The sequence below is a fragment of the Epinephelus lanceolatus genome, chromosome 5 (genome assembly GCF_041903045.1).
Source record: "Epinephelus lanceolatus isolate andai-2023 chromosome 5, ASM4190304v1, whole genome shotgun sequence".
Lineage (NCBI taxonomy): Eukaryota > Metazoa > Chordata > Actinopteri > Perciformes > Serranidae > Epinephelus > Epinephelus lanceolatus.
This window is the reverse complement of record NC_135738.1, coordinates 40,889,555-40,960,739: the sequence shown is the minus strand read 5'-3', so window position 1 is coordinate 40,960,739 and position 71,185 is coordinate 40,889,555. Positions and strand designations below refer to the sequence as shown.

Below are 71,185 nucleotides of genomic sequence, written 5' to 3'. Positions count from 1 at the left end.
TTAATTAATCATAGGTGTGTTCTGGGGGTAACACAAAAATGAATAAATCAGCGAGTCATCTCCTATTCCCTGCGCACTGCTATTCAAATAGCAGCTTTGATAAATTTGATGAAGTGCACTAAGAGCAGCAACGTCACTGCAGCAAATATTGTGGGATATTAAAAGTCCAGTGTGTAGGATCTAGGAGCATTGCCTGTCAGAAATGGTATATAATATTCATAACTATGTTTTCATTAGTTTATAATCACCTGATGGTAAGAATTATTGTGTTTTTGTTACCATAAATGGGGCCACTTGTATCCACACATGGAGGGGTCCTCTTCTATGGAGTACTCTTCTATGTTAGTCTACAGTAGCCAAGAACAGACAAATAAAACACTGGCTCAAGATAGGGCCATTTGCCTATGTGAGTCAGCCACTGTAGTTCCACTATATGCTTGGCACAAGTGAGAAGTTTCACTTCTGCAGTCCCACTGCTAGATGTAACTAAATCCTTCACACTGGACCTTTAAATGCAAAACTAAAAACTGTAGTTATAAACTTGACAGAGGAAACAGAACTAAACATTACCTTCGGAAATAATTAATGAAGTAATGCTGCTCCTTCTGATTAAGTGTCTACAGTGTCTCTCTTAATGGTGAGTCAGTCTGCAGCTTTGCTCTGCTCTGCTCTCTGCTATGTTCACTTTTTGTAGTGTAATTAATATTTTCCTCATCAATGATATATTATTTCACCCACATGCAATTCATATTTACGTCCCTATGTGTGGAACAAGCAGAGAGAGAACCTGCCTATGTAGATGCATCTTACAATCTGAATAATGGGCTCTTTAAATAGCAGGAAAATACTGCAGCATTTTGACTTTTTGAGTCGTCAATGGCGCAATCACTTTCTGCTGCCTCAAATTAGCAATGCCCCAACTACACCCTCACCACAGCTAATTTTAAGACATATTAAGTAAATTTGTTGCTTACACAACGTGAACGCTGGCAGTGAAAATGACAACTGTCTGAAACTAGCAATGACAGTTGTGCTGCACTATCCACCACTTTGTGCTTGGTGTAGTAGGGCCATATGAGTCCACAGCATGGCAGTAGCTTTCTGAGGCTAACATCATCATAATAATAACATTGCTAACATTCAGTTTAGCGTCTGGCATGCTAACATTTTTTAATTAGCACAAAACACAAATACAGCAGAGGATGGTGAGAATGTCAATATTTCTACAGGTATTGGATAAATTAAAAATTTGACCTGAACTATGATTGTATAAAAAACAAAGGGCTCACCAGAGTCATCACACTTCAACCAACAGAAAAGATAAACATTTGTCAAGACATTTTACTTAAAACAATAGTGTCAATCGTATGGTGGCACTAGAGGAAAAGTCAGGGGATAATCAAAGTCACTAGGATACATTATCTGGAAACCATGAATGTCTGTAGGAAATGTGCCAATCCATTCATTGGAGTGATGAGATATTTCATTGGATATGTGAAAACTTGGACTTTTTAGTAGCAGTAAATGAAAAGTCAGGGGATCACCACCATCTTCAGGATTCATCTTTCAGCACTATGAACATACCAAATCACTGGATTCATTCTCTGGGGACCATGAAACCCAAAACAGAGAGCAATACCTGACAGACGTCAGCTCACTAGAAAAGGTGAGTCTTGTCCTTTAGTTCCTCAGAGAAGTATTATAAACCATCACATTTATATGATCCTAATGATACATGCAAAAGGAAACTCCACAATGGGAAACTGTAAAATACCTCGTATAGCATCTAGAATTTTACAACACACCTAACTCCATCAGTGTAAAAACATCAGTCTGCCCCTCTAATGAACTTACAACCTCAGCACACAATTGCATGCATGCATCTTTATCTGCCTTTTTATGTGTAGACTATTTTATTTGTGTGGTTTCTTCAAGGAGAAAGGGAGAACAGTGTCTGATTTGGTGCAGTAAGTGGACCAAAACATCAACTACATTTTATGTCAAGTTTTATTTAAACTTCCAGTTCTTGATGTAAAAGTCTTTTTATTTCACTTACTGCCAGCTGTGTGATGTTGTGAAATGAGTACAGACAGAGGATAAATGCAGACAGAGGGTGTTGAAAGCAGCAGGACAAAATTGAAAGGGTAATCCAACCAAAACCATACTGATTCCTATAAATTGTCTGTGACTTAAATGATGGAGTACGGCTCTGGTAAGGCTCTGACCCATGGACTTCTAACAGTTTGATGCTTGTATTACTGATGATCATGATTTTCAAAGATATACTATGCAGGACTTGCCTAAAAACAATGTATAGGCAATTAACTGGATGACCTCCGTGTGGCATTAGTTTCCAACGGGATATCAGGAACTGTAATATCCTTTGATGCACATAAACCTGGCTAAATCCTGGACATTCAACCATGATGCTTTTTGCCTATATGTCGATCAGACAGAGTAGAACATTATGGCAATAGAAGGAGAGGAGGCATGTGTTTTACAGTAAATAATGACCGGTGTGACTGTGAGAATGTGAGGTGCTGTCCTGTTCCTGCTGTGGATTACTGTTTTGCACCATTCAAAGGCAGCCATAGAGTGGCACTGCCCATGTTTGGGAGGAGCAACCATATAGTTGTCTTGATGAATAGGATGTGTTGACACTTAAATCATTCCACAACCAGAAACCATGGATTACCAATACCATCTGGAAACATGGACAATTATAAAGCAGCAACCAACAATGTGAGAAGACGAAAAAGAGGACTAATTTACAGAGCACAAGTTAAAGGAGCCGATAGGATCAAATTTCACTAAGTCCATGTGACAAATGATTGATTGATTGATTGATATTGATTTGTGCATGTCAATGTAAACAGGAAGCAGAATGTCTACTCCATGTAGGGCAGGTAACATTGCTGGACATGAGAACTGATGCAAATTGCTTGAAAAATAGTTTTCTCCTGCACATGCAGGCATTAGTAGCATTACAAACATCAGAATTAAACTGCAGAACAGCTGTTAGCATTGAGGTCAGCAACAAGTTCAACAGTAATTCATAACAAACATGGGGGTCTGCGTCATCATATTTTAAGGGTCTCTGCCCGTCCAGACTAAAACACTATTCTGAAATTTTCAAATTAAACAGGGTTAGCAGCATTTTTGAAGGACTCCATTTTACAGATTTGAAAACACCGGAGCAGTGTGCTAGGTGTTAACAAACAGTCAGATGTAGCCTAAGTATAGGTGTCACCAGGGGTGAGCCAGTGGAGGTTAGGCCCCGAATTTTTTCAGCAAAGCCCTAAATATTTCGTGTTTATCATGTGTGACATTTTTTGTCCTAGATCATAGCTGCATAGGAACAAATGTGTTTTGGAGCCACGTGCCATCAGAGTGGAAAATGGAGACCCTTCCCCCTGTGGTCTGTTTGCTTAGCCCCTATCGCTGGAGCACCAGCAGGGAGAGTTTTCAGCTTTTATGCTCTGACAGTCAGGTCACCAAGCAAGGAAAGTAAACACAACACGGGACAGCTTCACCATAGCATCTAAGTTGTCAGTGCACTTCATAGGAAATGCTTGTAAAAGTTGTAAATAGAAAGGTTAATAGTTCTTAGAAAGAAAGAAAATCAGATCTGCCAAATCACAGTTGGCCAAGAAAATTGCAATCAATATACTGCATGTTAATGAAGACAAAAGCTGTTTTTGACAGTTAATGGTGTGTTTTTGAATAATGAAATTCTTGTTCATGGCATTGACCTCCAGGCAATCTGTGAAGCAAACCGATGATACCAAACCTGCATGACTGGCACCTTTAGAAAAAAAGTCTGATCATCTCCAGTGTGAGGGGTTGATGTGAATATAATATCAACATTTGATTAGTGCTCATGTAAATCTCAACCATTATCTATCTGTTATACTATGTAAAACAGCAGATCTTGCACACATCTTTCATAAACTGCCAAGTCAATAAAGTTGAGACCTGTTCAGAAAAATACTTTGAGTATTGTTACATGGTTGAGAACTTGCATTGTATCCATGGAAACAAGTGAGGTTTGAAGTCTTGTCCCATGCAGCATCAGCCAGTGCCCTTGCAGACGTGACCACTTCAGACATGTCGTTCTTTGTATAAGTGAAGGCAGCTAAGGCTTGTTCTGTATTCCAGAGTGGATGCTTGGATTCAGTATGTAATCGTGTATGTGCTTGCAGACAGTTGTATTCAGACAACAGCAGCTGGGCAACTTTTGCAAACAAATTAAATTTGATATAATTTGAGATCACACTGCTCCCCCCATCTTTTCCCCTGAGCATTGTGGGTAAACAACCACAACTTGTTGATCTGGTGGTGTGGTCAGAATTGGTGGAGCATGCACCAGAGGTGGAAAGAGTACTTGATATTGCATCGCGCACAACTAAAAGAAGAGATATTAGAAAGAAATTTTACTAAAGTGATTGTACTTGAGCAAAAATGCACTCTGAGTAAATGATACATTACATTTTAACAAGGGGGTGGGGTTAGGGGGGTGATGGTATATTATACTACTGTTAAATGAAAGAGCATATTTAGGCTAAAAAATTAATTGCATAAAGACCCCTTATATCAAAATCAGCAACAGTAAATTCCATTTCTATAGACTGTCTTCCTGCTATCCCCAGAGCTGTGAGCATCTTCCACACGGACTGTGCAGGGAAACCCCTGCACCCGACCTCAACTAGGAATAGCCATTAATTTGCACATACTAAAAAGTAAAAAATTCATTCAAGACCATGGGCTCTAGTTTCCCGGGGCAGCGCAGGATGGCACAGGGTGGCGAACCCCGCGCAGAGCTAGTTTCAAGCAGCGCAACCCGAGGTGCGCTCAGTTTGGTAGTTTGGCAGACCGAGGTGCGCTGAGATGGGTGTGGCGGCGCAGCAGGGGGAGGTGCCGACAGATCCAGCTTGGCGCAGTGACAGTTTCGTGCCAAAAGGCTTCGCTGAAGGTGCGCTAAAAGCTCGCCATCTGAAACCAGGTCTACTGTCAGCGCAGGGGGAGCGCAGCTGGTGTAAGCCGAAGTTTGGCTGACCGGCGGACAGTGCGCGCACGTCACCAAAACCTCACAGGCAGGTTTCCAGAATGTCAGGCACATTAACGATGCAATAAATACCCAAAAAAACACTATTCAATGGAACTATCTGCAATCAGCACATAAATGTATCTCTATATCAACTGTCCCGTCACATCTGATGTCAGATCAAAGGAGATTGGCACCGTTTGGCACGTTTGGTACGTGTAATGGAAACCCAACCTGATTTGATTAACACAGCTGCTCTCAGCCAACCACAAACAGCCACAGCATCAGATAGGGAGTATATATTCAGCATTTGTCATCTTAGAAAAGTCAAAAGAAAAGAAACAGAGTGAGACTGCGAGAGAAAAAGAGAGAGCGCGTGCGCACGAGAGCAACGCAACATTGATTTACAGTTGAGGTGACCTCCTCCCAGGCTACCTTTGCATCATCAGCCTGTGGAGGTCTGCTCGCAGTTCTGTATATTCGGACACTGCGAGCAGACCTCCCGGGCCAAAACATCAGTTTCCTCCTGGGAGAAGTTTGGCTGTTGGATGCTACTGCTCTCTTCTGCCATGGCGAATTGAGTAAACTCTCATTACACATTCACGCGGCGCATTTAAGGGTGAGGAGAAGGGCTCATTTGATCGGTGTGATGTGTGTAAAACCCACTCCACGCCTTCTCTCTTCCCTCTTTCCGACTTGCGCAGGTAGGAGGGACAGAGGTGGGAAAGAGGACTAGCTGCGCTAGGCGCATGGTGTGTCAAACTTGCAAAATCTGCCTGGCCACACCCAGTTGGCGAAGCGCAGGTGCGCTGCGCCCCCGCCTCACCTGGTCTGCGAAACTAGAGCCCCATGTTGCAAAAATGTCACATCATGAACACGCCTAACGGACATTAGGAATATCTGGTCATGCCTTTTGGTTTAACTAATGCTCCTGCTGTCTTCCAAGCTCTGGTTAACAATGTCCTCCGAGAATATCTCAACCACTTTGTGTTTGTCTACTTGGACGACATCCTGATTTTCTCCCCCTATGAAAAGACTCATGTCCAGCACATCCGGCAAGTTCTCCAGAGGCTTCTGGACCAACTGTTTGTGAAGGCAGAAAAGTGCGAATTTCATGTGGACACTGTCTCGTTCCTAGGATTCATCATCTCCGCCAACAAGGTCCGGACAGACCCAAGCAAGGTCAGTGCTGTTGCCAGTTGGCCCACTCCTACTAACCGCAAAAAGGTTCAACAGTTCTTAGGTTTTGCCAACTTTTACCAAAGGTTTATAAGAAACTTCAGTGCCATCGCGTCCCCTTTGCATGCTCTCACCTCTACCAATGTTCAGTTTGTGTGGAATCCTCAGGCTGATCAATCATTCCAGTGGCTGAAAGAATGTTCACCTCGGTTCCCATACTTACCATTCCTGACCCGCATCGACAGTTTGTGGTGGAGGTGGACGCCTCGAATGATGGCATTGGAGCCATTCTTTCCCAGAAATCGGCCAAGGACAACAAACTACACCCATGTGCTTTCCTCTCACGTAAGCTGTCACCTGCTGAGAAGAACTATGACGTTGGGAACAAAGAACTATTAGCTGCCAAAGAACCTGAACATATCCTACCACTTAACCGTGTGGTAGGAGGGGTTGCATGGCAAATAGAAACTGAGGTGAAGCGTGCTAATGGTGTGAGCCTGACACCTAGTGGTTGCCCCCGAAACTGGTTGTTTGTCCCTGTGTCCCTCTGTTCCCAGGTAATTCACTGGGCTCATACGTCAAAGCTCACCTTTCATCCGGGGGTGAAAAGAATAGTGTTTTTCATCAAACAAAGGTTCTGGTGGCCAGCCTTGGAGAAGGAGGTCAAAGAGTACATGGCAGCCTGCCCGGTCCAACCTCATCCAGAGCACAGATGGGTCTGCTGCAACCTCTGCCTGTTCCATGCCGCCCCTGCTCGGATATCTCGATGGACTTTGTCACCGGCCTCCCCTGTTTAGAAGGTAACACCACTGTGCTGACAGTGGTGGACCGGTTTTCAAAAATGGGACATTTTATTGCACTGCCCAAGTTACCCTCTGCCAAGGAAACGGCAGAGGTCATGCTGCACCATGTTTTCAGGCTTCATAGATTTCCAAGAGACATAGTGTCAGATCGTGGACCTCAGTTCATTTCCAGGTTTTGGAAGAAGTTCTGCCATCTCCTTGGTGCCACCGTCAGCCTCTCTTCTGGTTACCACCCTCAGTCGAACGGTCAGACAGAGAGGCTTAACCAGGAGCTGGAGACCTGCCTGCACTGCTTGGTCTCCCAAAACCAGGCCTCTTGGAGCAAGCACCTCACATGGGTGGAATATGCCCACAACACGCTCCCCACGTCAGCTACAGGTCTCACACCATTCCAGTGTGTGTATGGTTATCAGCCTCTGCTGTTCTCAGAGGCTGAAAGTGAGATCATGGTCCCCTCTGCTCACGCCATGGTGCGTCGCTGCCACTGCATCTGGGCTGCGGTTCGCAGGGCCCTGCTGCGAAGCTCCACTCGGTTGAAGAGTGTGGCTGATCGGCAACGTTGTCCGGCCCCATGCTACAGGCCTGGCCAGAAAGTCTGGCTGGCCACCAAGGACTTGCCTCTTCATGTCATGTCACGTAAGCTAGCCCCCAGGTTTGTTGGTCATTTCCCAGTCTCAGAGGTTATTAATCCTGTGTCTGTCTGCTTATGTCTCCCCAGGTCACTGAAAGTCCATCCCACATATGTCAGCAAAGTCAAGCCACTCACTGAGAGCACCTTGGTGCCCACTTCCAAGCCCCACAGCCCCCCCAGATTGTGGATGGCGGCCCTGTGTGCACTGTCAAAAAGCTTTTGGCAGTTCGTAAGAGAGGACGAGGGAGGCAATTCCTCGTTGACTGGGAGGATTACGGCCCTGAGGAAAGGTCATGGATCCTGTCCCTGGTGGATCAGACCTTAATAGATGACTTTTACAGACTCAATCCTCACGTACCTGGGCCGTCAGGAGCCGTCCCTAGAGTGGGGGTACTGTCACATCACATAAAATCTGTTAACTCATGTTTATGTTTTATGTTTATCATATCATGCCTTAGTTTAGTTTCATGTTTAGTCTTTCTTTGTCATGACCACTTTTATGTCAAGTTAAAGTCACTCGTGTCTAGTCTTGTCTTGCACTTCCTGTTTTATTTTGTACTCACGTTTTCCCTCTCGTTTCAGACCCTGATATCCTCCCTTTGTGTGATTTTCCCGCCACTGTGATTGTCTCCCTGCTCCCTGATTGGTCTCACCTGTGTTCCCCCTACCTCATGTATAAATAGTTCTTGTCTCCCTTTGTCTTGTGTCAGTTTGTCTTGTCATGTTGATCAGGAGAGTACTGTCCAAGCCATCCAAGCATGTTACCAGGTTTTTGTTTCAAGTCTTTGTTTTGTTTGTGAGCCTTAGTACAATTATTTGATCCTTCTAGAGAGCGTTTTTTTGTGAGCAGTTTTTTCCTCCTTGTGAGAGTTTTTATTTTGTACCTTTTCTCCTCCATTGTGAGTGCTTTTTTTGGTGATTTTTTTCAAGTAAAGATTTTTGTTAAACTTCACTAGAGTCTCCAGAGTGTGCATTTGAGTCCCAGTCATTGGTGTCACATTCCTAACAAAAAATTAGTACACCCCAATGAAAGTCTTCGGAGCAAAGCTAAAGTTTAGACTACAAAATTCTAATTATCAAGAATTCAACCACAGTTTAATTAAGTCTAATTATTGGTGTCCAGCAGACAGTTAACTATAAAAAGGCGTTTTTTTTTAACAAGGAAAACCCCTTCCAATTTCATGCTGTCAGCAATGGCACCACATGGAAGAGAAATGTCAAGACCTGAGAAAGAAAATAATTTATTTACACAGGAAAGGCAAAGGCTACAAGAAGATCAGCAAATATTTACTTATCAGTCAGAATACTGTTGCAAAAGTGATACAAATATTTAACAGAGATGGAACTGCAACCATCTTACAGAAATGTCCAGGCAGTCCATGGAAGTTAACACCTAAACAGGAGCGTCTTCTGATGAGAAGGGTTGAAGGTAACTGCAGTTAGGCCTCCTACATGGTGGACTTTATGGAAGATGACCCACTTCGTATGTACATATAAATGGCTCATACTAAGGTAAAAAAAACACATTGATTTTTAGTTTCAGGTGATTATAAACTAATGAAAGCATAGTTATGAATATCATATCCATTACTGTCAATATATCCTCCTAAATCCTACGTACTAGACATTTATGTAAAAAAAACACAACAAAATAAAATAACATTTTTAAAGATAGTCCAAAAGGTACGAGTACACACACAAAACTTGACTTTGTTACAATAGTAACAGTAATCGTAACTTGTTACTTCCACCCCTGAGTACCGCAGGGTCAGGGACACAGTATGTGAGTACATGGTGTGTTCCTGCGAGGGACCAGAGAGTTGTGATGATGGTTATGAATTACAAGGTGTGCAGTAATTATTTGTACACTAGAGAAGCAAGCTGGTGGAGACAGAATGATTAATGCTTTACAATAAGACTAAAATAACTTTGGGCTGGAACACTGTTTTCTGCAAATAGGAGAGGCTACAGACCAAAAGTGAGCCAGCAAAAAGTAAACATTCAATACAAGAAGACACTAGGTGGGGTGTTTGCTGGTGTTTCTTTGAATATTCAAGATGAACCTACAGCTATCTGTAAACAATGCAAGGCATCTTCATCTGCAAAATCAACAGTCAACTAAGGGTCTTACTTAATTTTTTTTAAAGGCATTGATTAAAAGAGGACCTATTTCATTTCATTTTCGGTTTATATTTTGGGTTTTCTATTTTGAATAATCTAGATGCATTAAAGGTAAAAAAAAAAGAAAAGAAAAAAGAAAGAACACTTTATTTCCCTTGTACTGTCTCTGCTGGAATACCTATGTTTAACCTCAAAGAAAATTCTGTTTCAGCACATTGTCTCTTTAGGCTCCCCTCTTTAAAAAGCCCAGTCTGCTATTCCATATCTCTGTGTCTCTGTGCCTACATTGCAGCCTGGGAATGACTTTAAGGATAATAGCGGCACTTTTTACTATGGAAAATTACCAATGAAAGCATCGAAAGTAGGGCTGTTAGCATTAATGTGATGCGATTATTGCCCAAACATAATGCGTTAATTGTTTTAATTATGTGCTGCTATTTTTGTCTATCTTTCAGAGGGTATAGATAGCTGAGTTATAAAGCTAGTGATAACACTAGTATCATATGAAACTGGAAGTCCTAAGGAATTCAGTGGAACCAACCACATTATGCTAGCTTCTTAGGAAGCAGGCTAAGTAATGCTCCAAAGTTACTCCTTGATAGCCCAACCTAGCCCCATGTTGTTCACTGTTCATTATTAGGGATTTGTTTTATGCATTAGCTGGATAATTTACTCCACCCCCTCCTCTATTTTGGCATTTAGGACTTCTACTGAACATTCTTGCAGTTACCTGGTTGAAGTTTTTTTTATTTCATCATTGTCAATAAAAGGTATTTATATGGTATAGAAGTCTCTGGCTCCAGTTCATTCTGAGTTGTGTATTTTGAGTGTCACCTAGCCAGACAATGTTTATTACAGGTCTATGACTAGAAAAACTTGACACACAGTGATGAGCTGCATCTCAAATTAATCTCATCTCATTTTTAACCAAATGTCACTAAAATATTTGACAATATACCTGAAATTAGCAGAATGATGTGAGGATTTTTTTTTTTTTTTTCAGAATTTCATCACCAGCGATTTAACTGTTGATATCTCATTGCTTTCTGTAGATATCTAATGAACTTTAAAGGGGGCGTGGCTCAGCAAATGACTCCACAACCTTTAGGCCAATAATCACAAAACTTGCAACCGATGTCTTAAAAAGTACCAGGAACATATCCTGAAGGTTTCATTCAAATTGACCACTAGGAGGCACCACAAATGCAAGAAAATGGGCTTGGGATAATACAAATAAGACTAGAAATCAGAAATTGATTGCCCAAATACTACAAAACTTGCAGACTATGTTGTTATTATTATTATTATTATTATTATCATTATTATTATTATTATTATTATTATTATTATTATTATTATGATTATTGTGTCAAAAGGGGGACACCATAAGTTCCAAACAAATGCAATGGTCTTTCTCAAAATTTGGCGATAAGTCAATGAAGGTTTGTTTAAACGTCTAAAACTCGATGGACATTTTTAACTAAGCCATTAAAGCATGTCTCCAAAATGTTTCAGCAGTTGACCAATAGGAGGCAACAGAGTTTCCTAAGAAGAGTTTGGCCCAGTAGAGATTTGGGAATAAATAAATGGGCATCTGTATGATTGTCATAAAACCTGTTAACACACGTTCTAAACTGTCAAAGGTCTTGATCTTACTCAGCTTTCAGCTTCCATGCTGGCTTGAACTCCGGTATTGCCGCTTGCAGCTATATTTTTTATAATTTATTGCTCCTACCTGTCTCTTTGCACTATTAAATCTTGTATATTGTACATTGTTAACGGTGTTTTGTGTTATGTGTTTGTATGTAACTTTGCTGTTACAAAGTTTCCATTTCTCAGAACATTTGATAATTATTTATATATAATATATATAATTAATTACTTAATGCATATTAAGTGACTCTGATACTGGGGCAATCACGTTTGCATGCACACAATAATCAGATAACTGGGAATAATCAGGTAATGACAATAATCCGATTTGATGCATTTACATACACTTCAATAATCTGATAATCAGAAAAACCTGGTTTACATGATTCAGTCCTTCAGTTGGATTTCTCCCCAAGTACATGACATAAAACTCAAACTTCCTGTTACAGTAGGTACTCATATCCTTGAAAAACCTCAAAGTACACAAGTCATATATTTGCAAAATAAAGCACTCATCATGCTGACAGCTTATATTCTTACAGTACTGTTTGTTTTTACCATTAACAAATACATGTGAGAGCATTCTAAAGTGTAGTTTATCAATGTGGAGCCAATTTTACATACTTTGGGTAGATTCGGAGTAAAAGTACTGCAAAGTGCAATATACAAGTGTACTGTAATGTAAAATCTTGTTGTTTAATAGCGATGATGTGAAGGCGATGAAGGAGACTCCGCTGACATCATCTTGCTTGTATACAGAAGGGTTTATTACAAGAAGTACAGCATCAAATCAAGCACCTAGGATTGCCTGAGAGAGGGTTCGAAGCCAATATGAATTGCTCTGACTAACAGCTCCAACTACCCTGCTTATATAGGTTTGTTGTTTTTGTGAAATGTGAGACAAAGTGAAACAGATGACAGAGAGACACCCTAGTTGGACTTCACCAATCCTTGACCTGGGCCATAAATACCCTCTTGACCCTGGGCCCCTAACTGGTCATCTGACCCAAGATGTCACATACCATGAAGAACTTCAGATACTACAATCTTTATCAGAAAGGAAACAAAAGCTGTCAGATTAACATTGTGGAGTAGAAAATACAATATTTCCCTCTAAAATGTAGTTGAGTGGGAGTATAAAATAGCAAAACCCAAAAGAAACCAGATTAAAGGGTATACATGCACCGAATAATCTGACTATTGGGGAAAAAGCTAGATGTGTTTATCTGATTTCTCATAATGAGATAATGGCTTTTATCTGATAAAGCCTATCGGATTATGCTGTTTACATGACCACTTGAATAATCAGGTAACTCCAGAAATCAGATAATGATCGGTTTATTAGTGTGCATGTAAATGCGAGTACACATTAAATGAAGCAAGAGAGTTCAGAGGCAATGTGGCCAAATTATTTATTTGCCAGTGCACATCACAGTGAAGGCTGTTACAGAATTGTCATACTCCTAGAAAGTAACAACACTGCCATTCTTATCCAGCTCTAATTCAATGTGACTAAATGATTTATTCTTAACCTTACAGGTCAAAGTTTAAGACAATGGCAGTGACAAAGTCATTGAAAGAAACAACACCGTTATCACCATCCAGTTGGGGGAGGTGGCGACTAATGTCTGCGTCTGAGGGCTAAAGGAAAACAAAAAACAAAAAACAGGGGCAGTTGTTAGCAGATTGTAAAATATTAAACACATGAGAGGCATTCACAACTCTGTTGCAGTACAGTAACATCTTTTCTACTCACTGAGTTAGGAAACTCTTTGCCGAGCAGTGCACACAGCTCTGGTTTGTTCAAAGTGTTTTTGCTTGAGTCCTTTTCAGCGTAGTCATCGAAGGTAGCCTTGAAGAGTTTCATTGCCTTTGTGATATCTGACGTGGTGCCTGGAGTGAGAAAATACTGATGACTGTGTATTCCAGAGTTTATTTATTCATTTATGTACATTTTACATGGCTATGGTAATGTAGTAATGTGGTTATGCTTCATGCTACATTAAAACAAACCGGTTGGACTCTACGTTACTCCTCATTCGTCTTCTAAATAAATAAACAATTTTTTTCTTTTTTTTCTTCTTTTCTTTCTATTTTGCTCTTCGGTTGCCCTGTCATCTTTTCTCCATTTCTCAGGGGTAAATACGACATTAAAAAAAAGACATCAAGTATTAGTGATGCAACAGAGAAGCTAAATGGTAGAGTGATGTGACAGGCAAGTCTCACTATATACGCTGTACAACAGTGACAAACCCCTGTAAAATAACAACACCACCACCATCACCATTGTTATTGAGTTCTGAGAAAAAACATGGACAAATAATTGATTCTTAACTGGACATCAGGTTGGAGTCTGTTGCGATATCGACAAACTCCTTGAATGTAATATGGCTATCACCATCAGCTTCCAGCTTTTCAAAGTTCTAAACAAAGAAAACAGTGGGAGTTGTAAGTTAATGTCAGAGCAACATTGACAGCTCTCTGTTGCAACAGAATCATTGTTCCTACTTACTGCCTCAGGGTACTCTTTGCGGAGCAGGTCAGCTAGTTCTTTCTTGGTCATGGTTTCCCAGACATCTTCTCTTGCAATGTACTTTTCTACGGTTTTTATGAGGAGTTCTATTGCCTCTGTGATCTTCGACATGTTGGCTAGAACAAGAGAATAGTGATTACTGTGTATTCCAGTGTTTGGTTATTTCTTGTATTAACTTCACATGGCTATGGTAATGCAGTAATGTGGTAGTGTTTTATGATACACTGAAACACACGGGTTGGACTGCTTTGGAAAATCTAGTTAAAACCAAGTTGCAACCTCAGAAGCTGAAAAATGAAACCGGTGTGGAAGTCCCAAAAACTACTGTTCATGATATGATACCTGAGTCTGACTCCAAAACAGAGTAAATTCCCATAGACGTCAATGATAAAATGCCCAACTGTAGAGCAGACATATATATGTTTACAGCCTGGTACAAAAAACAGTTTTAGTCTCTTTAGCTAATTTAATCATTTATAACTATGCATGGGGTGAATTTCTGTTTTATTTTTACATTTAATTATGGCCCAAACCAAGGCATATTTAAGGGCAGGGCTGCTTGAGTAACAGGCTGTCTGCAGCACTCTGTGAAACAGATTCAATTCACCCTCCTCCATAGCGCTACCCTGTCCTCCAAATATAGTCACTTCTGTATCCAAAAAAACAAGATGGCCACAGCGGAAATGCCAAACTTGAGGCTTCAAAATGGTATTCAACAAACCAATGGGTTACGTCACGGTAGCTACGTCCATTATTATATACATCCTATGGTTGAAACGCTGGCAGGATCTGGATCAGCTTGTCAAGATCAGGAGTGATACTGCCCAACACACTTCCTCATTTGTCTAATGAATAAAATTGCTACGTTAAGTTTTTTTTTTATATATATATATATATTTTTTTATTTTCTCTTTCTGTTTCCTTGTCATCTTTCTCTGTACCTCAGGGGTAAATTTATTTCTAGTGACCACTGGTTAAAACAAGAGACATGATCAGGGTGATGCAACAGAGAAGCAGATTGGTAGACTGATGTGACAGACATATCTCTAAAAGTTTCTTCAACAATTTAAGGCATCTAAATGCTACTTCCCCTTTCACTATAGTGAGAGTTTCTTCTGAGTGTCTTTGATTCGGCACTGCCATACACTGTCCTCACTCACTAACTGTTTTTTCATCAGAATTCTTGTTTGCTTTGATTTACTGGACTCCCACAATTTTGCGATTGTCCCTACAATATTATTCAAGTTATAATTGTGATATTGTTTCCATAGACTGACATGTTGAGCTTATTCAGATGTAGCACTGCACGCAGTATATAAACCACACCCAGAAGATCATTCATGCATGTCATACCACATATCAATTACAGTACTTGAATAAATTCAATGCAAAATAGTTAAATATTTCCACTCACCGAAATCAAAGCAAATCTTTGAGAGGCCGAGAGGTTGAGACGGTGGCAGAGAGAGCTCTGTGAAGGGAGCATGGACACAAACCTTTTTAAATAGTGGTTGACAAACCCTGTTTCAAAGCCCCCACTCCTCTTTCTGTCATTTTTCTTACGTATTGCACAAGTGATAACCCTGGAATGTGCTCTTTCCTGCTTTTCCTGTAACATAAGCCTCTTTTCATACTGGTACTACCAGTTTGGGAAGCGATGTGATGCACTGATATACATAACCTGCAGTGGTCGCAGGTTCGAGTCCGGCCTGCGACCCTTTGCGGTGTGTCAATCCCCACTCTCTCTCTCTGTCTCCCCATTTCACACACCGACCTGTCCATTAAAGGCAAAAAGCCCACAAAAATAATCTTAAAAATAATATAGATAATATAGAATAACAGAGAATTATGCACTTTTTTTTAAACTTTATTGAGCTTTTTTTTTTTTTTTTTTTCTTGGTACATGAGTTTAATTTTTGCTGTGTCCCCAGGTATCATGCTGCATTTGCTGACATTTCAGCAGGCATGCCAATTTTTGCCGGTTAAATGCACTGTGTCTTTTCACAATACATTTTTTTTTTTTCTTTACAGAAAATGTACAGTTTCTGCTCTTTCAATGCATACAGTCTTTTTCAAAATGAAATTACATCAGTTCAGTCAGGAGAGACTCGTTTGTATTCAGAGTAAACAAATATTTATTAACATGTGCACATAAGAATAATAAATGTGGATAGTCTTTTGTAATTAGACCCCATAAAGATAGTATGATTTAAGGAGGGTGATGAATCCATAGTCAAATAGGGAAAAGTCCCCCAAAAGAAGAGTAAGAAGGGAGAGGGACAACCAAGCATTTGACATGAGATGATCCTTACCTTACCAGGAAGCAATAGGCTTCCAATAAAATAAGTAAAAAGAAAATTAAGGAGCAATGTATAGCTAGAGAAACACGCATAAAGCAAAATGAGAAAGACTATACAATGGATATGTGCATAGTTTAGTTTATGACTGAAATAAGCTCTGAATGAATAAATTCTGATGAGAAATGTGTGGTAAGAATAAGTCTGGAATTACAGCTTGGGAGCCACTAGTAGTAGATGATGATAGATACAAAATAAGCATTAAAAAGGAAAGTGGCAGTAGGGAAATGTGTTGAGGTCTAACCACCAAATAGTAAAAACGCCAGAGATGAAGAAAGCTGTGACAACAGAAATAATGGTGATATGCTAGAAAGGAAGGCTCAAAAACGTGCATGGGTCTGCAGACCATTGGTGTCTATATGTTGAACATAATAAAAGATCAACAAGGACCAACTGAAATAAAAGGTCATAAGACCAAACAGAAATTATGGTCAAAAGACCAACTAAAATAAAATGTAAAAAAAAACAAAAAGAAAGATTAAGAACATGAAGATCTGACGACCAGACCTCAAGCGAGTCAGCAACAGAAATTCAGGGTCTGATGCCCAAACTGAAAATATCGTGACTGGTATGAGGTCCGAGTGACCTTGGAACCTATATGCAGAACATAATAAAAGGTCAGTGAGGACCAAACAGAAATAAAGGGTCAAAAGACTGAACAAAAACTAAGGTCATAAAACCATCTTGAATAAAATGATGAAAGTAAAATAAGGTCTAACAACCAAATAGACATTATAGTTAGCATTGACAAATAGAAATTATGGTCCAACAACAGAACAAAAAATACTGTGTATGAGCATGAGGTCCCGCAGACCTTGGGTGCACAGTGTGGGGTTCTGAAGACCATGTGGAAACAAAACAAAAGGTCAGTTAAAATTAAACTGAAATAAAAGGTCATGGACTGAACAGAAACTCAGGTCATAAGACCAACTTGAATGAAATGATCAAAGTAAAATAAGGTCCGACAACCAAACAGAAATTAAGTCAGCATTACAAACTGAAATTAATGGTCACATGACAAACAAAAAATAAGTGTTTCATGCGGTCCTGCAGACCACCTATGAGCATACAGTGAGCGGTCCTGAAGACCATAGGTGTTTGTGTATATAGCATGAGGTCCCACAGACCATGATTGTGCATTTGCCTGACGTCCCGAAGACCATGTAAACTGAGTGAGCACCGTGATAATGGAAGGAAGGTAAACAGAATTGAACCAATAGAATTACGTTAATTTATGACCAACTTAAATAAACAAATGCAACAGAAGAGATCCCAAGACCATCAGCAAAGGCAGAAATGTGATTAGATAACCAACATGAAATAACCATGGGTGATGCATAATTGTGGATATAAAATGATAAAGGTGAGCAATTAGCAGACAAGCTGGTGTTAGTGCATGCAGCATGTAGTTTGAGGACCGTGGATGACTGTGCATATGGCACGAGCAAGCCGAACTGAATTGAGGCAGACAGAATTGGAATCATATAAACGAGTGCAAAGAAATTAGGTTTGAACAGCAAGCAAATATCAAGTCAGCAATGACAATATAGCAATATGTCAACCAAACAAAGATAACAAATGGCTCATGTATGACTGTGACGCTATCAAATATGAAGATGGGCTATAGCAGGGACAAACTATGACCAAGACTTGATTTGAAGGTAGCAGATGAGAAAAACAAGAGAGACCACACCACCTATAGACGAAGTCGGCAAGCGATTTGTGTATACCGCCGTCTTGCGACGGCGCCATTGCTGCGGTGACATGTGTCAGTCATCAATTCATTATGCTGTCATTGTGAACTGACTCTCTACAATGACAGCATCATGAATAGCTGGATTGATGATGTTAGACAGTGACCTCCGGTAACTGATGAAGGTATCTTAAATGAGTACTGATATTAATTTAGAAATTAATCATTTCTTTGAGCGATAAGCAGGAAAGATTAGAGTAATAGGGAGATAATAGACTATCATTAAACACTGTGTAATATAACGTTAGCATACGTTATGTGTGCTGACGTTAGCAAGCTAGCAACGTGACATTTAATCATTATGGACAGGCACTATGGACATTAAGATACCTTCATCAGTTACCGGAGGTCACTGTCTAACATCATCAATCCAGTTATTCATGATACTGTCATTGTAGAGAGTAAGTTCACAATGACAGCATAATGAATTGATGACTGACATGTCACTGCAGCAATGGCGCCGCTGCAAGATGGCGACATGCACAAATCGCTCGCCGAATTCGTCTATATGAATGACTTAGCAAGAAATTTGGCCTCAGAAACTTGATTTATGAAACTGTGCTAATACCCCAAAACCCACAGATGAACATATCCGTGAGTACTTTGCTAATCTGCGAATAGTAGAAAAAATTCTGCCCTGGAAGGTTTTCTGACAGTTGAGATCTATGATGACTGAGATAGGGTCACCAATCACACAATACAGCTTGAAAAGGGTCAAATGACCATGCTACTGGCTTTATTATGTAGGTAATGACATTGCTGTTTGAAGAATAATTAGCTGATGTTCAATGAAGGCATATATACTACCAATACTTGATCAGGAAATTCAAATGCATCTATCCCAACAATTAGTAGGCCGAGATTATTGTTGCCCAATTAGACCTAATGGGTCTTTTATGATAAATGACCAAACACTGTACTAGATGAGTGTCATGAAGAGGATTAGAGATTACGTGAGCATCTTTGAGAGTATATCTGACCAGCTGCATCTCCCCTGTAGGTGGCAGATGAATTATGCTCTGGATCACTGCTATATGCAAATGAAACATCTATGGTGCAGTGACGCTATCCCCATAGAAGAGGGCGACCATGCAGTCATCTCGCTGAGCTCAAAATGAGTTACCAATATTATGCATGCCCTCAATGTGTGAGAGATTGGAAAATAGTCTACTCCACATGACACAGACTGAGGCACGTTCCAGGCACTGAGTCATGGATGATGTCAGAAAATTATTGAATCTGTGGTGAATATAATTGTAAAACGACTGAATCTTTTAGTGGTACGCAGTACCGGACCGTACCAGCTTACTTTCATCCCTGTATAGCACCACTTCCCAACTCAAAAAAACACATCAATGCCATGTACCTGCCATAAAAATGTGAAGAAATAACCCTATCCCTCTGAACTAAACACTTTTCAACATAAAACATAAACAGTAGAAACTCAAAATACCCTGCTTGTAAAACGAACATAGCAGAGTAATACGCCTCCTCCACTCAGCAACCCCTGCCGCTCCACCTGAAATAACGCTCCGCTCTCCTCGATATTCAAATCAGTCAATCAGTCCTTCATTCTCAGTTGTCTGGATGTTCTTCTCGATGAAATCTTCAGCCTTCTTCAGGTCAGTAAAGCTCCATCTCTTGCCCTTCCACGTGAACCTGAGGCTGGCTGGGTTTGCCAGTGTGTGTTTTACCTGGTGCTCCCACAGGGTTTTCATTATTGGTGAGAACCGCTCTTTGGTCATGTCTTCGAGTATGGATATAGTACAGCCCTCCCACTGTATTCCCCTCTGTTTCTTTGCAGCTGTCGGCACTTTCTGTTGAGCTGTGTAACATAAGAACTTGACCAGTATCATACGTGGTGGTTGGTTGTCATCCGGGCGCGGCCCCATACTTCTGTAGCTCCTTTCAATTTCGTACTCATTCCCTGTTAGCCCAAGACCATCAGACCGCATTTTCCTTATGTAGTCATTCATTGCTGTACCTGCTTCCTTTCCGTCTTTTAATCCAACCAGCCTGACTTTATTTCTTCTGCTCCGGTTTTCCTGATTTTCAACTCCATTCCAAAGTTGTTCCACTCTCTTTGCTAGCCCCTTGTTTTCATTAGCCACATTAGCAGTGCAGTCCTCCATGTTAGTAATGCGACTCTCCACCTCCTGCAGTCATGTTTGTAATGCACTCACCATGCTCTTGAGCTCCGTTGTGTCTGCTTTAATTATTGACACATCATTTGCCACACCATCCAAAGTTGCACAAATCTTTGTCATTTCTGCAAACGCGTCTTCAGCGTTAGTTTTCGGGATTGTTTCTGGGCTAGCAGGGTTAGCTTCCATAATGGCAATAGTTTTCAGTCCAGTCTGCACAGTTCACTTCGGCTGGTTCATTGTCGAGCCTGAGCCTGTATCACTCTGGAATTTTTTTTACTGAACGAAGATTACAATTACTTGCGTCGACCAGTAACAGTTTACGGAACGTTATTATGTTTAAATTGTAGAAAATTACCGGCCGGGGTCTAGAGCATGCTTAAGGTGCTGCCATTCCCCAGGTCATCCCACATGATTCTTAACTGTTGAATTCTTGAGTTCATCACTTGACGCTAACCAAAATATTCTGACTTTATCTTTTCATTACTGTATTTACGCACTGTTTATGCCTTTTTAAATATGTTAATAGTAATGCATACATTTACTACGTTCCTGTTTGCATTCAGTTCGGTCATTAACAGGGGCTGTCTGGTTTGAAGAATGTATAAGATAAGTAGTATTTCCCTATTTTTGTTGCACAACAATGTTAAAATTTTTAAAATTATTGTTGACATGATCCTCTATTTCTTAATGTGCATGTTAATCATCCATTGTGGAGGGAGTCCGAGACTTGTCAATGGCTACTTCTGAATTACTGTGCATATGAAGAATAACAACGCAGCAGGCAGCTGGAGGATGACACTGCAATAGAAGCTAAAAGACTTATGCTTTAGGTAATATGAAGACAAGCAGAGAGAACAAGCCAAGAAATTTCCCCTCTGATGCCACGTGAGATATACCGGCCCTGCTGAGAGGCGATTAAGCGAGTAAAACAGGTAGAGTTAGAAATAAGAGGACATGAAATGACAGGAAAACATGTCAGTTTATAATTAATATTATTATTATTTTGACTTTTTTATTATCATTATTATTACTATTAGTATTACTATTATTATTGTTTTTTTTTTTAAATTTACTTGTCAAAACCTGTCTAAGAAAGACAAGGCAAATTTATTCATAGCATGTTTCAAACCCAAAGGTGACCCAAAGTGCTTTTGCCCACTTTACATTATTTATTTATTTATATATTTATCTTTAATTTTATTTTTTTTTCAATAGTCTAATTTTTTTAAAGTTAAATATTCATCCATTTAAAACATTCAGTTAAAGCAACACTTACCTTTCTGGAAATGTTACACTTTTTTTGTTTAGGTTAAAATACTATTAATAAGCTGATGGCACACTAAACCTTAAGTGAATTCTACGAGAAATAAAAACTAATTATATCATTTTCATATGGTTCTAAGAAAACATCGGATCGAATGATTTGTCGGAGTTTTCTCCTGTCCTGTCTGTCTTCCCCACGTGGAGACCTCCGACTGACATAACCACTCGCATACACCGGCGAAGTAAACTGCGTGCAACAAGAAGTCATTTATTCAGTGCAAGAGACAGACATTAGATACCACTGCAGGGATCTTACGCTACAACCGAGAGAGCTCAGAATGCGTAGTAAGCTTGGTCTGCTACGTCGAGCTAGCCCTGAGATGACCGTGGTTTCGCCTGGAGCTGTCCCAACGGGGAGACGCTGGCAGTGCTGTGACAGGACATGGAGGTGGGGGAAGTGCACAGAACCAGCTGTTCCCAGTGGTCCTCTGGTGAACATCCGCTCGCTGGACACGAAAATAGATTACATCCGACTGTGGAGATCCACTCACCGAGGAGTGGGGGACTGCTGCGTCCTTGTGTTCACTGAGACATGGATGAATGGTAACATATCAGACTCCGGTGTTGAGCTAAGGGCACTCACATAGAGCAGACAGGGAGACTGCATCATCTGGTAAGCTCCGTGGTGACAGTCTGGCAATATACACAAATAATTCATGGTGCAGTGATGTGAAGAGGATCTCCCAGTTCTGCTCTCAGGATGTGGAGTCTCTGACTGTGGAATGTCGATCCTTTTCATCTTACTATTGCGCTATATGTTCTTTCTTATATGTTGTACAAATTGTTTTTAAGTGTGTTGTTTCTTTTTGCTTGGGGTATGCAAAATGTCATTTCATTTTTGTGCTGCGCAATAAAATGACAAAGACCTTCAGTTCAGTTCATAACATTATTTATTACATGGCTCTATTAAATGCTGTATTCTGATTGGTCAGTCGCGGCATTCAGAGGTCTGATATTACTATGTAATGACCGTTGCTATGTAGCCCAGCGTTGCAAAGGGACGCTGCCCTGACAATGCCCCTTCAGGGGAATAGAACCCCTCTGCTGCGTGTCAGGGTTCTATTCCCCTGTCGGGAGTTATTTTCCCAGTATTCACCGGCTCATTATGCATTATCCCTTACATATGACAACACAGCATCCAAGTTGTGAATGGCAAACATTAGCCTACTATAGCGTAGCCTCTGAAACATTAACATTATCTTCCTTGTGCGTTTCCACTTGTAACATTAATGCTACTATCTAATGTTAGCACTGTAACCTTATTCTAAAACTCATCAGTCATCACTGAGTCCAGTTGAGTTTTAAAACTCCGGTGTTGCGTTTGACTGTCTTGGTTGTAACGTTACACTCGCTCTCTTCTTCGGTGTATCTAACGTTATCTTGCCAACGCCTACGTCTATCATAGACGTAATGAGGATGTAATGGAGGAGGGGGGAGTAGGTCTTTGGAGGGAGGTGGAGTTGCAGGAGGAGGGGGATTGGACTTTGGAGGGAGGCGGGAGTTGTGGATGTTCAAATTTTTTCTAAGTGCTGTTTGTAGGGTTGGGACTCGTTAGGATTTTAACAATTCCGATTCCTTACCGATTCCTTCTTAACGGTCCGATTCCTTACTGATTCCTACATTATATTCATTATACTTGCCATACTTAAACAAGTATATAATAAACACAAATGCAATCATACAAATACAAAAACTTTATTCTAACTGTTGCACAGTACAATTAGATGAAAATACACGTTTGTCTGTGGTGTGTATTTCAGATTTAGAGCTTGTATCATCTCCCTGAGAATATATAACAACAAAAAGTGATTCTCTGAGTTCTACAGTAACACTATTAAAATTAACCACAACAATGTAATAAAAAATACTTAAATGCATTCATGCTTGGGCACTGTTATTTACATGACAACACCTGAACATAACACACACAGACACACATTGGCTGTTTGTTTCTACCTCTCCCCTCGCTGGAAGCAGACCTCCCGCCGACAGCCTCTGCCTTGATTAAACGCTGAAAATTAAATAAAAGAGGGAGAAAGGTGTCTCCTATTTTATCTTATTTTGTTATATTTCTACCGCTCCCCTTGCTGGAAGTGTCAGACCTCCCGCCGCCCACTCCCGTCTCAAACACGGAGGTCTCCCTCTCCACAGAGCACCCATGGCGCACGCCCGGCCTATTAAATAGCCTGTAACCTTAACAACTGTGTGACACAAACTCAGTGCTTTAGTAATTAAATAATGTCGGGCTCGGTTGGGTTCGGACAGAAATATGCGGCCTGTGCCGCACTCTAATGGAAATGCACGTGACTTTGGACCCGGTTCCAAAAAAGAACTGGATGCGGATCCCAACCCTAGCTGTGTGAAATGCAAGAAAGGTTGCTTTAATGACTTATTCATACAGAGACTAAATGTTTGCTGTTTCTCAGTGAATGTAAGATATAAAATATTTGCAGATTTGAAGAACTGCAACCTGATGAACAGCTGATGTAAGAGCAGATACATAGATGCGCATGCAAACTACTCTGCTTTTCCTCAAAGTAGAAGAAAGTGAGTTAATACAAGAACAGTAAATGAGTGCTTTTTTAGGTGTTTGTACTAAATAATAGTATATTCTATGGCGGTCACCTATAAATCCCACACTGAAGAAATTGCTGAGGGGCTTTTAGGAGGGTAAAGTCAACGATTGCTAATGCAACAATTCTGCCTAAAATGACAGCCGGCAGCAGTAGAAGAGAGATTAGATTTAAAATTTGGCAGTAGCATCTGGATTGTTTGATAGAGAGTGGGCAAAGTTTGATTGGATAACTAGAAGAGTCACCCATGGTCAGCTGATTAGAGGAAGCAGTGGTAGCGGGATGGAGAAAATTGTGAATGGATGAGCACAAAGGGAATATTCTTGATTGAACTTATGCTGAGCTGCATTAAAACACCTTGTATTTATGTTTATTTCCAAGTGCAACAAAGTCACTTGATTAGATCTTTCCAGCTTCTTATTAACTTGTTACTGGCTGCATTTCTAACTGACACTATCCAGCAGCGTATCATACCTCTGCAACAGGTGCCTTTGGTCCCGTTATGAACTGATGCCACTCATTCATGCATCATACTGCAGCGACAAGTGCCATCTGGCTGACAGGCAGTGTATCGTACCACTGCTAAAAGTGGCTTTTGGTGTTGAGGTCTGATGCCGAAATTACTCACAATGTAGTGGTATTTGATGACTTCTGAATGAGAACTCATTGGATTAGAAGCTTTCTAAATGATGGCCCTCAGAAAGTTTTAATGAACGTGATCTACTTAGACGAACTTTTTTGAAATACTGTTCCCACAAAGCTGTGTGCTGTCATGACTGCTGTTTTTCACTAATGCAAATAAAATGTCCACCCACAGCAGTTATGTCAAGCTGTTCAAATATGCTAATGTCATGTATGAAGAGGCTTACTTTAGCCAGGCTGCTGTACTTCAGGTCGGTGTAAGTAAACTGGAAATGAATGTGGCCAAAACAAAAGAACTTCTGATTCAAACAAAACCAAATGGAACCAGTCACTGTCTTACTCAACAACCAGTCTGTAGACAAAAGAAAACATTTTAAGTATGTGAGCACAATTATTGTTCATAACTTAACTTTTAATGAAAACTCAGAGAGCATTTGTAAGAAAGCAACTCAGTGCTTGTTTATAATGCTGAGGAGCCTTTGTGTTACGCAACACATGTTTGAAATGGTATGGAGAGGAGTGGTTGAAAGCATGTTAGCATTTAACAGAACAGCATGGAGAGGCAACTTGAGTGCAAAGAGCAAAAACAAGCTCTCCAAGATTGTCAACATTGCAGAGAAGGTGACTGGCAAGTTACAGAAACAATTCTGCAATATATTTGACAGTGCTGTATGCAGGAAGGCCAAACATGTAATTAGAGATACCTCATATATCAGAAGGGCTTTTCACCCAGTGTCATACAGGCATTGAACACTGAATGACTGCATCTGGGAATGCTGCTATTTAATAGAATGTGCTCAAGCCTGAAGCCTGTTGAAGCCTGAAGGGCTGAAACCCTATTGTTTTTGTCCTGTTTTGTTATTATCATTATTATTATTATTATTATTATTCAGAAATGTTTTTGCAAAGTTCCGGGACATGGTACATCGTAGAGACATGAAATTGTTACTAGTGATTGGTAGTTGTGTGCAAATGGTGCCCAAGAAATATAATGCCAACAGGCCAGATGGAAGCTCTTTAATTAAGGTGGAAGAAATTTTGATTTTAAAGACCACCACTCTCGCACCGTATATCAGATTGACTTGAAATTCGACACACTTGTTCAGGTGTATAAGGTCTACTAAAGCATCAGTAACACTCAACATCCACCTGACTAGATTGTCCGCCATATTGAATTTTTTTAAAAACACAATTTTGACATCTACTCCTACAGCGTGGGTCAGGTTTGTACCAAATTTTCTGTGGATCATCATAAGATGAGACTTCAAGTTATCAACAACTTTTTGATATGTCTTTGCATTTTGATGATACTGACCGATGAACTTTAGAGGAGGCGTGGCTCAACACATTCATGGATTTTACTCCTTTAAGCTAAAGTTGGTAATCCTGTTCAGAAACACTTCTTGTTATACTGGGTGAAATGGTTCTTCCATCTTGAGAGTAGTCAATACATAATGTGTTCAGAAAAAGGAATGAAAAAAATCCGACCTCCGTGGCAGCTGCAGGCCTGAAAAAATTCTGACCAATCCCTGCCATTCGGTGCGAATGGAAAGAACCAATCAGATGCCTTCATGTCTCGTCCTGCCTGAGCCCCCCTCTGTCCCTCCCTCCCTCCTCCCTGCGTGCACTCATCACATGTCACTGTTGCCGGAAATATTCAGCACACTCCTCAGCAGAAATACTGAGTTAGCAGGAGTTTGCTGAACAATGGCAGAGAAAATGCAGACAAAAGTACCACTTCCAGCATTACTTGTTACTTGTACAGCCTTAGAGGAGGTGCCACTTTCAAATCTTGCTAGCTCTCCAACATTACCAACTATAGCTTTAACCGTTGAGCCAATCATCACATGAATTGTGTGCTATAACCTGTAGTCAATTAGAAGTCAATGACTCTGATTTTTTAAGAATATTCAAAATTAATTAACATCTATATCTCCAAAGTCTTCATCTAAATGCAATCACTATTGACAGAGATATTTTTTGGATACTAGATGTCACATGTTTCAAATGATGTTCAGATCGGCTCAAGAATTAGCTCACAGTGATATTCATCATCTTTTTGAAATTATTTCAGTATGCACATTTTCTATTTCATCTCATTTTCAACCAAATGTCATTAAAATATTTGACAATATACCTGAAATCAGCAGAAGGATGTTGTTGTTGAGGATTTTTTTTCCCCAGAATGTTATCAACAACACTTCAACTGTTATTGATATCTCATTGCTTTCTGAAGATATTTAATGAACTTTAAAAGGGCATGGCTCAGCAAATGACTCCACAACCTTTAGGTCAATGATCACAAAACTTGCAACCAATAACCCTTTTTAAAATGGAATTGTGCAAATTTTCAGGAAAGCCCAATCAGTCTTTCAGCTTTGGCAGTATAAAAACAAAATTGGGGAGTGCGGCAAAATGCTGCCTACCTACTTTTGTTTATACAGAATGCACCTTTTTCAGGGCAATGGGGGGGCAGGAGCAAGTAATAAAACGTGTAGCTCAATGTGGGACATAAACAGTGACGTGGGAGGGAAGCTGCGGCTGGTCAGTCCTTCGGCAATTCTCTCGTAAGTCGGCCCGTTGTTCACTGTTCCTGTCATCTGATGGTTAATGGCCTCTTGGTTTGTGAGGGCAAGGAGGGCTCGCAATTCCTTGTCTCCTCAGATGCTCATCTTTACAGTGTCTGTCAGGTTTGCATTTCCCTCTTGCAACTAGCTGCTTGCTAATTCCTGCTATCATCTGTTTCCTGTTTATCCACCACCAGTGGGTCGCACTTGCGGCATCATCAACAGCTCCTCCCACAAGTCTTCAACAGCCCTTCCTGTTGCGGAAGGCCGCCTCGGTCTTTTTAAAGTAAAAGGGTTCCACCAATATGACTACCCCACAAGGCAGAAAATTGGGCACCTTGGATCAACTCGCCAATCCGGCTCTGTGTGTCTAAACGCTTGCAGCTGGCCCAACATTCGCGGAAAATCTGGCAGTGTAAAAGGGGCTAATGTCACAAGAAGTACCAGGAACATATCCTGAAGTTTTCATTCAAACTGACCACTAGGAGACACCCCAAATGCAAAAAATGGGCTTGGGATAATACAAATAAGACTAGAAATCAGAAACTGATTGCTCACTCATTACAAAACTTGCAGGCTATGTTAAATTATAATGATGAACCACATTATTATTACAATTATTGTGAAATGTGTCAAAGGGGGGACACCACAAGTTCCCAACAAATGCAATGGTCTTTCTCAAAATTTGGCCATAAATCAGTGAGGGTTTGTTTAAACATTAACAAACTGGGTGGACCTCAGCAAGTGACAATGGGAGACAACAGAGTTTCCAAAGAAGAGCTTGGCGCAGTAGAAATTTGGACATAAATAAATGAGCATCTGTCTGATCAATCAATCAACCAAACTTTATTTATAGAGCACGTTTAAAAACAACAGTTGACCAAAGTGCTTTACAGTCAGACTAAGACACAACAAGAAATAAAACACTACATCAAAGACCACGTGTTACAGAGGATTGTCATAAAACCTGTTTATCTTTAACACAGGTGTCCTAAACTGTTAAAGGTCTTGATCTTACTCAGCTTTCAGCTAGCATGCTGGCTTGAACTCCAGTATTGCCGCTTGCAGCTATATTTCATATAATTCATTGCTCCTATCTGTCTCTTTGCACTATTAAATCTTGTATATTGTACATTTTTAATGGTGTTTTGTGTTATGTGTTTGTATGTAACTTTGCTGTGTTTAACCAAGTATCCGTTTCTCAGAACATTTGATAATTATTTATATATAATATATAATATATATAATTAATTACTTAATGTATATTAAGTGACTCTGATACTGGGACAAGTTGGATCACTCAGTTCTTTTCATTGAGTACACATTAAATAAAGCAAGAGAGTTCAGAGGCAATGTGGCCAAATTATTTATTTGCCAGTGCACATCACAGTGAAGGCTGTTACAGAATTGTCATACTCCTAGAAAGTAACAACACTGCCATTCTTATCCAGCTCTAATGCAATGTTACTAAATAATTTATTCTTAACCTCACAGGTCAAAGTTTAAGACAACAGCAGTGACAAAGTCGTTGAAAGAAACAACACCGTTATCACCATCCAGTTGGGGGAGGTGGCGACTAATGTCTGCGTCTGAGGGCTAAAGAAAAAAAAAAAACAGAGGCAGTTGTTAGCAGATTGTAAAACATTAAACACATGTCAGAGAGGCATTCACAACTCTATTGCAGTACCATCTTTTCTACTCACTGAGTTAGGAAACTCTTTGCCGAGCAGCGCGCACAGCTCTGGTTTGTTCATTGTGTTTTTGCTTGAGTCCTTTTCAGCGTAGTCATCGAAGGTAGCCTTGAAGAGTTTCATTGCCTTTGTGATATCTGACGTGGTGCCTGGAGTGAGAAAATAGTGATGACTGTGTATACCGGAGTTTATTTATTCATTTATGTACATTTTACATGGCTATGGTAATGTAATTTTTTCTTTTTTTTTTCTTTTTCTTTCTATTTTGCTCTTCCGTTGCCCTGTCATCTTTTCTCCATTTCTCAGAGGTAAATACGACATTCTACAGACCATTAGTTAAAAAAAAGACATAATCAAATATTAGTGATGCAACGGAGAAGCTAAATGGTAGATTGATGTGACAGGCAAGTCATCTATACGTTGTACAACAGCGACAAACTCCTGGAAAATAACAACACCATCACCATCACCATTGTTATTGAATTCTGGGAAAAGACATGGACAAATAATTGATTCTTAACTGGACATCAGGTTGGAGTCTGTTGCGATATCGACAAACTCCTTGAATGTTATATGGCTATCACCATCAGCTTCCAGCTTTTCAAAGTTCTAAACAAAGAAAACAGTGGGAGTTGTAAGTTAATGTTAGAGCAACATTGACAGCTCTCTGTTGCAACAGAATCACATTGTTCCTACTTACTGCCTCAGGGTACTCTTTGCGGAGCAGGTCAGCAAGTTCTTTCTTGGTCATGGTTTCCCAGACATCTTCTCTTGCAATGTACTTTTCTACGGTTTTTATGAGGAGTTCTATTGCCTCTGTGATCTTCGACATGTTGGCTAGAACAAGAGAATAGTGATTACTGTGTATTCCAGTGTTTGGTTATTTCTTGTATTAACTTCACATGGCTATGGTAATGCAGTAATGCGGTAGTGTTTTACGGTACACTGAAACACAAGGGTTGGACTGCTTTGGAAAATCCAGTTAAAACCAAGTTGCAACCTCAGAGGCTGAAAAATGAAGCCGGTATGGAAGTCCCAAAAACCACTGTTCATGATATGATACTTGAGTCTGACTCCAAAACAGAGTAAATTCCCATAGACATCAATGATAAAATGCCCAACTGTAGAGCAGACATATATATGTTTACAGCTTGGCACAAAAAACAGTTTTAGTCTCTTTAACTAATTTAAACATTCATAACTATGCATGGGATGAATTTCTGTTCTATTTTTAAATTTAATTATGGCCCAAACCAAGGCATATTTAAGGTCAGGGCTGCTTGAGTAACAGGCTGTCTGCAGCACTCTGTGAAACAGATTCAATCCACCCTCCTCCATAGCGCTACCCTGTCCTCCAAATATAGTCACTTCTGTATCCAAAAAAACAAGATGGCCACAGCGGAAATGCCAAACTTGAGGCTTCAAAATGGCATTCAACAAACCAATGGGTTACGTCACGGTAGCTACGTCCATTATTATATACAGCCTATGGTTGAAACACTGGCAGGATCTGAATCAGCTTGTCAAGATCAGGAGTGATACTGCCCAACACACTTCCTCATTTGTCTAATGAATATAATTACTACGTTAAGTTTTTTTTTTTCTCGATATTTTTATTTTCTCTAAATCTTGTTTTTTTGTTACCTTGTCATCTTCTCTCTGTACCTCAGGGGTAAATTTATTTCCAGTGACCACTGGTTAAAACAAGAGACATGATGAGGTTGACGCAACAGAGAAGCAGATTGGTAGACTGATGTGACAGACATGTGTCTAAAAGTTTCTTCAGCAATTCAAGGCGTCTAAATGCTGCTTCCATTTTACTATAGTGAGTGTTTCTTCTGAGTGTCTTTGACTCGGCACTGCCATACACTGTCCTCACTCACTAACTGTTTTTTCGTCAGAATTCTTGGTTGCTTTGATTTACTGGACTCCCACAATTTTGCAATTGTCCCTGCAATAATATTCAAGTTATAATTGTGATATTGTTTCCATAGACTGATATGTTGAGCTTATTCAGATGTAGCACTGCACACAGTATACAAACCACACCCAGAAGGTCATTCATGCATGTTATACCACATATTACTACACATCAAGTACAGTACTTGAATAAATTCAATGCAACATAGTTATGGCCGCATTTAAGTAAAGGATATTTAAAAAATATTTCCACTCACCGAAATCGTAGCAAATCTCTGAGAGGCCGAGAGGTTGAGACGGTGGCAGAGAGAGCTCTGTGAAGGGAGCATGGACACAAACCTTTTTAAATAGTGGTTGACAAACCCTGTTTCAAAGCCCCCACTCCTCTTTTTGTCATTTTTCTTAAAAATTGCACAAGTGACAACCCTGGAATGTGCTCTTTCCTGCTTGTCCTGTGACATACGTCTCTTTTCCTACCAGCACTACCAGTTTGGGAAGTGATGTAATGCACTGATATACATAACCTGTAAGGACTTTTTTTTAAAACTCAACCTGCAAAACAAATGAAACAAAAAACGTCTGTTTTATTATTTAAGGACAAATAATCATACTCAGTTTTAGATTTTTTTCCTTTATTAGTCGGACTAGCACAGCTGTTTTTTTTTTTTTTTTTTTTGTGTGGATCCAGGTCTATCACAATCTACTGCATGCAGTAACCCTAAGAGACCATACTGAAAATCACACTGTCTTTAGAACTGGAGAGCAGTTATGAAAGCCTGCTCTTTGACTAACTGTACCTGATTACAAACTTAGGGTACTTTCTTTTTTTTCCTTTGTTGGAAATGGGTGATTCCTGTTACGTTGTAATATTTCTATCCCCATGAATTATTTTGTTGTTTTCTTTACATGATTTCTTGAAAATGTGTCAAAAATTTATAACAAATCTGGGTGTCGGTAGCGTAGTGGGTAGTGCCAGCACCCCGTGCATGGAGGCATTGCCTCCATGCAGCTGTTGCGGGTTCGAGTCCCTTTGCTGCGTGTCAATCCCAACTCTCTCTCTGTCTCCCCATTTCACACACTGACCTGTCCATTAAAGGTAAAAAGCCCACAGAAATAATTAAAAAAAAAAAAAAAAAAAAAAATATATATATATATATATATATATATGTATGTATATATAACAAATGGATCAAACCATAACAAATGTCTTATTTATCACATAAACAGAGAGCAGGCATACTAATTTAATTTACTAATTAAATGCACTGTGTCTTTTCAAAATACATGGTCTTTTTTACAGGAAATGTACAGTTTCTGCTCTTTCAATGCATACAGTCTTTTTCAAAATGAACTTACATCAATTCAATCAGGAGACACTCGTTTGTATTCAGAGTAAACGAATATTTAGTAACGTGCACATAAGAATAATAAATGTGGATAGTCTTTTGCAATTAGACCCCATAAAGATAGTATGATTTAAGGAGGGTGATGAATCCATAATCAAATAGGGAAAAGTCCCCCAAAAGAAGAGTAAGAAGGGAGAAGGACAACCAAGAGTTTGACATGAGATGAGATCCTTACCTTACCAGGAAGCAATAGGCTTCTAATAAAATAAGTAAAGAGAAAATTAAGGGGCAATGCATAGCTAGAGAAACATGCACAAAGCAAAATGAGAAAGACTATACAATGGATATGTGCATAGTTTAGTTTATGACTGAAATAAGCTCTGATGAGAAATGTGTGGTAGGAATAAGTCTGGAATGACAGCTTGGGAGCCACTAGTAGTAGATGATGGTAGATTCAAAATAAGCATTAAAAAGGAAAGTGGCAGTAGGGAAACGTGTTGAGGTCTAACCACCAAATATTAAAAAAGCCAGGGATGAAGAAAGCTGTGACAACAGAAATAATGGTGATATGCTAAAAATGAAGGCTCAAAAAAGTGCATGGGTCTGCAGACCATTGGTGTCTATATGTTGAACATAATAAAAGATCAACAAGGACCAACTGAAATAAAAAGTCATAAGACCAAACAGAAATTATGGTCAAAAGACCAACTAAAATAAAATGTTAAAAAAAGAGGAAAACATTAAGATCTGATGACCAAACCTCAAGCAAGTCAGCAACAGAAATTCAGGGTCTGATGCCCAAACTGAAAATACCGTGACTGGTATGAGGTCCAAGTGACCTTGGAACCTATATGCAGAACATAATAAAAGGTCAGTGAGGACCAAACAGAAATAAAGGGTCAAAAGACTTAACAAAAACTAAGGTCATAAGACCATCTTGAATAAAATGATGAAAATAAAATAAGGTCCAACGACCAAAAAGAAATTATGGTTAGCATTGACAAATAGAAATTATGGTCCAACAACAGAACAAAAAAATACTGTGTATGAACATGAAGTCCCGCAGATCTTGGGTGCACAGTGTGGGGGTTCTGAAGACCATGTGGAAACAAAACAAAAGGTCAGTGAAAATTAAATTGAAATAAAAGGTCATGGACTGACAGAAACTCAGGTCATAAGACCAACTTGAAAAAAATGGTTAAAGTAAAATAAGGTCCAACAACCAAACAGAAATTAAGTCAGCATTACAAACTGAAATTAATGGTCACATGACAAACAAAAAATAAGTGTTTCATGCGGTCCTGCACCACCTATGAGCATACAGTGAGCGGTCCTGAAGACCATAGGTGTTTGTGTATATAGCATGAGGTAGACAGAATTGGAATCATATAAACGAGTGCAAAGAAATTAGGTTTGAACAGCAAGCAAATATCAAGTCAGCAATGACAAAACAGCAATATGTCAACCAAACAAAGATAACAAACGGCTGATGTATGACTGTGACACTACCAAATATGAAGGGGGGCTATAGCAGGGACAAACTATGACCAAGACTTGATTGAAAGGTAGCAGATGAGAAAACCAAGAAAGACCACTACCACCTATATGAATGACTTAGCAAGAAATTTGGCCTCAGAAACTTGATTTATGAAACTGTGCTAATACCCAAAAACCCACAGATGAAAATATCCCTGAGTACTTTGCTAATCCACGAATAGTAGAAAAAATTCTGCCCTGCAAGGTTTTCTGACAGTTGAGATCTATGATGATTGAGATAGGGTCACCAATGGCCAAATACAGCTTGAAACAGTCAAATGGCCATGCTACTGGCTTTATTATGTAGGTAATGACTTTGCTGTTTGATGAACAATTAGCTGATGTTCAATGAAGGCATATATACTACCAATACTTGATTGGGAAATTCAACGCTAAATGCATCTATCCCAACATTTAGTAGGCCGAGATTATTGTTGCCCAATTAGATCTAATGGGTCTTTTTTATGATAAATGCCCCACTACTGTACTGGATGAGTGTCATGAAGAGGATTAGAGATTACATGAGCATCTTTGAGAGTATACCTGACCCAGCTGCACCTCCCCTGTAGGCGGTCAATGAATTATGCTCTGGATCACTGCTATATGCAAATGGAACATCTATAGTGCACTGCAGCTATCCCAATACAAGAGGGCGACCATGTGGCCATCTCGCTGAGCTCAAAATGAGTTACCAACTACTATGCATGCCCTCAATGTGTGAGAGATTGGAAAATAATCTACATGACACAGACTGAGGCACGTTCTAGGCACTGAGTCATGGATGATGTCAGAGAATTACTTACACCCCTGTATAGCACCACTTCCCAACTCAAGAAAACACATCAATGCCATGTACCTGCCATAAAAATGTGAAGAAATAACCCTATCCCTCTGAATTAAACACTTTTCAACATAAAATATAAACAGCAGAAACTCAAAATACTCTGCTTTTAAAACGAACATAGCAGAGTAATATGCCTCCTCCACTCAGCAGCAGTCAGGTCCAGCACCACATCAGGATCCACACCCCTGCCGCTCCAACTGAAATAACGCTCCGCTCTCCTCGATATTCAGATCAGTCAATCAGTTCTTCATTCTCAGTTGTCTGGATGTTCTTCTTGATGAAATCTTCAGCCTTCTTCAGGTCAGTAAAGCTCCATCTCTTGCCCTTCCATGTGAACCTGAGGCTGGCTGGGTTTGCCAGTGTGTGTTTTACCTGGTGCTCCCACAGGGTTTTCATTATTGGTGAGAACCGCTCTTTGGTCATGTCTTCGAGTATGGATATAGTACAGCCCTCCCACTGTATTCCCCTCTGTTTCTTTGCAGCTGTCGGCACTTTCTGTTGAGCTGTGTAACATAAGAACTTGACCAGTATCATACGTGGTGGTTGGTTGTCATCCGGGCGCGGCCCCATACTTCTGTAGCTCCTTTCAATTTCGTACTCATTCCCTGTTAGCCCAAGACCATCAGACCGCATTTTCCTTATGTAGTCATTCATTGCTGTACCTGCTTCCTTTCCGTCTTTTAATCCAACCAGCCTGACTTTATTTCTTCTGCTCCAGTTTTCCTGATTTTCAACTCTGTTTCAAAGTTGTTCCACTCTCTTTGCTAGCCCCTTGTTTTCATTAGCCACATTAGCAGTGCAGTCCTCCATATTAGCAATGCGACTCTCCACCTCCTCCAGTCGTGTTTGTAATACACTCAGTGTGCTCTTGAGCTCCGTTGTGTCTGCTTTAATTATTGACACATCATTTGCCACACCATTCAAAGTTGCACAAATCTTTGTCATTTCTGCAAACGCGTCTTCAATGTTAGTTTTCGGGATTCTTTCTGGGCTAGCAGGGTTAGCTTCCATGATGGCAGTAGTTTTCAGTCCAATCTGCACAGTTCACTTCGGCTGGTTCATTGTCGAGCCTGAGCCTGTATCACTCTGGAATTTCTTTACTGAACGAAGATTACAATTACTTGCGTCGACCAGTAACAGTTTACGGAGCGTTATTATGTTTAAATTGTAGAAACTTGCCGGCGGGGGTCTAGAGCATGCTTAAGGTGCTGCCATTCCCCAGGTCATCCCACATGACTCTTGACTGCTGAATTCTTGAGTTCATCACTTGACGCTAACCAAAATATTCTGACTTTACGTTTTCATTACTGTATTTATGCACTGTTTATGCCTTTTTAAATATGTTAATAGTAATGCATACATTTACTACGTTCCTGTTTGCATTCAGTTCGGTCATTAACAGGGGCTGTCTGGTTTGAAGAATGTATAAGTTAAGTAGTATTGTGCAATAATGTTAGAATTTTTAAAATTATTGTTGACATGATCCTCTATTTCTTAATGTGCATGTTAATTATCCATTGTGGAGGGAGTCTTGCCAATGGCTGCTTCTGAATTACTGTGCATATGAAGAATAACAACACAGCAGGCAGCTGGAGGATGACACTGCAATAGAAGCTAAAAGACTTTAGGCTTTAGGTAAAAAAGGCTTTAGGTAATATGAAGACAAGCAGAGAGAACAAGCCAAGAAATTTCCCCTCTGATGCCACGTGAGATATACCGGCCCTGCTGAGACGCAATTAAGCGAGTAAAACAGATAGAGTTAGAAATAAGAGGACATGAAAAGACAGGAAAACATGTCAGTTTATTATTAATATTATTATTATTTTGACTTTTTTATTATCATTATTATTACTATTAGTATAACTATTATTATTGTTTTTTTTTTAATTTAATTGTCAAAACCTGTCTAAGAAAGACAAGGCAAATTTATTCATAGCATGTTTCAAACCCAAAGGTGACCCAAAGTGCTTTTGCCCACGTTACATTATTTATTTATTTATTTATCTTTAATTTTATTTTTTTTTCAATAGTCTAATTTTTTTAAAGTTAAATATTCATCCATTTAAAACATTCAGTTAAAGCAACACTTACCTTTCTGGAAATTTTACACTTTTTTTGTTTAGGTTAAAATGGTATTAATAAGCTGATGGCACACTAAAAAATGTAAGTGAATTCCACCAGAAATAAAAAGTAATTATATCATTCTCATATGGTTCTAAGAAAACATCGGACCAAATGCAATGATTGGTTGGAGTTTTCTCCCGTCCTGTCTGTCTTTCCTACGTGGAGGCCTCCGACTGACGTAACCGCTCACGTAGCATCCCCCCTCTGCCTCTGCGTACACCGGTGAAGTAAAGACTGTGCAACAAGAAGTAATTTCTTCAGTGCAATACAGTCGCGAGTTTCTAACAGACATTAGAAACCGCTGCAGAGATCTAACGCTACAACCAAGAGAGCTTAGAATGTGTAGGCTTGCTACGTCGAGCTAGCCCTGAGATGACTGTGGTTTCGCCTGGAGGTGTCTCGATGGGGAGACGCTGTGACAGGACACAGAAGTAAGGGAAGTGCACAGAACCAGCTGTTCCCAGCGTCCTTTTGGCTAACGTCCACTTGCTGGACACGAAAATGGATTACATCCGACTATGTGGATCCACTCATCGAGGAGTGAGGGACTGCTGCGTCCTTGAGTTCACTGAGACATGGATGAATGGTAACATATCAGACTCCGGTGTTGAGCTAGCGGGGGCTAACACTACATAGAGCAGACAGGGAGGCTGCATCATCTGGTAAGCTCTGTGGTGTATACACAAACAATTCATGGTGCAGTGATGTCAAGAGGATCTCCCAGTTCTGCTCTCAGGATGTTGAGTCTTTGACTGTGAAATGTCGGCCCATTTTATCTTACTATTGCAGTATGTGTTCTTTCTTATATGTTGCACAAATTGTTTTTAAGTGTTTTGTTTCTTTTTGCTTGGGTTATGTGAAATGTAATTTCGTTTTTGTGCTGCGCATAAAAATGACAAAGAAGTTCAGTTCAGTTCATAACATTATATGACAACACAGCATCCAGTTGCTAATGGCTAACATTAGCCTACTATAGCGTAGCCTCTGAAACATTAACATTATCTTCCTTGTGCGTCTCCACTTACTAGTAACATTAACGCTACTATCTAACGTTAGCACTGTAACCTTATTCTAAAACTCATCAGTGACTCCGGTTGAGTTCTAAAACTCTGGGGTTGCATTTGACTGTCTTGTTTGTAACATTACACTTGCTCTCCTCTTCCATGTTTCTAACGTTACCTACGATACGATGGCTTGTACCTGGTGGGATAGTTCAGGGCTTGTGCCCTTTTCTATCCATTGATGGTGCTGGTGGTGGCGGAGAGGTGGGAGGAGCTGGACTCTGGAGGGAGGAGGACGCATGTGGGGCAAGGCATGAAACAGAGAGAGAGAGAGAGAGAGAGAGAGAGAAAGAGAGAGAGAAGGGAGGAGGAACGAGAACAGGACAAGAAAAACAAACAAAAACAAAATAGAAAGACAGTGTATAGTGCATGTTGTGTTAAATTTACATTTGTGTGTGTATGTGTTTGTGTGTGTCCATGTGTGTTTAGTGCAGGCCTGTGTATATAACATGCAGTCTACATTGTGAATAGTGTTTTATCTACATTGGTGCGTGTGTGTGTGTATTCATGTGAGCATGTGAGTGGTTGGTGTTGTAGTGTACTCAGTTACTCAGGTCATGGGGGGTTTGGAGGTGGGATGGTGTTGGTCAGTTGGAGGATGAATGACAGGGGTGTGTTGGTTGTGAGGCGGGCTTCCTTGACGGTCTTCTGCAGGGCAGGGTTGGTTATTGCGGTCTTGAGATATTTCAGGGCTATGGTTTGGTGACGTTGTCTTATGGTCTGGATGCCTGTTATTGAGTGTATGTAGTGGTTACTGATGAAGAAGGGGAGTCTATGGGCCAGTTTCAGTGTTTTATTTTGTATTGTCTGTAGTCGTTGTGATTGGTTGTCAGAGATGGTGATCCAGGCGGGGACGGAGTATTCAAATAGTGGTCTGATGTATGATAGGTAGACTTTGATAACTGTTGAGGGTGATGCACCATGTTTTCCACAGAGGGCTTTGAGATGATTGAGTCTATTGTTTGCTTTTTGTTCCAGGTTATTGATGTGTTTGGTCCAGGTCATATTGTTTTGGAAGGTGACTCCGAGGAAGGTTGCTTCTTTACTGAGGTGGATTGGTTGGTTGTTAAGTGACAGGTTGATGTTGGGCTGTAGGTGTTGGTTTTTGGTAAAGAGGATGCATTGAGTTTTGGCAGGGTTTAGTTTGATTCTCCAGAGATTTGACCAGTTTTCTATTTCAGTGATGCATGTGTTGAGTTTTTCTGCTAGTTGTGGGTTTTTTGAGCTTTTGAACTGTGAGACTTTGGCTATGGTGGCTGGGGGGTAGTAGATATCGGAAATGTATAGAAGGAATAGGAGGGGACTTAGAACTGCACCTTGGGGAACTCCTGCTTGGGGTGTGAAAGGTGATGAAAGGGTGGAGGCAACTTTGACTTTTATTTGTCGGTTACTGAGGAAGTTGGAGATGATGGACTGGGTGGGTTGTGGAAGTTGGAGGTTTGAGTCCAGAAGTCTGAATTTGAGTCCATTATGCCATACTTTATCAAATGCTTTTTGAATGTTGAAGAATATTGCCAGGGTTATTTGTTTTTTATTGAAATTTCTGTGGATGTCTTCTGATAAACAGAGAATGTTGTCTGTGGTGGCTCTTCCTTTTCTGAATCCGGCTTGGTGTATTGCTATGAGGCCCATTGATTCGAAGTGGTTATTGAGTCGTGATGTGAGGATTCGTTCAAACAGTTTTCCAATATGACTGAGGAGGCTTATGGGACGGTAGCTGGTGACGTTGTGGGGGTCTTTTCCTGGTTTGTGGATCATGGTGACAAGTGCAGTTTTCCAGGGTGAGGGGAAGTGTCCAGTGGTGAGGCAGATGGTGAAGAGTTGTCCAAGGTGTTGAAGGTAGGTGATTGGTGCTTGTTTTATTAATACAGTGTCCACAGTGTCTTCTCCCGGTGCTTTATTCTTCATTTTTTTAGGTGTAGTTGAATTTCTTGGGTGGTGACGGGTTTGGTGAGGGGGTGGTGCTCTGTGGTGGGGTTAATTGCATTTCTCAGTGATGTGACGTGTTTTGTGATTTCCCTGTCTAACAGATCTTTCCATGTGCTGTCGAAGTGGGGGTCGTTTGGGCACGAGTGAATATTTTCGAGGTGGTTGCGGAAGAGTGTGGCTTTTTCTTTATTGTCAGTGATGATTGTGCCAGATGATTTGAGTGGGGGGGGTGGTGTTGCTTTGTGGATCTCCACTGATGCTCTTGATTTTCTGCCAGAAGGTCTGGGGGTTTGTGTCATGATCCAGTTTGTGGTAGAATGATTTCCAGGTTTTTTGTTTGTGGAGGGTGAGTTGTGATTTGATGGTGCTTTGGAGTCTGTTTATTTCTGTTTTGGTATGGGGTGATCTGAACCGGATGAAGACTCTGCGTAGCTTCCTTTTCTGTCTGATGAGTTGGAGGAGATGGGGGGGTAGTGTTTGTGTCGTGGTCTTGGCAGTGTTTTGGGGTATTGTTTGTTCTCAGGCTTTGGTGAGTATTTGACTGTATAGGAATGCTTGATGGTCCAGGTCGTGGGGGGTGGTGGTGGGGGTGTCTTTCAGTTGTTCTTCTATGTGTGATTTGTATGTTTCCCAGTTTGCTCTCGTGTAGTTGTATTTCTTGCTTTGAATGGCTTGTAGGTGGAAGGAGAATGTGGTGAGAACAGGAAGGTGGTCACTGTTGAGATGGTTTGTGGTGGAGAACTGGTGGAGTTTTGACGCCAGGTCGGGGGTGCAGAGGATCAGGTCCAGGATGTCGGAGTTGCCGGTTAGGGGGGATATGTGAGTGGGTTCGGTGGTGTTTATGATTGACAGGTTATTGTTGCTGAGGATCTGTTGGAGTGCTATGCCGCTTGTGTTTGTTTTATTGCAGTAAAAGTTTATATGTTTTGCATTGAAGTCTCCCATGATGAGGGAGTGACTGGGGTTGGAGATGGCAGTGAACAGGTCAGGTGAGGGTTTTGTTCCGGGGGGGCAGTAGACGCTGGTGACTATGATGGGGTGGTGTGAATGGATTTTTGTTTTTATTGTGGCATATTCGTTTCCTTGCAGTTGTTCTGGTGATAAGTTATAATCTATTTCACTGTATTCAATGTTTTTGTGTATTAAAAGTGCTACTCCTCCTCGTTACCTTGCCAATGCCTACGTCTATCATAGACATAATGAGGACGTAATGGAGGAGGGGGGAGTAGGCCTTTGGAAGGAGGTGGAGTTGCAGGAGGAGGGGGATGGGAATTTGGAGGGAGAAGGGAGTTGTGCATGTTCAAATTTTTTCTAAGTGCTGTGTGAAATGCAAGAAAGGTAAGAGCTGCTTTAATGACTTATTCATGTAAATGTAGGATATAAAATATTTGCAGATTTAAAGAACTGCAACCTGATGAACAGCTGATGTAAGAGAAGATACATAGATGCGCATGCAAACTACTCTGCTTTTCCTCAAAGTAGAAGAAAGTGAGTTAATACAAGAACAGTAAATGAGTGCTTTTTTAGGTGTTTGTACCAAATAATAGTATATTCTATGGTGGTCACCTATAAATCCGACACTGAAGAAATTGCTGAGGGGCTTTTAATTTAAAGTGATACAGGAAGTGTGATAAGATAATAGCATGATACCCACATGAATGTATTAATATATTTTATGAACGAAGATGAAAGAGATCAACTTGCTTTGCTTGAAATGAGCGAATATCATTGTGAAGCAGAGGGCATATAATGTGCCAGCTTAATATGCTTTCTTTCATGAAAACGAGGGGTGACATGAAGAATATGAAACTAAATAACTTCACATTAACGATGCAGTGATAATGGTTGTCTACAGCATTAAATCGATTAGAAGACTGGTCTTATGTGACACACCTAATTTAAACAATGAGGAGGGCTTTTTGATCAGATGGCTTGTACCACCGACTCTCTTGCAGTGATGGATCCAGGTGCACTGGGACTGTTAAGTGTTGAGAGGCCTGAGGTGAAATCAAGTGCTGGTTGAAAGTGGAGGCCGGCTGTGTGTGGAGGCCTGCGGTGATGAGGACGCTGATGAGACAGAGGCTGAGGCATATCTGGGAGCTGAAGCAAGGTGTGCATTGAAGCTTGGACAGAACAGTTGGAGACTGTACGTGGCAAGCTGGTTGTACATATGCAAAGTGTCCCGCAGTAGCAGATCATGTTACGTGTATCTTGGGCCCATATCTCTAATCCATACGCCTAACTGAGATTGAGATGATTGACGATGGAAACGGAGAATGAAGTTACGTGTTGATGATGCTGACTGATATCAAGCAGGATTGCCTGAATGGGAGAACGTGACGTGTGAGAGATGATTCCACTTCTGCTGAGGAATCACGCATTGACTTGCTGCTATCGACGAGAGACTGAAAAGAGGAGGGTAAAATCAACGATTGCTAATGCAACAATTCTGCCTAAAATGACAGCCGGCAGCAGTAGAAGAGAGATTAGATTTAAGATTTTGCAGTAGCATCTGGATTGTTTGATAGAGAGTGGGCAAAGTTTGATTGGATAACTAGAAGAGTCACCCATGGTCAGCTGATTAGAGGAAGCAGTGGTAGCGGGATGGAGAAAATTGTGAATGGATGAGCACAAAGGAAATATTCTTGATTGAGCTTATGCTGAGCTTCATTAAAACACCTTGTATTTATGTTTATGTCCCAGTGCAACAAAGGCATGTGATTAGATCTTTCCAGCTTCTTATTAACTTGTTACTGGCTGCATTTCTACCTGACACTATTCAGCAGTGTATCATATCTCTGCAACAGGTGCCTTTGGTCCCATTATGAACTGATGCCACTCATTCATGCATCATACTGCAGCGACAAGTGCCATCTGGCTGACAGGCAGTGTATCGTACCACTGCTAAAAGTGGCTTTTGGTGTTGAGGTCTGATGCTGAAATTACTCACATTGTAGTGGTATTTGATGACTTCTGAATGAGAACTCATTGGATTAGAAGCTTTCTAACTGATGGCCCTCAAAAAGTAATGAACGTGGTCTACTTAGACGAACTTCTTTGAAATACTGGGGCACCACAAAGCTGTGTGCTGTCATGGCTGCTGTTTTTCACTAATGCAAATAAAATGTCCACCCACAGCAGCTATGTCAAGCTGTTCAAATATGCTAATGTCATGATAAGATAATGTCATGAATGAAGAGGCTTACTTTAGCCAGGTTACTGTACTTCAGGTCGGTGTGAGTAAACTGGAAATGAATGTGGCCAAAACAAAAGAACTTCTGATTCAAACAAAACCAAATGGAACCAGTCACATCCTCCCTGTCTTACTCAACAACTGGCCTGTAGACAAAAGAAAACATTTTAAGTATTTGACCACAATTATTGTTCATAACTTAACTTTTAATGAAAACTCAGAGAACATTTGTAAGAAAGCAACTCAGTGCTTGTTTATAATGCTGAGGAGCCTTGGTGTTACGCAACACATGTTTGAAATGGTATGGAGAGGAGTGGTTGAAAGCATGTTAGCATTTAACAGAACAGCACGGAGAGGCAACTTGAGTGCAAAGAGAAAAAACAAGCTCTCCAAGATTGTCAGCATTGCAGAGAAGGTGACTGGCAAGTTACTGAAACAATTCTGCAATATATTTGACAGTGCTGTATGCAGGAAGGCCAAACATGTAATTAGAGATACCTCACATCCATTACATTTAGAGTTTGAGCTGCTCCCATCTGGCCGTCGCTTTATAGTCCCAAGAATCAGCCGTAACATATATCAGAAGGGCTTTTCACCCAGTGCCATACAGGCACTGAACACTGAATGACTGCATCTGGGAATGCTGCTATTTAATAGAATGTGCTCTCTTTTATCATTAGAAGTTCAGTTGTTTTTGTCCTGTTTTGTTATTATTATTATTATTATTGTTATTATTATTACTCAGAAATGTTTTTGCAAAGTTCCGGGACATGGTACATCATAGAGACATGAAATTGTTACTAGTGATTGGTAGTTGTGTGCAAATGGTGCCCAAGAAATATAATGCCAACAGGCCAGATGGAAGCTCTATAATTAAGGTGGAAGAAATTTTGATTTTAAAGACCACCACCCTCGCATCGTATGTCAGATTGACTTGAAATTCGACACACTTGTTCAGGTGTATAAGGTCTACTAAAGCCTCAACAACACTCAACATCCACCTGACTAGATTGTCCGCCATATTGAATTTTTTTAAAAACACAATTTTGACATCTACTCCTACAGCGTGGGTCAAGTTTGTACCAAATTATCTGTGGATCATCATAAGATGAAACTTGAAGTTATCAGCAACTTTTTGATATGTCATTGCATTTTGATGATACTGACCAATGAACTTTAGAGGAGGCATGGCTCAACACATTCATGGATTTTACTCCTTAACCATTGAGCCAATCATCACGTGAATTGTGACAAAGTTTGCCGTGCTATAACCTGTAGTCAATTAGAAGTCCATGACTCTGATTTTTTAAGAAAATTAAAAATTAATTAACATCTATATCTCCAATGTCTTCATCATAATGCAATCACTATTGACGGAGATATTTTTTGGAAACTAGATGTCACATGTTTCAAATGGTGTTCAGATCGCCTCAACAGTTAGCTCACAGTGATATTCATTATCGTTTTGAAATTATTTCAGTATGCACATTTTCTATTTCATCTCATTTTCAACCAAATGTCATTAAAATATTTGACAATATACCTACACAAAATTGGGGAGTGCGGCAAAATGCCGCCTACCTACTTTTGTTTATAGAATGCGCCTTTTTCGGGGCAATGGAGGGCGTGAGCAAGGAACAAAACGTGTGGCTCAGCATGGGACATAAACAGTGACGTGGGAGGGAAGCTGTGGCTGGTCAGTCCTTTGGCAATTCTCTTGTAAGTCGGCCCGTTCTTCACTGTTCCTGTCATCTTATGGTTAATGGCCTCTTGGTTTGTGAGGGCAAGGAGGGCGCGTGATTCCTTGTCTCCTCAGATGCTCATCTTTACAGTGTCTGTCAGGTTTGCATTTCCCTCTTGCAACTAGCTGCTCGTTTATTCCTGCTATCAGCTGTTTCCTGTTTATCCACCACCAGTGGGTTGCACATGCGGCGTCATCAACAGCTCCTCCCACAAGTCATCAACAGCCCTTCCTGTTGCGGAAGGCCGCCTCGGTCTTTTTAAACTAAAAGGGTTCCGCCAATATGACTACCCCACTAGGCGGAAAATGGGCACCTCAGATCATCTCGCCAATCCGGCTCTGTGTGTCTAAACGCTTGCAGCTTGCCGGCAAAATGGCACAACATCCGCGGAAAATCTGGCAGTGTAAAAGGGGCCATTCTCAGAACCCATCGGCTGTATTCCGCATCTGACTGCTGGCAGACGGCGATACAGCCTCTGGGGGCAGACCCCCGATTTTTTGGCATTCCGGTTTGATTTGGGTGGAGGAGGCGAATTTCCGTTTCCGACTTCAGTTTATATATAAATAAATATGCTGAACCATTGCGATGGATTCAGAGTTTGCAGTGATAGCAATTGTGTTCCACCTCGTTAGTTCACCACACGGACCGTTTAAGCTGGCAACATCTGCAGCTGGCTCAAATGTGATTGGTCAATATCACGCGGACTACAAACAGCCTACAACCGGAAACCAGGGCTCTTCCGCTCTTCTTCCGGAGGCAAGATCTCTGGGATTTGCCTACAGACTCTGTATTCACTGAATGCAGAGTCTGTATATAGAGACTAAAAAGGGGCTAATGTCTTAAGAGGTACCAGGAACATATCCTGAAGTTTTCATTCAAACTGACCACTAGGAGGCACCCCAAATGCAAAAAATGGGCTTGGGATAATACAAATAATACTAGAAATCAGAAATTGATTGCCCGATCATTACAAAACTTGCAGGCTATGTTAAATAATAATGATGAACCACATTAACATTACAATTATTTTTAAATGTGTCAAAAGGGGGACACCACAAGTTCCAAACAGATGCAATGATCTTTCTCAAAATTTGGCCATAAATCATTGAGGGGTTGTTTAAACATTAACAAACTCGGTGGACCTCAGCAAGTGACCAATGGGAGACAACAGAGTTTCCAAAGAAGAGCTTGGCGCAGTAGAGATTTGGACATAAATAAATGAGCATCTATCTGATCAATCAATCAATCAATCAATCACTCAATCAAAATGTATTTATAGAGCACATTTAAAAACAACAGCAGTTGACCAAAGTCAACTTTGGCTGGTTTTACAGTCAGACTAAGATACAACAAGAAATAAAACACTACATCAAAGACCACGTGTTACAGAGGATTGTCATAAAACCTGTTTATCTTTAGCACAGGTGTCCTAAACTGTTAAAGGTCTTGATCTTACTCAGCTTTCAGCTTTCATGTTGGCTTGAACTCCGGTATTGTCGCTTGCAATGTGTAATGGTGACGACATGAATTTCCCACTTGTGGGATAATAAAGTTTACCTTGACCTTGACCTTGACCTTGAGCTATATTTCACATAATTCATTGCTCGTATCTGTCTCTTTGCACTATTAAATCTTGTATATTGTACATTTTTAAAAGTGTTTTGGGTTATGTGTTTGTATGTAACATTGCTGTGTTTAACCAAGTATCCATTTCTCAGAACATTTGATAATTATTTATATACAATATATATTAGGGGTGACCCCGAATAGTCTTGGATTCGATGATTCGATTCGGAGAAGTCTGATTCGAATGCCAGTCTTGCCATCGAATCGTCACAAAATGTGGTTATTAAACAAGACCGTACCATTCTGACTATATGGGGGTGCTCACTCCTGCTGAACATCTTGATTTGACATAGAATGTATTTGTTTTCTAGTTATTCATGATATATAGCCTATTTTGATACAAACATCAGCCCAATTTCTGTTACTAAAAAATTGAAAATGATGTGTGCATTTAATCAGTAGCCTAGGCATAATCATTACTACGCATGAATAAATCACCCAGTTGCTCGATCCAAATAAGATGAGGTGAGTCAGTGCGCTGCAGGACCATCAGAGCAGCATCGAGGCCTACGGTGATTTAAAGTTAAAGTTAAAGTCCCACTGATTATCACACACCTGAGTGTGTGATATTTGCTCTCCACATTTGACCCATCCCCTGAGGGAGCAGTGAGCAGCAGCGGTGCTGTGCTCGGGAATTATGTGGTGATGATTTACGGTGGCGGAGCACATAAACAAACACTTTGAAGGAGGTATGTGCTCTCAAATCAAACTTTTTTGAGGGATTATTAGTTTACCTGAAGTGTCTTGAAACAAATTTCACCGCTGATTTTTTTCTTGATAGACTGAACTTATATGAACCAGAGTTGATTAATGAAGTAACCTGAAGTCAGAAAGAAGGAAAACTGTTTTACTTTTACTTTTTTATTATTATCTTATTATGCCAACTGAAGAATTAAATTTGTTAATTTGGGTGTTTTAGCTCTTTTCTCTGGAGCGGAAACTGCAGAAATTAGCTCATTAATTAATGAGGGGGAAAACAACATGATTTGAAGATTAGTCGGCTAAAGCAAAAATCTGTCAAATCAGATTCGACTATGAAAATTCTTAGTCGGGGACACCCCTAATATATATAATAAAGTACTTAACCCTATGGGCCTGAATGACGCATAGTGCGTCCAAATTCACACCTGTTCTTCTCTATTGATTTTCTCCACGACCGTGCATCATAGCGAGAAGCCACGCATATCACGTGGAACAACAGAACTGTAGCTTTCCGACAAGACCAAGCGCTTGTCGGTAGTCCAATGTTTTCACAGCGAGAAAAACAATGATAAAGTTACACTAAAATTATGTATAACAGAGCTTTCATACAGCTTTGCACACACATTACTGTTGGATGGATTACTCGCGAATGCAGGGTCGCACAGAAATGCCACGCATATCACATGAAAGTGCAAGAGCAGAGCTTTCCAGTGATACCACACACATCATTGTGCTGTCATCCCATCATGCTATAAATCCAGATTAACTGTCTACAAAATAAAAACCTGACGAATTTCTTTACAATCCATTATACAGATCTTGTTATCAGTCACTTCATATAGTGAGGAATATTGTATCTTACCACGTCTTAGGCTTGCGTGTGTTTCTCCCTGTCTATCCACATTTGTAGTCTGTCTTTTAAGATGCAAGTACCTCCATATTGACCAGCGTACTTCACCTTTGCGCACCCAGACAACTGTAGCCTAATAATGCATGCATGACAGGGCCGTAGTCAGCATATACATTGAGGGGACATGTGTGTGTGTGTGTGTGTGTGTGTGTGTGTGTGTCCCCATGCTCAAAATGTCCCCCCAATATATAACTGAAACTGAAAAACAACAACAAACAAACTGTTTACTGCAAACAAAATGGCAAATATTATCTTGGAGGACATCATTGCACTTGGTTGACTATTTTTCTATTATCTTAGATGTAAATATTGCATGTTTCTTTCAGATAAAATACATTTTTGACTTGTGAATGAGTCAATGGAATTTCTTGCAATACTGGCAATCATGTCCGCCTGGCACAAACCACATGTTTTGGACAGCTGTGAAGTGACAGAATGTCCCACCATCATGGTTCTTATATTTGCAGATTCCAGAGAGTCTCCCCTCTTCATATATGGCAGAATATGTCATTTTCCAACTTGCTATGGTGAGATACATGTAAAAATGTAAGAATTTAGTAACACAGATTTATTTTTTTCATTGATATAAAAATTAATATAAAATTCAGGCACATAGAAGGACATGAAATGATGGCAAAATTGGATATCCCACATTGTCCAGAAAAAAACAAGATATGGCATGTGTATGTAGCCTTTATAATGACTGTGATATGAGCTTAAAAGTAAAGGCAGTAAAAATACCCCAAAAACACCTAGGGCCCATAGGGTTAATATATATTACTTGACTCTGATACTGGGGCAAGTTGGATCACTCAGTTCTTTTCATTGAGTACACATTAAATAAAGCAAGAGAGTTCAGAGGCAATGTGGCCAAATTATTTATTTGCCAGTGCACATCACAGTGAAGGCTGTTACAGAATTGTCATACTCCTAGAAAGTAGCAACACTGCCATTCTTATCCAGCTCTAATGCAATGTGACTAAATTATTTATTCTTAACCTTATAGGTCAAAGTTTAAGACAATGGCAGTGACAAAGTCGTTGAAAGAAACAACACCGTTATCGCCATCCAGTTGAGGGAAGTGGCGGCTAATGTCTGCGTCTGAGGGCTAAAGAAAAAGAAAACAGAGGCAGTTGTAAGTAGATTGTAAAACATTAAACACATGTCAGAGAGGCATTCACAACTCTGTTGCAGTACTATCTTTTCTACTCACTGAGTTAGGAAACTCTTTGCCGAGCAGCGCGCACAGCTCTGGTTTGTTCAAAGTGTTTTTGCTTGAGTCCTTTTCAGCGTAGTCATCGAAGGTAGCCTTGAAGAGTTTCATTGCCTTTGTGATATCTGACGTGGTGCCTGGAGTGAGAAAATAGTGATGACTGTGTATTCTAGAGTTTATTTATTCATTTATGTACATTTTACATGGCTATGGTAATGTAGTAATGTGGTTATGCGTCACGCTACATTTAAACAAACCGGTTGGACTCTACTGTACTCCTCATTCGTCTTCTAAATAAATAAACAAATGTTTTCTTTTTTTTCCCTTTTTCTTTCTATTTTGCTCTTCAGTTGTCCTGTCATCTTTTCTCCATTTCTCAGGGGTAAATATGACATTCTACAGACCATTAGTTTAAAAAAAAGACATAATCAAGTATTAGTGATGCAACAGAGAAGCTAAATGGTAGATTGATGTGACAGGAAAGTCTCAATATATAGGTTTTACAACAGTGACAAACTCCTGGAAAATAACAACACCATCACCATCACCATTGTTTTTGATTTCTGAGAAAAAACATGGACAAATAATTGATTCTTAACTGGACATCAGGTTGGAGTCTGTTGCGATATCAACAAACTCCTTGAATGTAATATGGCTATCACCATCAGCTTCCAGCTTTTCGAAGTTCTAAACAAAGAAAACAGTGGGAGTTGTAAGTTAATGTCAGAGCAACATTGACAGCTCTCTGTTGCAACAGAATTACATTGTTCCTACTTACTGCCTCGGGGTACTCTTTGTGGAGCAGGTCAGCTAGTTCTTTCTTGGTCATGGTTTCCCAGACATCTTCTCTTGCAATGTACTTTTCTACAGTTTTTATGAGGAGTTCTATCGCCTCTGTGATCTTCGACATGTTGGCTAGAACAAGAGAATAGTGATTACTGTGTATTCAAGTGTTTGGTTATTTCTTGTATTAACTTCACATGGCTATGGTAATGCAGTAATGCAGTAGTGTTTTACGGTACACTGAAACACAGGGGTTGGACTGCTTTGGAAAATCCAGTTAAAACCAAGTTGCAACCTCAGAGGCTGAAAAATGAATGAATGAATTTTTTTTCGATATTTTTATTTTCTCTAAATCTTGCTCTTTTGTTTCCTTGTCATCTTTTCTCAGTACCTCAGGGGTAAATTTATTTCCAGTGACCACTAGTTAAAACAAGGGACATGATCAGAGTAACGCAACAGAGAAGCAGATTGGTAGACTGATGTGACAGACATGTCTCTAAAAGCTTCTTCAACAATTCAAGGTGTCGTAATAAATTCAATACAAAATAGTTAAGGCCGCATTTAAGTAAAGGATATTTAAAAAAATATTTCCACTCACCGAAATCGTAGGAAATCTTTGAGAGGCCGAGAGGTTGAGACGGTGGCAGAGAGAGCTCTGTGAAGGGAGCATGGACACAAACCTTTTTAAATAGTGGTTGACAAACCCTGTTTCAAAGCCCCCACTCCTCTTTTTGTCATTTTTCTTAAAAATTGCACAAGTGACAACCCTGGAATGTGCTCTTTCCTGCTTTTCCTGTGACATAAGCCTCTTTTCATACTGGTACTACCAGTCTGGGAAGCAATGTAATGCACTGATATCCACAACCAGTAAGGATATTTTTTTTTTAACTCAACCTGAGAAAAAACCCCCAAAACAAAACAAAAAAACGTCTGTTTTCTTATTTAAAGACAAATAATCACACTCAGTTTTAGAATTTTTTCCTTTATTAGTCAGACTAGCACAGCTGTTTTTTTTTTGTGGGTGGATCCAGGTCTATCAGAATCTACTGCATGCAGTAACCCTGAGAGGCCATCCTGACAATCACACTGTCTTTAGAACTGGAGAGCAGTTATGAAAGCATGCTCTTTGGCTAACTGTACCTGATTACAAATTTAAAATTTACTCTTTCTTTTTTTTCCTTCGTTGGAAATGGGTGATTCCTGTTATGTTGCAACATTTCTATCCCCATGAATTACTTTGTTGTTTTCTTTCCATGATTTCTTGAAAATGTGTCAAAAATTTATAACTAATCTGGGCGTTGGTAGCATAGTGGATAGTGCTGGCACTGCAGCTGTCGCGGGTTCAAGTCTGGCCTGCGACTCTTAGCTGCGTGTCAATCCCCACCCTTTCTCTCTGTCTCCCCATTTCACACACTGTCCTGTCCATTAAGGCAATAAGCCCACAAAAATAATCTTTAAAAAAATAATATATATATATATATATATATATACACATGTGTGTATATATATATATATATATATATATATATATATGTAACAAATGTCTTATTTATCACATAAACAGAGAATTATGCACTTTTTTTTTAAAACTTTTTTTTTTTTGGTACATGAGTTTAATTTTTGCTATGTCCCCAGGTATCATGCTGCATTTGTTGTTGACATTTCAGCAGGCATGCTAATTTATGCCTGTTAAATGCACTGTGTCTTTTCAAAATACATGGTCTTTTTTTTTTTACAGGAAATGTACAGTCTCTGCTCTTTCAATGCATACAGTCTTTTTCAAAATGAACTTACATCAGTTCAATCAGGAGACACTCGTTTGCATTCAGAGTAAATGAATATTTATTAACATGTGCACATAAGAATAAAAAAATGTGTCTTTTGCAATTCGACCCCATAAAGATGGTATGATTTAAGGAGGGTGATGAATCCATAGTCAAATAGGGAAAAGTCCCCCAAAAGAAGAGTAAGAAGGGAGAGGGACAACCGGCCATTTGACATGAGATGATCCTTACCTTACCAGGAGGCAATAGGCTTCCAATAAAATAAGTTAAGAGAAAATTAAAGGGCAATGCATAGCTAGAGAAACACGCATAAAACAAAATGAGAAAGACTATACAATGTGTATGTGCATAGTTTAGTTTATGACTGAAATAAGCTCTGAATGAGATAGTACAACTCTGATGAGAATGTGTGGTAGGAATAAGTCTGGAATGACAGCTTGGGAGCCACTAGTAGTAGATGATGATAGGTGCAAAATAAGCATTGAAAAGGAAAGTGGCAGTAGGGAAACGTGTTGAGGTCTAACCACCAAATAATAAAAAAGCCAGGGATGAAGAAAGCTGTGACAACAGAAATAATGGTAATATACCAGAAAGGAAGGCTGAAAAAAGTGCATGGGTCTGTCAACCATTGGTGTCTATATTTTGAACATAATAAAAGGTCAACAAAGATCAACTGAAAAAAAAGGTCAGAAAACCCACTTATATAAAATGTTAAAAAAAAAAAAAAAAAAAAAAAAGATCCGACGACCAAACATAAATTAAGTCAACAACAGAAATTCAGGGATTCTGATTACCAAACTGAAAATACCGTGACTGGTGAGAGCCTATATGCAGAACATAATAAAAGATTAACAAGGACCAAACAGAAATAAAAGGTCAAAAGACCAAACAGAAACTCAGATCATAGGACTGATAAAATGGTCAAAGTAAACCATGGTCCGACGACCAAAGAGAAATGAAGTTAGTATTGCAAACAGAAATTAACTGTTGCATGACCAACAAAAAATAAATGTTGCATGCGGTCCTGCAGACCACCTATGTGCATACAGCATGTGGTCCCGGAGACCATGGGTATTGGTGTATATAGCATGAGGAGCAGACCATGATTGTGCATTTGCCTGAGGTCTCGAAGACCATGTAAATTATTGAGGACTGGATTAAAAATAAATACATAAATAAATAAATAAATGAGTCAATAAATAAATTCATATGCCATTAAAATGCACCAAAAATGCATAAAAAATAAATGTAGGCACTAATTAATTGATAAAATGGATCTTTTCTTTTTACATTTACATTCCCTCACACATTATTTGTACATTTACATTTATTCACTCTTTCTTTATACATTTACATTCCTTCAGACATTTAATACAGTTCATACATTTACATTCCTCCCTGGATTCTTTTCACATTTACTTTTCTTCATGCATGCAGAAAGGCATGAAGAAATGTAAATGTAAATGAGGGGGCTGTCCAAAGTGTGTCATGGGGGTGACACACTTTGGACAGCTCCCTCATTTGCATTTACTGTCTCTGATCTGAGCTGCTGTTAACTTGCGATTTCTGAGGCCGGTGACTCGGATGAACTTATCCTCAGAAGCAGAGGTGACTCTTGGTCTTCCTTTCCTGGGTCGGTCCTCATGTGTGCCAGTTTCGTTGTAGCGCTTGATGGTTTTTGCAACTCCACTTGGGGACACATTTAAAGTTTTTGCAATTTTCCGGACTGACTGACCTTCATTTCTTAAAGTAATGATGGCCACTCGTTTTTCTTTAGTTAGCTGATTGGTTCTTGCCATAATATGAATTTTAACAGTTGTCCAGTAGGGCTGTCGGCCGTGTATTAACCTGACTTCTGCACAACACAACTGCTGGTCCCAGCCCCATTGATAAAGCAAGAAATTCCACTAATTAACCCTGATAAGGCACACCTGTGAAGTGGAAACCATTTCAGGTGACTACCTCTTGAAGCTCATGGAGAGAATGCCAAGAGTGTGCAAAGCAGTAATCAGAGCAAAGGGTGGCTATTTTGAAGAAAGTAGAATATAAAACATGTTTTCAGTTATTTCACCTTTTTTTGTTAAGTACATAACTCCACATGTGTTCATTCATAGTTTTGATGCCTTCAGTGAGAATCTACAATGTAAATAGTCATGAAAATAAAGAAAACGCATTGAATGAGAAGGTGTGTCCAAACTTTTGGCCTGTACTGTACACATATGATTTTTGTCACATACCCTATATTTCCAAATAGTCGCCTGGTGGCAAATAGCCACCGGGCAACTAGGCCTAATAGCCGCCGGGGGGTTGACCCTATTTTGCGTATTAAACGCCGGTAGGATTAAACGCCGGGGCATTTATTTCCTCATTCATTGCCTCAAGGAGGGACAGCGAGCTGCTCTCTCCCTGCCTGCAGGGCTGTCCCTCCTGTTTGCAGGGACTGTTTGCGCTTTTACGCACGGGTCGGTGGTGAAGTGGCGCACATGACTTGTGCTACAGACGGACGGACGGACGGACAGACAGCCACGTATCTAAAACAGGTAATACATCTGGCTAGAATAGAATAGAATAGAATACCTTTATTGTCACTATACGCATGTACAACGAGATTAAAAGCAGTGTAAAAATATACAAGAATATACAATATAGACAAAGGGTAATTAGTGCAAAAAAAAAGGGGTGGGGGGGGGGGGGGTGCAAGGAGGTAGGGTGCACAGTCCTGAGAAAGCTTATGTTAAAATTACAGAAAATAAACATGGTGCTATATACAGTGTTGTGTTCACATTATGGAGTGGGATATTGCACATTATTGCACAGAGAGAGTCCGGGGGTTGGGGGGGAGGTAGACTATAAGGTCAGTGCATGTGAGAGTTCAGGGTGGTTATGGCTTTAGGAAAGAAACTGTTTTTGAGTCTGTTAGTTTTTGTCCTGATGCACCTGTAGCGCCTCCCTGAGGGCAACAGGTCAAACAGTTCAAAGCCAGGGTGGGAGCTGTCTTTGGTGATGCTCTTGGCTCTGCTGAGGCAGCGGGAGGTGTAAGTGTCCATCAGGGAGGGGAGAGGGCAGCCGATGATCTTCTGTGCTGCCTTTAACCGTTAATGTGAAGGGGGGCCAGGTTGGTGCTGTGCTTCCTGAAGTCGACGATGATCTCCTTGTTTTCTTGGTGTTCAGAGCGAGGTTATTCTCTGAACACCAGGCTGCCAGCTTCAGGACCTCCTCTCTGTAGGCTACCTCGTCTCCCTTCGAGATGAGTCCGACCACCGTGGTGTCGTCAGCAAACTTGACAATGAGGTTGCTGTTGTGGGTCGAACTGCAGTCATGGGTGTAGAGGCAGTACAGGAGGGGGCTCAGCACACAGCCCTGTGGGGAGCCAGTGCTCAGCGTGTGGGTGGAGGAGAGGTGGGGGCCAAGTCTCACAGTCTGGGGCCGGTTGGTGAGGAAGTCCATTATCTAGGCACATGTGAGAGGGGGGAGGCTGAGAGTGTCCAGTTTTGTGATGAGGATGTCTGGGATTATTGTGTTAAAGGCTGAACTATAATCCACAAAGAGCATCCGGATGTAGCTCTGCTGCTGCTGCTCCAGGTGGTTCAGCGCAGAGTGGAGAGCTACAGCAATGGCGTCTTCTGTGGATCTGTTCGCCCGATAAGCAAACTGGTGGGGGTCGAAGTCGGGGGGGAGATACTCCTTGATGTGCTTAAGAACTAGTCTCTCAAAGCACTTCATGATTACCAGGGTGAGGGCCACCGGATGGTAATCGTTCGGGCTGGTGACGGGAGACTTCTTCGGCACCGGGATTATTGTTGCTGCTTTCAGGCAGGACGGGATGACTGCCTGGGCCAGGGAGAGGTTGAAGATCCTGGTGAAGGTGAGGGCAAGCTAGTGGGCGCACGCTCTGAGCACCTTGCCAGGTACTCCGTCTGGGCCGGCAGCTTTCCTGGAGTTCACTGCCAGGAGCACCCGTCTGACATCATGCTCCTGTACAGTGAGTGGAGTGGTGGAGGAACCAGGTGGGGTTGGGGGCAGGGCTGGAGCAGATGAGTGCTGCTGTGATGTTTCGAAGCAAGCAAAGAAGCCGTTTAGCTCCTCTGCCAGCGGCGCACTCAGGTCTCCTGTTGACGCATCACAGCCTCTGAAGTTTGTGATGTATGTTGTTGCTGGACAGGTGGGACTCTATACTCATCTTATGGTCCGCCTTGGCTTACAGAGCTCTGTCACCTGACCTGAAGGCAGCGCCATGGGCCCTGAGGAGTGAGCGGACCTGGCTGGTCATCCAGGGTTTCTGGTTTGAGAAAACCCGGATGTTTTTGTCCACAGTCACATTCCCGATGCAGAACTTGATATAGTCCAGTACCGTTCCTGTGAATGTCTCCAGCTCCTGGTGTTCAAATAAGTCCCAGTCTGTCTGATTGAAGCAGTCCTGCAGTTTGGAGAGTGCATTATCAGGCTAGGTTGTAACAGTCCTTGTGGTGGGCCTGGCTCTGCGTCTGAGGGGGTGTAGGCTGGGGAGAGCAGGAGGGAAAGATGGTCTGACTGGCCGAGGTGGGGGAGGGGTATGGCTCTGTACGCGTGCTTGATATTTGAGTAAACATGATCCAGAGTGTTTTCCCCTCTAATAGAACACTTGACATGTTGGAAAAACTTCCGTAGTACAGTCTTCAAGTTGGCCTTATTAAAGTCTCCTGCAATTATGTGAACACCGTCAGAGTGGGGCCGCTGCTGTTCGTATATGGTGTTCAGCAGGAGAGAGAGCGCTGTGTTTACACTGCTGTTGGGTGGAATGTACACAGCCGTGACGATCACTACAGTTAGCTCTCTCAGTAGAAGAAAAGGCCGGCATCGTACAGACATGTACTCAAGGTCTGGGGAACAGTGTTTGTCAATGATTGTCCCGTTGTTGCACCAGTTATCATGCACGTAGATACAGAGACCCCCCCTCTGCTCTTACCGGAGTCCACAGTCCTGTCTCAGCGGAGCAGAGTGTGGCCTGCTAGCTGCAAGCTAGCATCGGGTATTCTTGGGTGAAGCCAGGTTTCGGTGATAATCAAAATAGCGAACATAGCGATTTCCAGCGAGTTGTAATTCCAGGTCATCCTTTTTATGCACAAGAGATCTGGCATTGGAGAGATACAGGCTCGGTAGAGGTGGCTTGTGTGGTTGTTTTCTTAGCCGCAGCAAAACACCGGACCTACGTCCCCGCTTCTGCTTCCTCTCCCTCCTCCGTCTGCGCTGCCTCCTAGACCCGACAACAATCCATGGAGAGCCCGCCGGTCTCGCTATGTCGTCTGGGATGTTATGCGTGTAGTGAAAGTCGCTCGAAACAGATATCTGGTGATGGTCGCCGATATCCAAAAGTGTCTGGCGAGTGTACTGAATGTTCGCAGAACCGATAGTGCACGAACAGGCAAGAAAGAAGTACAAAAACGACAAAAAAGAGCACTGAAGAGGAGAGCCGTGAGCCGCTGCGACAATGCGCGCCGCCATTTTGGAACTATCTATTAACTACTACTACTACTACTACTACTATTAACATCTTTCCAACATCAAATATCCGTGTTTACCTACACCGGCGTACATAAAAGCGTACACAATTCTGTGTCCTCTCACCGTGGATGCTGTGATTTGATGGCCCGGTACTCATTGTAGCCCACTCTTATAAGACCCCAAAATAAGATGCCAGATGTATTACCTGTTTTAGATACGTGGCTGTCTGTCCGTCCGTCCGTCCGTCCGTAGCACGAGTCATGTGCGCCACTTCGCCACCGACCCGTGCGTAAAAGCGCAAACAGTCCCTCAGCCCTGCAGGCAGGGAGAGATCAGCCCTCGCAAGCTGCTCTCTCCCTGCCTGCAGGGCTCTCCCTCCTTGAGGCAATGAATGAGGAAATAATCGCACCAGCATTTAATCCTACCGGCGTTTAATACGCAAAATGGGGTCAAACCCCCGGCGGCTATTAGGTGCCCGGCGGCTATTTGCCACCAGGCGACTATTTGGAAATATACGGTATGTGACAATAATCATATGTGTATAATAACAGTAGAAGTGTGACTAATGATAACAGCAGCAGTAGGAGGCATCTGGCAGGACCACGGCAGCTCTTGTAGGCTGAAATCAAGACGATCACATTAACCAGTGCGCAATAATCAGACTTGACAGTTATCACGAGAAAACAATCTTTGTTATATCGAGATAACAAGATAATTAATTCGTTATCACGAGAAAACAATCTTTGTTATATCGAGATAAAGAAATAATAAGTCGTTATCACGAGATAACAGTGCACAAAAACAAAACAAAAAAAAAATACATGGCCGTTCTCATATTTCGTACTGGACAGCTATGTTGTCTATGTAATAATACGTCGGTTATGCCCAGGTATTGAATCAAATGTGTTTTAAGACATTTTTGCTTAGTTCACCTTATTGTCTATTTGTCTCATCGTGTTTCATCATTTGCCTGTTTTTGTGATTTATGACTATGATTGTGGAAAAAAGAAAGAAGAACATAAAAAACACAGGAGACTGAGAACAAAAGATTCTGTAAATGCATTTATAGCATTTGCAAGCACATAACTGGGAAAGCTTTTATAAAGAAAAAGATATTGACATAGTGTATGAATCTTGAAAAATACTCCATATAGACAATTTATAAAATATAGAACCAAAGAGGCTGAACAAAAATGTAAGAAATACAGAAATAAACTAACTATGATTATAAGGTCATGCAAGAAGGATTATTATACTGAAATTTTAGAGAATAACAAAAACGATATTAAAGGAATATGGAATATTGGAAGATCACTCTCCATGCTGCGGAAACCAAAGAAATCATTGATATCCAAAACAAATGTAAGAATAAAACATCTACTGATAGGAACGAAATTGATATGATGTTAATCAAGAAAGTCATTGACAAAATTGCAAACCCACTAACTTACATCTGTAATCTATCATTCACAACATGTACAAAAAATTAAAATTGCTAAAGTTATTCCATTATATAAAGCTGGGGACAAACAACATTTCACCAACTACAGGCCTATATCATTACTCTGCCAGTTCTCTAAAATATTAGAAAAATAGTTTACTAGTAGGTTGGATTATTTCATTGAAAAGTATAATTTACTCTCAGACAGTCAATACAAGTTCAGAACAAACAGATCAACATCATTGGCATTAATGGATTTAACAGAGGAGATTACTGGTTGTATTGGTACCATAAACCATGACATACTACTCAAAAAAAGGGAAAGATATGATATAAGAGGGGCTGTGTTCGATTGGGTTAAAAGCTACATGGAACACAGGCAGCAGTTTGCGAAATGGGTGATTACAGATCATCATGCCTTGACATAAATGTTGGGGTCCTGCAAGGGTCAGTATTAGGTCCAAAACTGTTTATTTTGTATATAAATTATATATGTATGGTGTTCAGAAAATTAAAATTTGTTTTAATCGCAGATGAGACCAATGCTCTTCGTTCTGGGGAAAATCTGCAGCAGCTTTTGGAAGAGGTCACAACAGAAATGAGTCAATTAAAACAATTGTTTAGCATAAATAAATTGTCTTTAAATTTGAACCAAACTAAATTTATGTTGTTTGGAAACCGCAGATCACGATTGCTAATGTTAATGTTGAAATTGTCTATGACACCAAAAAAAAATTCAAAACTGCAATAATCATGTTTAAAGCGAGATATAATCTACTTCCGGGCAATATTCAAAAATGTTTTGTAACAGGGAGGGGGTTATAATTCAAGAGGAGAATCTAATTTATTTATTTATTTTTTTAAAAAATGTGTTCATACAACTAAGAAGAGTCTGTGTGTATTTCAGTGTATGGGGTGGACTTGTGGAATGGGCTGCATGATGAGTTGAAACAAAGCACAAATATAAGTCAATTTAAAAAAAGAAACTATACAAAAAAAGATATTTTTGATATATAGATGAGGAAAAGTTGTGTTAGGGAGTGCATATTTATTTTGTAACACTGAGTGGCACTTGTGTTATGACCCAGGTCATTATTTTTTTGGTATTGTCCTTGCATTGATCTGCAGTGACCTTAAAGATGTTCTCTCTCCTCCTCTTAGAGTGTGTGTATGTAGTGAAGTGTCATTGGTTGTTGCAAGGCAGTTACTGAATGCTGATTGGGCTGTCTGAAGAAGATCGCTGTTGCCGGATTGGCCCACTGCGAGACAGAGAGTTTTTAAACCTTCAGCAGACAGAAGCTCTTCCTCCTTTCACCTTTCCACCACCAACAAAGCCAGAACTTAGAATGTGTTTGTCCTTTTGTTTGTAAGTACCTGCAGGCAAAAACTTTTGATTCTGGTAAAGTAGCGTGTGTATTCTGGTAACCTTGAGTAATAAGGAAATGTTGAGTAGGTGAACTGAGTTTTGGGTAGCAGTATGCTTGTTAGAATTATTAGTAGGTTTTCCTTGTATTATTTTGTTGAGCACTGTATATAGAGCACATTAAGCAGTTTTAGTAGGAGTGAGAAGCCCTTTTTGTTTGGCATTGCCATGTTCTTTTCTCTTGTTTTGGATAGTTGAAGGTACGGTCAGGAAATTGTCTTTTGTTTCACTTTTCTTTATTGTTTGGTAAGTTTAGTTTGGGTACTTCTCACATCTGGGCCCTATTTCAGAAAGCAGGCTCAACAAACTCTGAGCCTAATCTCGATCTCCGGGTTGACTGAGCCTGAGCTGGGAAACTCTGAGTTTTCAGTTCCAGAACAGCTGATCAGAATTAACTCAGTCAACTCTGAGTATGTTCAGCTTGAAGAAAGCGTGTTCACAGCGAGCACCAAAAGCATCATGGATCATCATCACTGGGGTGCAGATGACCTGATTCTCAGTGGCAGAAAGCAGATTTAAAAGCTGAGCCACTTATTTCATCAGAGATTTTAATGACAGCGAATCAGGACATGAAAAAAAAAATCAAATACGGCCGCTGCAGCATGAGGTGGGATGGGAAAAGATTGCAGAGTGTGGTAATAGGTAATGTGAAGTGACATTCTGTAATGTGATGCATTAATGTGTCTGATATACAGAAAATATATAAACATTTTTATATCTTAACAATGTTCATATATTTTAATATAATTTGCTGTATCCTCTTATTCAGCTGTAATCTGATGGGGCCCAAACGCACTTGGCAGCAACTCAAAATCAAACACAAAGATATTGTACAGACTGGTAACAATATTGCTTATACTTAGACTACTTCATTCTGTCAATATTAGGCTGAGGTTAATTAAATTGCTGTTAAATGACTTCCTATTCATGTAATCTCCTTAATTCTCAGATGGAGCAATGATGGGATGTAGCATCATAAATGAGCCACACCACGGAATCTTTGAATATATGAAAAGTATCATAAAAAGTTGCATAATGTATCCATGTAGGTTGATTTCTTATTAACACTGACAAATCTGCAGTTCAAGATTATTTTTTTGTTGTTTTTAATGGCAAAACAGCATAACGTTAAGGGGAGAGAGGGAATGACGGCTGGGTTTGAACCCGCGGCCGCTGCATCAGGGAGTGTCAAATCACTGAGCTACCGCTTCATCCACTAAGCCACCGATACTCTGTGCATTATTTTGATAATAGATTCTGATTTATATTCAGGGAAAACCACAAAAACAGGAAAAAGTCTTTTCAGACTTTCAGTCACTTTTCATATGGCCCGACAAATCGCTGTCCTGCTGATGTGTTTAGTGTCTCTGATGTTATTAAGAAAACTGCCCCTGCTAAAGAATCATTGAGCAATGCATAAAATTTGCTCTGATGATAATGTAAATCCACGATATGTAATATTTGATATGTCTGGGTGGAACTGATTGTTAGATAAATGATAGATTGTGAGGTGAAATTGTATCTTTCATACAGACACTCCGGGAGAGACATCCAAACGGGGTCACCTTCTTCTTACACGGCAGTCTCTGAATAAACTGCACCTCAACGTCCATGACTTCACTCACAAAAGGGCACGCCATGTTTCTTCTTCCTGCTACACACCCAGCCTCAGGCTTAGATGAAGCAAACCTGTGAGCCAAATAATAAAAATAAATAAAAATTGAAATAATGTATGAGTTAACAGAAGAAATGTAAGAAAGGGGTAGGGACACAAAAGTTTTACTTCTACCTTCCTTTGCGGACACTGTTTCTTTTTCTTGTTTGTCTTTTTTATGATGTTTTATTTTGGTTCGAAATAAATGAAGTAATTCATTGATTCATTCAAAGAACTGCAAATTGCTGAGGGGCTTTTAATTTGAAGTGATACAGGAAGTGTGGTAGGATAACAGCATGATACACACGTGAATTTATTTATTTATTTATGAACAAAGATGAAAAAGAATGACTGGCTACGCTTGAAATGAGCAAATATCATTGTGAAGCAGAGGGCATATAATGTGCCAGCTTAATATGTTTACTTTGGTAAAAAAAAAAAAATACAGCTACTGAAAATCAAGGCCTGCTGCAGTTACAGTATTGTGGTAATTGTTTTCCCTGAAATGAGGGACATCATGAAGAGAATGAAACTTCTCTTTACATTAATGATGCAGTGATGTTTGTCTACAGCATTAAATTGATTAGAAGACAGGTCATATGTGACACACTTAATTTAAACAGAGAGGAGGGCTGTTTGAACGGATGGCTTGGACCACGGGCTCTCTTGCCGTGAGGGATCCAGGTGCACCGGGACTGTTAGGTGTTGAGAGGCTAGAGATTTGACAGTGCTGTATGCAGGAAGGCCAAACATGCAATTAGAGATACCTCATATCCATTACATTCAGAGTTTGAGCTGCTCCCATCTGGCAATTGATTTATGGTCCCAAGAATTAGACATAATACATATTAGAAGTGCTTTATACTTGCCATACAGGCACTGAACACTGAATGACTTATTTAATAAAATGGGCTCTGTTTTATTATTTATTATTTATATAATTTATTGCTCCTACCTGCCTCTTTGCACTATAGAATCTTGTATATTGTACATTTTAAGGGCATATTGTGTTATGTGTTTGTGTGTAAGTTTCCATTTCCCAGAACACTTAATAAAGACCTGTATATTAAGTGACTCTGATACTGGGGCAAGTTGGATCACTCAGTTCTTTTCATTGAGTACACATTAAATAAAGCAAGAGAGTTCAGAGGCAATGTGGCCAAATTATTTATTTGCCAGTGCACATCACAGTGAAGGCTGTTACAGAATTGTCATACTCCTAGAAAGTAACAACACTGCCATTCTTATCCAGCTCTAATGCAATGTGACTAAATTATTCATTCTTAACCTCACACGTCAAAGTTTAAGACAACAGCAGTGACAAATTCGTTGAAAGAAATAACACCGTTATCGCCATCCAGCTGGGGGAGGAGACGGCTAACGTCTGCGGCTGAGGGCTAAAGAAAAGGAAAAAAAACAGAGGCAGCTGTAAGTAGATTGTAAAACATTAAACACATGTCAGAGAGGCATTCACAACTCTGTTGCAATACAGTAACATCTTTTCTACTCACTGCGCTAGGAAACTCTTTGCCGAGCAGCGCACACAGCTCTGATTTGTTCATTGTGTTTTTGCTTGAGTCCTTTTGAGCGTAGTTATCGAAGGTAGCCTTGAAGAGTTTCATTGCCTTTGTGATATCTGACGTGGTGCCTGGAGTGAGAAAATAATGATGACTGTGTATTCCAGAGTTTATTTATTCATTTATGTACATTTTACATGGCTATGGTAATGTAGTAATGTGGTTATGCGTCACGCTACATTAAAACAAACCGGTTGAACTCTACTGCTTTTGGACATCCAGTTAAAACACTGTGAGGAGTTAGATCAGGTTGTTAGGATCAGGAATGATCTGAATGAAACTGAACTAATTTTTTTTTTGTTTTCATTTTCTTTCTATTTTGCTCTTCGGTTGCCCTGTCAGCTTTTCTCCATTTCTCAGGGGTAAATACGACGTTCTACAGACCATTAGTTAAAAAAAAAAGACCTAATCAAGTATAAGTGATGCAACAGAGGAGCTAAATGGTAGATTGATGTGACAGGCAAGTCTCAATACATATGTTGTGCAATAGCAACACTACTGAAAAATAACAACACCATCACCATCACCATTGTTATTCAGTTCTGAGAAAAAATATGGACAAATAATTGATTCTTACTGGACATCAGTTTGGAGTCTGATGCAATATCGACAAACTCCTTGAATGTAACTTGGCTACCACCATCAGCATCCAGCTTTTTGAAGAGACTGTCCTAAACAAAGAAAAACAGTTGTAGTTTTAAGTTAATGTCAGAGAAACATTGACAGCTCTCTGTTGCAACAGAATTACATTGTTCCTACTTACTGCCTCAGGGTACTCTTTGCGGAGCAGGTCAGCAAGTTCCTTCTTGGTCATGGTTTCCCAGACATCTTCTCTTGCAATGTACTTCTCTACAGTTTTTGTGAGGAGTTCTATCGCCTGTGTGATCTTCGACATGTTGGCTAGAGCAAGAAAATAGTGATGACTATGTATTCTAGTATTTGGTTATTTCCTATATTAACTTCACATGGCTGTTGTAATGCAGTAATGTGGTAATGTTTTCTACTGCTTTGGAACATCCAGTTAAAACCAAGTTGCAACCTCAGAGGCTGAAAACTGAAGCCGATGTGGAAGTCCCAAAAACTACTGTTCATGATATGATACTTGAGTCTGACTCCAAAACAGAGTAAATCCCCATAGACATATATGATAAAATGCCCAACTGTAGAGCAGACATATATATGTTTACAGCCTGGTACAAAAAAAACAGTTTTAGTCTCTATAGCTAATTTAAACATTCATAACTATGCATGGGGTGAATTTCTGTTTGTTTGTTTTTTTACATTTTATTATTGCCCAAACTAAGGCATATTTAAGGGCAGGGCTGCTTGAGTAACAGGCTGTCTGCAGCACTCTGTGAAACAGATTCAACCCATCCTCCTCCATAGTGCTACCCTCCCAATATAGTCACTTCTGTATCCAAAAAAACAATATGGCTACGGTGGAAATGCCAAACTCAAGGCTTCAAAATGGCAGTCCACGAACCAATGGGTTATGTCATGGTAGCTACGCCCATTATCCTGTCTCAAACAATTTGAGGTGTCTAAATGCTGCTTCCCCTTTCACTATACTGAGTGTTTCTTCTGAGTGGCTTTGGCTCAAGACTGTCATACACTGTTCTTACTCACTAACTTGTTTTTCTGCAGAATTCTTGGTTGCTTTGATTTATTGGACTCCAATGATTTTGCGATTGTCCCTGCAATAATATTCAAGTTATAATTGTGATATTGTTTCCATAGACTGATATGTTGAGCTTATTTAGACATAGCACTGCACACAGTATAAAACCACACCCAGAAAGTCATTCATGCATGTCATACCACATATTACTACACCTTAGGTTTCAATTACAGTACTTGTATAAGTTCAATAGAAAATTGTTGTGGCTGCATTTAAATAAAAGATATTTAAAAAAATATTTCCACTCACATGTAGGACACCTTCGAGAGGTTGAGAGGTTGAGATGTTGAGATGTTGAGATGGTGGCAGAGAGAGCTCTGTGAAGAGAGCACAGACACAAACCTTCTTAAATAGTGGTTGACACACCCTGTTCCAAGCCCCCTCCCCTCTTTCTGTTGGTTTTTCCTGGGAATTATATAAGTGACAACACTGTAATGTGCTCTTTACTGGTGTTCCTGTGACATAAGCCATTTTCATACTGGTACTACCAGTTTGGGAAGCGATATAATGTAACCGTGGCCAGTCTAATCTCCTTTCAGTCCATACGATAAGAGAACATCAAAAGCTCTTCATACATTGATATCCATAATCTGTAAGGACTTTTTTTTAACTCAACCTGAAAATCAAATCGAAACAAAATACCTCTGTTATCTTATTTAAGTACAAATTATCACTCTCAGTTATAGAATATTTTCCTTTATTAGTCAGACTAGCACACCTAGTTTTGTTGGGTGGATCCAGGTCTATAACAATCTACTGCATGCAGTAACCCTGAGAGGTCATACTGAAAATCACATTGTCTTAAGAACCAGAGAGCACTTATGAAAGCATGGTCTTTGACTAACTGTACCTGACTACAAATTTAGGGCACCCTTATGTAATAACATTTCTTTCCCCATGAATTACTTTGTTTTCTTTCCATGATTTCTTGAAAATGTGTCAACTATATATAACAAATGTAAGAAACCATAAACACGTAAACAAAGAATAACGCACTTTTTTAAAAACTTCATTGAGCTTTTTTGGTACATGAGTTTAATTTTTGGTACGTCCCCAGTGCAAAGGATTCAACTTCAACAAGAACAACCTGTTCTCATCCAAAATTGTCACATATCCCTGCTTGGTCAGTGCTGTTTATGTCTACATATTACGCACTAGGTATCATGCTGCATTTGTTGTTGACGTTCTGGCAGGCATTTCAATTCATGCCTGTTAAATGCACTGTGTCCTCTCAGAATACATGTTCTTTTTTTCACAGGAAATGTAGTTTCTGCTCTTTCGATGCATACAGTCTTTTGCAAATTAAACTTACATTAGCGTATTTATGTTTATTTCCTTGTGCAACAAAAGCATGTGATGAGGTCTCTCCAGCTTCTTATATTACCTTGTTACAGGCAGCATTTCTAACTGACATCATCCATGCCATTCAGCTGCGTTATTATTTAATGCCGCCTGTCTGTGTATCATATTGCAACAACAGGTGTCATCTGGCTGACTGGCGGTGTATCATACCGCTGCTTAAAGTGGCTTTTGGTGTCTGTGTCTGATGCTAGAGTCACTCACAAAGCCATCCAGCTGGTGGAAGACATGGTCCACAGTATCAAAAGATGAGGACTTAACGGCATTCACAACTCTTTGTTGCAATTGAACAATATTTTTTCCACTGACTGTGTCAGGAAACTCTTTGTGCTGCAGTAAACACATTTCTATTTTTGTCTTTGTTCTTTTGAGCGTAGTCATCGAAGGTAGCCTTGAAGAGTTGCATTGCCTGTGTGATCTCTGATGTGCCTGGAGTGAGAAAATAGGGATGACTGTGTATTCCTGAGTTTATTTATTAATTTATGTACATTTACATTTTACTACATAATGCAGTGATGTGGTTATGCTTTATGCTACATTTGGACCATCCAGTTAAAATACAGGGAGTTGGATCAGCTTGTTAAAATTAGGAATGTTACTGCCCAACAAACTTCCTCATTTGTCATCTGAATGAAACTGATAACAGTTTCATTTTTCTAAAATATTTAATTTGGCCTTGTCATCTTTTCTCCATCTCTCAGGGGTAAATACAACATTCTACAGAACATGAGTTTAAACAAGAATGATGATCAAGTCTTAGTAATGCAACTGATAAGCAAATTGGTAGATTGATGTCACTGGCAAGTCTCTATATATACTTTGTACAATAGCAACACCGACAAACTCCTGGAAAATAACAACACCATCACCATCACCATTGTTATACAGTTCTGAGAAAAAAAACATGGACAAATAATTGATTTTTTACTGGACATTAGGTTGGAGTCTTTTACAATATGGAAAACCTTCTTGAAAGTAACTTGGCCATCACTGTCAGCATCAAGCTTTTTGAGGATACTGTCCACTTCAGCTGAGTTTTTGTCCTAAACAAAGAAAAACATTGGGGATTTTAAGTAGATTGAAAAACATAAAACATATGCCAGAGAAGCACTGACAGCTCTCTCTTGCACCAGAGTTACATTGCTTCTTACTGCCTCAGGGTACTCTTTGCGGACCAGTTCAACTAGTTCTCGCTCGGTCAGGGTGTTCCAGACATCTTCTCTTTCAGTGTACTTATCAAATATTTGCATTAGGAGTTCTACAGCCTGTGTGATCCTCAACATGTTGGCTGGAACAAGAAATTAGTGATGACTGTGTATTCCATTGTTAGGTTATTTATTAACTTTACATGGCTATGGTAATGCAGTAAATGCGGTAGTGCTTTATGTTACACCGAAACACACGGGTTGTACTCTTCCGCTTTGGAACATCCAGTTAAAACCAACCAACCTCTGAAGCTGAAAAATGAAGCCAGTGCGAAGGTACCAAAAAATGCAGTTCATCAAATGATACGTGCATCCAAAACAGAGTAAATCCCCAAAGACATGAATGTTAAATTGACCAACTTTACAGTAGAAATAAACATGTTTACAGCCTGCTATAAAATATGGTTTTGGTCTCTAAAGCAAATTTCAAAATTCATGACAAGCACATAAGGGGTGATTTATTTTTTTGTATTTTATTAAGGCCCAAACTTATGCATACTTAAGGGTGGAGCTGCTTGAATAATCAACCCTCTTTTCCAAATGTATCCATCTGTCCATTATTATACAGTCTATGGTTGAAACACTGGGAGGAATATGTGTATGAACATATGTAGGGATGTTAGGGATGTTTATTAATTTATGTACATTTACATTTTACTACATAATGCAGTGATGTGGTTATGCTTTATGCTACATTTGGACCATCCAGTTAAAATACAGGGAGTTGGATCAGCTTGTTAAAATTAGGAATGTTACTGCCCAACAAACTTCCTCATTTGTCATCTGAATGAAACTGATAACAGTTTCATTTTTCTAAAATATTTAATTTGGCCTTGTCATCTTTTCTCCATCTCTCAGGGGTAAATACAACATTCTACAGAACATGAGTTTAAACAAGAATGATGATCAAGTCTTAGTAATGCAACTGATAAGCAAATTGGTAGATTGATGTCACTGGCAAGTCTCTATATATACTTTGTACAATAGCAACACCGACAAACTCCTGGAAAATAACAACACCATCACCATCACCATTGTTATACAGTTCTGAGAAAAAAAACATGGACAAATAATTGATTTTTTACTGGACATTAGGTTGGAGTCTTTTACAATATGGAAAACCTTCTTGAAAGTAACTTGGCCATCACTGTCAGCATCAAGCTTTTTGAGGATACTGTCCACTTCAGCTGAGTTTTTGTCCTAAACAAAGAAAAACATTGGGGATTTTAAGTAGATTGAAAAACATAAAGCATATGCCAGAGAAGCACTGACAGCTCTCTCTTGCACCAGAGTTACATTGCTTCTTACTGCCTCAGGGTACTCTTTGCGGACCAGTTCAACTAGTTCTCTCTCGGTCAGGGTGTTCCAGACATCTTCTCTTTCAATGTACTTATCAAACATTTGCATTAGGAGTTCTACAGCCTGTGTGATCCTCGACATGTTGGCTGGAACAAGAAATTAGTGATGACTGTGTATTCCATTGTTAGGTTATTTATTAAATTTACATGGCTATGGTAATGCAGTAAATGCGGTAGTGCTTTATGTTACACCGAAACACACGGGTTGTACTCTTCCGCTTTGGAACATCCAGTTAAAACCAACCAACCTCTGAAGCTGAAAAATGAAGCCAGTGCGAAGGTACCAAAAAATGCAGTTCATCAAATGATACGTGCATCCAAAACAGAGTAAATCCCCAAAGACATGAATGTTAAATTGACCAACTTTACAGTAGAAATAAACATGTTTACAGCCTGCTATAAAATATGGTTTTGGTCTCTAAAGCAAATTTCAAAATTCATGACAAGCACATAAGGGGTGATTTATTTTTTTGTATTTTATTAAGGCCCAAACTTATGCATACTTAAGGGTGGAGCTGCTTGAATAATCAACCCTCTTTTCCAAATGTATCCATCTGTCCATTATTATACAGTCTATGGTTGAAACACTGGGAGGAATATGTGTATGTACATATGTAGGGATGTTAGGGATGTTTATTAATTTATGTACATTTACATTTTACTACATAATGCAGTGATGTGGTTATGCTTTATGCTACATTTGGACCATCCAGTTAAAATACAGGGAGTTGGATCAGCTTGTTAAAATTAGGAATGTTACTGCCCAACAAACTTCCTCATTTGTCATCTGAATGAAACTGATAACAGTTTCATTTTTCTAAAATATTTAATTTGGCCTTGTCATCTTTTCTCCATCTCTCAGGGGTAAATACAACATTCTACAGAACATGAGTTTAAACAAGAATGATGATCAAGTCTTAGTAATGCAACTGATAAGCAAATTGGTAGATTGATGTCACTGGCAAGTCTCTATATATACTTTGTACAATAGCAACACCGACAAACTCCTGGAAAATAACAACACCATCACCATCACCATTGTTATACAGTTCTGAGAAAAAAACATGGACAAATAATTGATTTTTTACTGGACATTAGGTTGGAGTCTTTTACAATATGGAAAACCTTCTTGAAAGTAACTTGGCCATCACTGTCAGCATCAAGCTTTTTGAGGATACTGTCCACTTCAGCTGAGTTTTTGTCCTAAACAAAGAAAAACATTGGGGATTTTAAGTAGATTGAAAAACATAAAACATATGCCAGAGAAGCACTGACAGCTCTCTCTTGCACCAGAGTTACATTGCTTCTTACTGCCTCAGGGTACTCTTTGCGGACCAGTTCAACTAGTTCTCGCTCGGTCAGGGTGTTCCAGACATCTTCTCTTTCAATGTACTTATCAAACATTTGCATTAGGAGTTCTACAGCCTGTGTGATCCTCAACATGTTGGCTGGAACAAGAAATTAGTGATGACTGTGTATTCCATTGTTAGGTTATTTATTAAATTTACATGGCTATGGTAATGCAGTAAATGCGGTAGTGCTTTATGTTACACCGAAACACACGGGTTGTACTCTTCCGCTTTGGAACATCCAGTTAAAACCAACCAACCTCTGAAGCTGAAAAATGAAGCCAGTGTGAAGGTACCAAAAAATGCAGTTCATCAAATGATACGTGCATCCAAAACAGAGTAAATCCCCAAAGACATGAATGTTAAATTGACCAACTTTACAGTAGAAATAAACATGTTTACAGCCTGCTATAAAATATGGTTTTGGTCTCTAAAGCAAATTTCAAAATTCATGACAAGCACATAAGGGGTGATTTATTTTTTTGTATTTTATTAAGGCCCAAACTTATGCATACTTAAGGGTGGAGCTGCTTGAATAATCAACCCTCTTTTCCAAATGTATCCATCTGTCCATTATTATACAGTCTATGGTTGAAACACTGGGAGGAATATGTGTATGTACATATGTAGGGATGTATGCATATAGGAATATGGATATGTTTTAAAAAACCAAGCACTGTAATATATAGTCAACACTATTTTTTGTTCCAGCCAACATATGGAGGATAAAACAAGCTGTAGAGTTACTCATGAATACCTTATATAAGTACACTGAAAATGAAGAGTCCTGGAACATGTTGAAACAAGAGAACTAGTTGAACTGCTCAGCAAAGAGCACCCCGAGGCAGTAAGTACGGTAGAAACGACCTCTGTCACAACAGAGAGCTGTGAACGCTTCTCTGACATGTTTTATATTTTACAAGCTGCTTA

The 71,185-nt window shown here is 40.0% G+C and overlaps 5 protein-coding genes across 5 annotated transcripts; all 5 read right to left on the bottom strand.

The window, feature by feature from the left end:
* Window positions 1-12,818: 12,818 nt before the first annotated feature.
* On the bottom strand, window positions 12,819-15,486 carry LOC144463547 (uncharacterized). Its single transcript, XM_078168244.1, has 5 exons — window positions 15,379-15,486; window positions 13,944-14,080; window positions 13,767-13,854; window positions 13,188-13,324; window positions 12,819-13,072 (listed from the first exon to the last, which is right to left on the bottom strand). Exons 2-5 carry the CDS (start codon window positions 14,073-14,075, stop codon window positions 12,965-12,967), a joined length of 465 nt encoding a protein of 154 aa, XP_078024370.1. The 5' UTR covers window positions 14,076-14,080; window positions 15,379-15,486; the 3' UTR covers window positions 12,819-12,964.
* Window positions 15,487-28,668: 13,182 nt separating this feature from the next.
* LOC144463546 (uncharacterized) lies at window positions 28,669-31,304 on the bottom strand. The gene is made up of 5 exons (XM_078168243.1): window positions 31,195-31,304; window positions 29,718-29,854; window positions 29,539-29,626; window positions 29,030-29,166; window positions 28,669-28,922 (listed from the first exon to the last, which is right to left on the bottom strand). Exons 2-5 carry the CDS (start codon window positions 29,847-29,849, stop codon window positions 28,815-28,817), a joined length of 465 nt encoding a protein of 154 aa, XP_078024369.1. The 5' UTR covers window positions 29,850-29,854; window positions 31,195-31,304; the 3' UTR covers window positions 28,669-28,814.
* Window positions 31,305-48,804: 17,500 nt separating this feature from the next.
* On the bottom strand, window positions 48,805-50,653 carry LOC144463544 (uncharacterized). The gene is made up of 5 exons (XM_078168242.1): window positions 50,545-50,653; window positions 49,942-50,078; window positions 49,763-49,850; window positions 49,164-49,300; window positions 48,805-49,058 (listed from the first exon to the last, which is right to left on the bottom strand). Exons 2-5 carry the CDS (start codon window positions 50,071-50,073, stop codon window positions 48,951-48,953), a joined length of 465 nt encoding a protein of 154 aa, XP_078024368.1. The 5' UTR covers window positions 50,074-50,078; window positions 50,545-50,653; the 3' UTR covers window positions 48,805-48,950.
* A 12,219-nt stretch (window positions 50,654-62,872) lies between these two features.
* On the bottom strand, window positions 62,873-65,379 carry LOC117261675 (uncharacterized). The gene is made up of 5 exons (XM_033634088.2): window positions 65,234-65,379; window positions 64,070-64,206; window positions 63,884-63,977; window positions 63,241-63,377; window positions 62,873-63,126 (listed from the first exon to the last, which is right to left on the bottom strand). The coding sequence occupies exons 2-5, from the start codon at window positions 64,199-64,201 to the stop codon at window positions 63,019-63,021; spliced, it is 471 nt and encodes a 156-aa protein (XP_033489979.1). The 5' UTR covers window positions 64,202-64,206; window positions 65,234-65,379; the 3' UTR covers window positions 62,873-63,018.
* Window positions 65,380-66,656: 1,277 nt separating this feature from the next.
* Window positions 66,657-67,626, bottom strand: LOC117262518 (protein S100-G-like). Its single transcript, XM_078168354.1, has 3 exons — window positions 67,495-67,626; window positions 67,272-67,386; window positions 66,657-66,772 (listed from the first exon to the last, which is right to left on the bottom strand). The coding sequence occupies exons 1-3, from the start codon at window positions 67,624-67,626 to the stop codon at window positions 66,657-66,659; spliced, it is 363 nt and encodes a 120-aa protein (XP_078024480.1).
* Between the last annotated feature and the right edge of the window lie 3,559 nt (window positions 67,627-71,185).

Excerpts from the sequence above, each read along its gene's own strand:
- LOC144463547 (XM_078168244.1), bottom strand. The coding sequence starts at position 14,075 with ATGTCGAAGATCACAGAGGCAATAGAACTCCTCATAAAAACCGTAGAA. Across the intron at positions 13,325-13,766 it reads AGACTCCAACCTGATGTCCA|GCACCACGTCAGATATCACA; the intron begins GTTAAGAATCAA and ends TTCTCACTCCAG. Across the intron at positions 13,073-13,187 it reads GCAAAGAGTTTCCTAACTCA|CCCTCAGACGCAGACATTAG; the intron begins GTGAGTAGAAAA and ends GTTTTCCTTTAG.
- LOC144463546 (XM_078168243.1), bottom strand. The coding sequence starts at position 29,849 with ATGTCGAAGATCACAGAGGCAATAGAACTCCTCATAAAAACCGTAGAA. Across the intron at positions 29,167-29,538 it reads AGACTCCAACCTGATGTCCA|GCACCACGTCAGATATCACA; the intron begins GTTAAGAATCAA and ends TTCTCACTCCAG. Across the intron at positions 28,923-29,029 it reads GCAAAGAGTTTCCTAACTCA|CCCTCAGACGCAGACATTAG; the intron begins GTGAGTAGAAAA and ends TTTTTTCTTTAG.
- LOC144463544 (XM_078168242.1), bottom strand. The coding sequence starts at position 50,073 with ATGTCGAAGATCACAGAGGCGATAGAACTCCTCATAAAAACTGTAGAA. Across the intron at positions 49,301-49,762 it reads AGACTCCAACCTGATGTCCA|GCACCACGTCAGATATCACA; the intron begins GTTAAGAATCAA and ends TTCTCACTCCAG. Across the intron at positions 49,059-49,163 it reads GCAAAGAGTTTCCTAACTCA|CCCTCAGACGCAGACATTAG; the intron begins GTGAGTAGAAAA and ends CTTTTTCTTTAG.
- LOC117261675 (XM_033634088.2), bottom strand. The coding sequence starts at position 64,201 with ATGTCGAAGATCACACAGGCGATAGAACTCCTCACAAAAACTGTAGAG. Across the intron at positions 63,978-64,069 it reads GCAAAGAGTACCCTGAGGCA|GACAGTCTCTTCAAAAAGCT; the intron begins GTAAGTAGGAAC and ends TTCTTTGTTTAG. Across the intron at positions 63,378-63,883 it reads AGACTCCAAACTGATGTCCA|GCACCACGTCAGATATCACA; the intron begins GTAAGAATCAAT and ends TTCTCACTCCAG.
- LOC117262518 (XM_078168354.1), bottom strand. The coding sequence starts at position 67,626 with ATGTTGAGGATCACACAGGCTGTAGAACTCCTAATGCAAATATTTGAT. Across the intron at positions 67,387-67,494 it reads GCAAAGAGTACCCTGAGGCA|GACAAAAACTCAGCTGAAGT; the intron begins GTAAGAAGCAAT and ends TTCTTTGTTTAG. Across the intron at positions 66,773-67,271 it reads AGACTCCAACCTAATGTCCA|GCACATCAGAGATCACACAG; the intron begins GTAAAAAATCAA and ends TTCTCACTCCAG.